Genomic DNA, 72,089 nt, shown 5'->3' on the forward strand with positions numbered 1-72,089 from the left:
CACTTCAGGTATCGTAATTCTCTCTCGAGCAACTACCCCAATTTACTAGACATATTCTCTCGAACTACGCTAGCTGACACTAGTTCACCGCTCACTAAGATCACACCAAGATTTCGTTATCTCTAATCCCACCTTTAAAACCTCCGTATTGATTTCTGAAATACGTTTGAAGTGATGTTGTTCAACAACTACCTAAATATGTACTATTTCTCAAGCAATGCACACTAAATAGGCAAAGTCAATCGATGGCCATTCAATCAACTGAAATAAGCATATAGTTAAACAAATAGAGAAATCCAAAGGCTAGATCATATTAAACATAATTAAAAGTCATCCTCCAAGAGGTTCTATTAAACCCTAGATGAGAAAGTTTAGCTACTCATAACCATACTAACAATCACGATAATAATTAAAAGCATTAAAATACAGATTAAGGAAAAATAGAAGAGAAAACTCTTGTGATTCGTTGCTTCCAAGTGTTCGGTGGCCTTTTGATTCTCCAATTATGTTCTTTTCTCTAAAAACTAAGTTTAGGAGGTATTTATAAGGTAGGGTTGAGGTGTACATATCCAAACATAATGAGGAAATAAAAGTGGCTCGGATAAGCATCGTCGGCGCGGGGCATTGTCAGAGGCACCAACATTACCCCCGCGAGGCACCAACATTACCATGCGAGGCGCCATCAGAGGCACCAATGACAATGCCTTGGACAAAGCCTTGCACTATCTAGGGTTGTGACTTTTCGTTGCCTTGCACGTCTTCTTTTATTGGTCCATTTTGTAGCTTCGAGGTACCATTTTGTGTAACTTTTCTCCAGTTCATATCCAAGCATTCCTACACGTAAAATAAACTCTATTAAGCTCAATTGTCGCATAAATTAGTATCCAAACAACAAGCAAGTAGGGTGAATAACGTCAAATATATGAAATTATAACACGACATCAGTGTACTTATTTGTAAATATTGAAGGACTTGTGGAATAATTATTATTCACACTAGCCACTAGGTGACTAGTATAAATAGGGGCATTTATTTGTAACTCACCAAGCAAAACAATCAAGTTCTCTATGATAAAAAAACGTCCTTTGGCAAATTTCTCTCGTCTTCCTTATCTAGCATTCCCTTAGCGATCTTGAGTATATTAGTTTAGGCTAACTTGACATAGCAAGATCGTGAGCAAGTTGTGCAAGAACGTGAGCAAATTGTCAAGTGTCGCACATGCGCTTAGTTTAAGTTTAAGGACGTGACACAAAGGTGCCAAATAAAATAAAATATTTTCGAAGTTTTATTATATAACCAAGGAGGTATTGGCCGAAGGTGCCCGATACCCGAAGTTAGACGTGCTGGTATAAGACTATGGCCATGCTATTGGTTTTGGTGATTAGATAGTCTCCCTTGGTTGGGATTAATGAAATGCTAGCATATGAATGTCGAACCACATGATAAGACTTAGTTGAACTGGCCGATATCGGACTCCATGTCGTGCACATGATGATTTAGTAATTATGTCGGTGATTAATTAATAGACTTCCCCCTAAAAGTATGGCTTGTTTAATGATCAAACTTTCAAATACTTTATAAAATAAAATTGTTATTGTTTTGAACTTTTGAATTTGCATATTGTCTCTCCATGTTTTCTTTATATGTCTTGTTCCATGCTCTATAAAGAAATTGCCAATTTATATGAGTACTTTTGTTTGGTTACTCGTTGTGCATCTACCCCTCTTATCTAGCTGATTATGGTGAGCCCGCTTTTGTTTCAGCGGGCATCTTGAGTCTAGTTTATTTATACGTTTAAGTAGTTTTTGTCATTGAAGCTCCGAGTATAAAGTGGGTTATGTAATTATGTATAGAATGTTGTCATTGTATTCATGAAATTATGTACTTTTTGAAAGATTTATTATCTTTTATGGTGAGCGTTGATAAATTTTGAATCCTTTTGAGATTTCTCTTACCATGGGGCATGCATGGTCCAAATCTAAGCTAGCGTTTGGACGTAGATTTAATTGAAACTTGAAAAAAGAGTTTTTGAAATTGTGTTGAAAAATAATTTTTGAAAGTTGAAGTTATGTTTGGACATGCATTTTATTTAAAGAAGTTGAAATTGGAAGAGAAATTTTCGCTTAAAAAACTGTCTTAAACTAATTTTTAAAAATTTAATTTTTTTTAATTTTTCCCCCCAAAATATGATCATATTTAATAAACAAATGAAGCAAACATTTATGGCAAGCGGGAGCTAAGAATAAAAGAAACATGAGTACACTTATCCCAAGTTTTAAGGCACCGGGCGCTATGTGGCGCTCCTCTACTTTTGGGCGTGGCAAATAGTATTTGCTCCAAGTTGAACTTCTCTGCCAAAGTAAAATATTAAATTTGATTATTTCACTGCTGACAAACAACAGTTAACTTGGTCCAGGCTGGACCTGCCCGTTTCACGTATGTTGGTGACACCCAGTATTTATAGATATTCCTTGTTTGGACATAGAAAATAAATTACTTTTGAAAAATATATTATCCTATAATTTGTCCAATCTCTGTTTTGCTGGAATAATTAGTTTTCATTTTTGCTTTGCCGTAATAATTACACTAGTTTTCAGTTTTCACGGATTGTTTTGGAAAAGAAAAACCTCAAGGGGGGAGAGTTGTCATCCTCTGCCCTCCCCTTTGACTTAATAATCCCAGGTTAAAAATAAGACGTAAGAGTATGTTAATTTTTGTTTGAAAACTTTAATTTTCTTATTAAATCATTGTTGCTAAAACAATTAATTATTGCCTGACAAGTTCGTCCAATTTGCAACCGAAGAAGAAGAAGGAGGTTCAATTTTTGAGATAGCTCATTGGGGTGGATCTAGATCTCAAGTGCTGAATTCAATTGGTGGGTGGGTGTTGTTTATTTAATTTTTGCTCGATTTCTTGGATTTGTGTTGTTAATCTCATGATGATGCTTGTAGTTTGACATTATTGAGGGACGGACGGACCCTGAAGAAAAGAAGTTAAATTAGAATTTTGGGTTTCAAGGATGGGGGTGATGTCAAGGAAAGTAGTGCCAGCATGTGGTAATCTCTGCTTCTTTTGCCCATCATTGCGCGCAAGGTCCAGACAGCCTGTTAAACGCTACAAGAAGCTCCTTGCTGAGATTTTCCCCAAATCACAGGTCCCTCCATTTTGTTGACTTATACCTATAGCCGTATCTCAATTTTTGGCTGTTACTTTATTTTCTTCTCTGCAGGATGCTGAGCCAAATGATAGAAAGATTGCCAAACTTTGCGAGTATGCTTCCAAAAACCCTTTCCGCATTCCTAAGGTAGTAATATAATATTAACCTATTTTTTGGAAAGCTTTTTTGGTGTCAGGAGTCTCCCTTAATAATTAATTTCTGATCAATGTGATTCAGATTACTGAATACCTGGAGCAAAGGTGTTACAAAGATTTGCGAAATGAGCACCTTGGCTCCGTAAAGGTTGTTACCGTCATCTACAGGAAGCTGCTATCTTCATGTAAGGAGCACATGTAAGTTTGATACTTATGTACCTATATGGAGAAATTTGGATCTTCTCTATCTTTATGCTCTAAAATCTCTGTGTAGAGGAGGATCATCACATGATTGCTTTATAAGTTGTTTTGGTAACAGTGAAGAAGCTAGATTTAACGTTCTCTATTGCAACTGAACTAGAAAGGCTCTTCATTTCTTATATGCATATCTGTTAAATTACTAGGTTGGTTTTTGCAACCCCATGGTGCAGTTCTATAAAGTTCCATTTATCCATGAAAGAAAAGGTACACAAGAATTTAGAACTTAAAGAACGGAAACCTCAGCAGTAAATTCCTCTCCCTTTGTAGAGGGGCTGAAGATAGACCTCAACTGGTTATCAAGAGTTATGTACCTGATGGAAATCCACATTAGATCTATTCCTGTTCTGATAAACTGTTCCTGTCTGTTACTTTTTTGAGAATATAAAAGAGTTCGGAGTTATAAAGCAACTTTTGGAGAAAGCAAACATAAGAGTTGTTCTAAGAAACTGTTATGGAAGTCATTTGGGAACGGTTGACCTTACGAAGTACCTATCCCCTCCCAGAATAAAAGATAAAGACCTAGTTTTAAATATTTCCTGAAACCTAATGAATGGAGAGGCGTGAGCAAGCTGGTCAGAACTCCAGTTCGGGATGCTGGAACTACTTTGAATTTGTCTTAGTTAGGTCACAACTAAAAAAAAAAATCTTATTAAAAGGGTTCAGATAGCCTATCCCTGTAATCAAAACATCTTCGTCGATTCATACCTTAACTTGTCAAAATAGAAAAACAATCTACCTCTGTTCTGCTTCATTTAAGATGTTATTTCCTTAATGAGATTGTTTTAATCTCACCCCACTTTTGGTTGGTGACTTATATTCTTGCTTCCTGTTGCCTATATTTGGTGTTGACGTTACTGATAGAGATCTAGTTATTCTTGAAACGAGGCAATGAATCATAATAAGGTGGCTAAGAAGGAAGCGAAGTTGGCAGTTACCGCGACTAAGACTGCCGCATTTGAATGCTTGTATGAAGAACTTGGAAGCAAAGGAGGAGATAAGAAATTGCACAGACTAGCCAAGGTGCGAGAAAAGAAGGCTCGTGACCTGGATCAAGTGAATTGCGTCAAGGACGAGGATGATAGAGTGTTGTTGGATGAGGCCCTTATTCGACGGAGATGACAGACTTACTTCCATAAACTCTTAAACGAAGAGGGGGGTAGGAACATTGTGCTGGGTGACTTAGAACACTCCGAGAGTCGTCGGGACTTTGGGTATTGCAGGCGTATAAGAGCTGAGGAGGTAGAGGGGGACTATGCATAAGATGAGCAGGGGAAGAGCGACCGGTCTAGACGAAATACCGGTTGAGTTCTGGAAGTGCGTGGGTAGGGCGGGCTTGGAGTGGCTCACTAGGTTATTTAATGTCATTTTTAGGACAAGGAGGATGCCCGAGGAATGGGGATGGAGTACAATGACCCTGCTGTATAAGAACAAGGGTGATATACAAAATTGCAACAACTATCGGGGTATCAAGCTACTGAGCCATACTATGAAAGTATGGGAGAGGGTGGTGGAGCTGAGGGTGAGGAGGATTGTGTCGATTTTAGAGAACCAATTCAGATTTATGCCGGGTCGTTCGACTACAAAAGCTATTCACCTTGTTAGGAGGTTGATGGAGCAGTATAGGGAGCGGAAGAAGGATTTACAGATGGTGTTTATCGACTTAGAGATGACTTATGATAAAGTGCCGAGGGAGGTGCTGTGGAGATGTTTGGAGGCTAGAGGAGTTCTTGTTGCTTTTATTAGGGCTATTAAGGACATGTACGATGGAGCAAAGACTCGGGTGAGGACAATTGGAGGGGATTCAGAACACTTCCAGTTGTGATGGGGTTGCACTAGGGGTCAACCCTCAGCTCATTTCTATTTGCCCTGGCGATCGACGCACTGACGTGACACATTCAAGGGGAGGTGCCATGGTGCATGTTATTTGCAGATGATATCGTATTGATTGACGAGATGCGTGGTGGTGTCAACGAGAGGTTAGATGTTTGGAGGCATACCCTGGAGTCTAAAGGTTTCAAGTTAAGCAGGACCAAAACAGAATACTTGGAGTGCAAGTTTAGTGGCGTGACTTAGGAAGTGGACGAAGATGTGAGGCTGGATTCACAAATCATCTTCAAGTATCTTGGTTCAGTTATACAAGGGAATGGGGAGATCGACGAGGATGTCACACACCGTATTGGGGTGGGATGGATGAAATAGAGGCTCGCTTCCGGTGTTCTGTGTGATAAGAATGTGCCACCAAAACTTAAAGGAAAGTTTTATAGAGCGGTGGTCAGACCGATTATGCTGTATGGAGCGGAGTGTTGGCCAGTCAAGAACTCCCATGTCCAGAAGATGAAGGTGGCTGAAATGAGGATGTTGAGATGGATGTGCTGGCATACCAGGTTAGATAGAATTAGAAATGAAGTTATCCGGGACAAGGTGGGCGTGGCTCCAGTGGAAGACAAGATGAGGGAGGCGAGAATTAGATGGTTCGGCCATGTGAAGAGGAGAGGTACAGATGCACCGGTGAGGAGGTGTGAGAGGCTGTCATTGGAGGGCCAACGGAGAGGTAGAGGTAGGCCGAACAAGTACTGAGGAGAGGTGATTAGGCGAGATATGGCGTCGCTCCAGCTTACTGAGGACATGATCATGGATAGGAAGGTGTGGAGGTTGAGTATAAAGGTCAAGTTAGGTAGCCGAGCATTGTCCGTGTTTGTAGCAGCAGCTCTAATACATCACTTAGTGTCTTTTGTGTATTTTCGTATCCATAGACTTCTGTTATTACTTGTTACTGCCTTGTTTTGATTTTCTGTTTGCATTTCTTAGTGTTAGTTCTGTTAGCATTTTCGCTTCGGTGTCAGATTTGGTTTGCTTGTTATTGCCCTTCCATTTATCTTTTCCTGAGCCGAGGGTCTACCGGAAACAACCTCTCTATCTTCTTAAAGGCAGGGTAAGGACTGCGCACACTCTATCCTCCCCAGACCCCACTTGTGGGACTACACTGGGTATGTTGTTGTTGTTGTTGTTGTTGAGGCAATGAACCATAATACTGAAATAACATTTGTTAGTCCCTGTAGATGCCACCTCAAATATGTCTGTACACAATTCAAGTCATAATAGTTAGCTATTTCGCGGAAATTTCTGACTTGGAAATGGACTATCTATGATGATCTAGTTGACTAAGTTAATTTTGGATGGAAATGTTCTTCCGATATAGCATCAGTATCTATGCATGTGATATACAGTTTTACTCTATTGCACTGATACAGTTAAAGCTTTGCATACAATTATTACTTCAGTTACTTTTACACTTTATGCAGTTCAAACATAATGTAATGGTTTAAATTTACAACTGCAGGCCACTATATGCTACTAGTCTATTGGGGATTATCCGCACTCTTTTTGAACAGACACAGCATGATGAGATGCAGATTTTAGGTTGCAACACTCTCGTCGACTTCATCAATTGCCAGGTTTGTGTGCCGAAGAAAAATAGATGTTAATATGTACTGATACCATCCTTATGAAAGAGTATTTTGAAGTACTTGTACTCGGCTCATGTATCTGAACCAATAACGTGAACTGGGTAGTCGTGGAATATAAATGCCACTGAGTAATTTGGTAATGCATCATTGTGTCTTTTACTGATCTATCATAAGTTTGAAGCCTCTAGCCGGGTACCAAGCACTGATGTCTGTTAGGATTTAGGATTATAGTGTTGCAAGTACATTATATTACCATGAGGAGGATGTAAATTTTGATGGATGAGAAGAGAAATATTAGTACACCTATCCAACAAGGGGCGCTTTTGGGTTTTTATTCTTGGTGGATTGGGTTTACCCCATGGAAGTGGTCTGAGCGAAGGACAATGGAGTGGTTTTGATAAATGGGTTTAGAAGAACCTGGAAAGTATTTTGGGTTGCTGTTAAAAAGTGGATTTAAGCTCTCTTCCTTTTCCATATTAAGCAGATGGATGGTACGTATATGTTCAACTTAGAAGGCCTTATACCTAAAATGTGTCAACTAGCTCGAGAAATTGGAGATGATGGCAGAGCCCTGCGCTTGCGGTCTGCAGGAATGCAAACTCTGGCTGTCTTGGTAAAAACACACAACTCTCTCTCTCTCTCTGCTATATTTTTATTTCATTATACTTGCACAAATCTCAAGTACCTGAACTTGGAACCACTTCAGGTGTTTTGGGGTGTTTTCTGATATTATGAATAACTAGGTCTTGGTGACATGGACATGATATTACCTTCTTTGAAGGATTTAGCTGCATTTGTTGTTTTACTAACATTGTGGCTCACATTAAGTGAAGCGGGCCCTTGTTGCTTTTTTGCGCTTCTCTCTCGGGCCCTTGTTGCTTTTTTGCGCTTCTCTCTCGGGCCCTTGTTGCTTTTTTGCGCTTCTCTCTCTCTCAAAAACATTGACTGGACATGTCTTGCACCAGTTAGAACTAGGAGGTGCTCATATATGGTGATAAAAGCTTGTTACGTATATCCTTGATTAACCTTTCCCGATAGCTGCTCTTATACTCGTGACAATTGCATGTGGCACTGTACCTTTTTTTTTGGTGTCAGGAATAATTTAACTCACTTCAAAGACTAATTTCTCGATGTTTGTGCCTGTCCAAACTCATTGACACGGAAATTATGACAGGGAGGCACCTTATTCAATTGATGGTAAATATCTACTTATATGTCATGTTTTGCCAGCTAATTCGACCAGTTTACACAGATACTTAGCTAGTAACTGTAAAAGTTTCAAGTGTATAAAACTGTCCCTTCAGGGACATCGGATAAAATTAGGAAGTTTCAAGTGTATTGTAATTGAGGAAAGGTGCCTATTTGATTCACTACTTCTAGTGCGGCTTCTGTAACTAGGATAGGAAGTTTTTTCATAACGTCTAAGCTCTAATTTCTCAAGTAGTAAGTTAGAGATTACTCCTTTCCGTTATTTTAAGAAATTCACTTAATGCTGTGCATCCAGAGATGATAAAAAGTTCTTGAAGAGAACAGGTAAAGGGAAGGTAATTCAATCTAGTATGGGGTTCACTATTTGTTTATAAGGTTAAAGTAGTAAACAACTTATATGCTATTAAGGTCATGAAGCTTAAGGACCACTTTGTCATAATAGCTACACATTCACATTTTCGTGTGCATCAATTTTATTGGAAGTGCATATATATTTTTGTTTCCTTTTATTTGTTTAATTTCTCTTTAGGCTACACTGTGGAGCCTATACTTTTCCTTTTTTCATCTTTCTCTTCCTGTGTTTCTTTTGTTTTCATCTTTTCTTTTTTCTTTTAGGTGTGGTTTATGGGGGAGCAGTCCCACATCTCCATGGACGTCGATCATGTAAGATTATTTCAATGTTACTCAGTTATTCAATTTTCGAATCATGAAATTCTCCAACTGCCAGTTTGTTTTTCTAATGTTGCCATGAAAATAATGCAGATTATCACTGCGACTTTGGAGAACTACATTACTTTCACAGTGAACCTAGAGAATGGCAGACAAGATGGTAAACAATCTCAACCTGAACAGTGGATTCAAGGAGTGTTGAACAGTGACGATCACAGCTCATCTTTCCCTGATATGAGCAAGAAGGTTTCCTCCTTGCCAAATATCATGAATGCAGATATAAAATTGACATCCTCAATGTAAGGTTATATACCTAAAAAAGCAAAATTATTTTCTCCGCCTGGTACCGTAATAGATTATGGTCTTACTTTATATTATTGTCTAACTCTAATCAGAGAAACAACCAAAAGCCCCTCTTATTGGGCCAGAATTTGCTTACGTAACATGGCCTTACTGACAAAAGAAGCGACTAGTGTACGGCGGGTTCTTGAACCTCTTTATCATTGTTTTGACACTGAAAACTATTGGGCTTCAGAGAAAGGACTCGCCTGCTCAGTGCTCATGGATTTGCAGTGCTTGTTAGAGGAATCAGGTGATTCATGGGCCCCTTGTTCTTTGTTTGTCTGTTGCTCGTTCAATTTTCCCTTACACAGATTTTGACCCCAGGTGAGAATTCCCATTTGTTGCTATCCATCTTGGTCAAGCACTTGGATCATAAGAACATTGTCAAGCAGCCTGACATACAGATTAGTATAGTTAATGTGGTCACACACTTGGCAGAAAATGCAAAAGAGCAAGCTTCCACAACAATAGTTGGTGTCATTAGTGACCTGATTAAGCATTTAATGAAGTGCATGCAGTATTCAGCTGAAGCATCTAGTTCGAAAGACAGATTAGATAATTCTAACTCCAATCTTCAGTCTGCCTTAGAGAGGTGTATATTACAGCTCTCAAATAAGGTTTGTCTTGGATAATTTGGTTTTCAATTGGCTGCAAGCATGTGCATTATATTCTGAACTTTTCTTTTGTTTGAGCAAATTGTCAATGAAGTAAATTGGCTTCATCTAAGTTTACTTGCAGTCCGCTATCCTTTATTCTGTTTCCATATGTTCTCTATGTTTTCTTGTTTGATGTCTTTGACGAAACAATTCACTTTGTAGTTTGAGAGTTGAAGTTTTGTTCTATAGCTTCCATGGCCAATAAAGATATGTATGGACCAGACTTCATCCAAAAAGAAAAAAGAAGGAATTGTATGGACCAGAAATGCATGCTTATTAGAGCTACGAGTTGAATAACCTTGATACCACGTACTAGACCCAAGGAGAGGGTTAGTTTTAATCACTGCAAGCGAATACAAGATAAACACTGTGTAGTCCTTTGTTTGGCCTACTTCTCTTTCACTCAATCACGAGAATAAGTTTTTCATAGAAATAGAAATCTTTTGATTTCCTAGAATTTATACCATTAAGTAATTCTAATGATCTACTTTGGACTAGGTTTCAAATTTCAGCAACTACTCTTCTAAAGGCATACTCACTAGACTATGTACTAGCTTCTGGCGCTATTCAAAGGCCAATGTTGATGCTTTCAGACAAAACTGTGTTGATAATAAGTTGGTCAATTTTTTTTTATAGTTTCTGGGGATAAGTTCTATCTCTGATTTTAATGTTTGTCTGCTCAATGTATTTCTATAGTTTTTCGCTATAAGCTGCTTGCTATCACCAAGTACAATTGATAGCAAGCATCAACATCCTACTTGCCTCTGGGAGAGTGCACGAACCAAGTGCCGTTATACGGTGAATGGTGTATTTTTATTATTACTTCTAACTTTAGATCTTCATTTGCTGATTTGCATGAGCATACTATGTGCAGTATGTTTTACGTGAAGGCAGTGTTTTTATAATGACATCTATGTCATTAACAGGTTGCTGATATGGGGCCTATACTTGATATGATGGGCATGGTGCTAGAGAACATTCCAGCGAGCATCGTGGCAGCTAGAACAATGATTGCCGTTGTGTATCGCACAGCACAAATTGTCTCTTGCATTCCTAATGTGTCATATTACAGGAAGGTAACTAGAATCTGTTGTAGAGCTCCTGATACATGGTTTTGTAACTTTTATGTATTGCAAATGGTCTAATATGCTTTCAATCGACCTCAGGCTTTTCCAGATGCCCTCTTTCACCACTTGCTCTTGGCGATGGCACACACTGACCATGAAACACGAGCTGGAGCACACCATATATTCTCCACTGTGCTTATGGCACCTGTCAGTCACTTGTTATCTCTACATAGTAGAAATTTTTCCCAGGGTATTCTAGTCCAATCACCAAGGAAGTTGGCTAAGGTGAGAACTAAGAGTTTCTCCATTCAAAATGGAAACACAGATGAAAATGGTTCCAGAGATGGAGAAGTGGGAGAAGAAAATGAAGATGTCAGTCGCCATTCACATCAATCTGCTGATTCTCGATCTCGAAGTCAATCCTGTAGCTTCAAGGATGCTCTCCCTGATAGGAAACCAGTATGGAAGCACTAATGTCTTCTTTTAATTGCAAGTAATGTCCATGACTTTGTTTTCTTTTTAAGCTGATTAAATGTCTAATTCTCTGAAATATTCCAGGATCTCACTTCACTTCGGTTGAGTAGTCACCAATTGAGTCTTCTGCTTTCATCTATCTGGGTTCAGGCAACACTGACTGATAATACACCTTCCAATTTTGATGCGATGGCCCATACATACAAAATTGTGTTACTTTTCAGTCGATCAAAGGTTCAAACCAATCTCTTTTGTCATATACGTTTTCGCAGTTACAGTTCTCAATATTCTAGTGACAAATCCTTGACCATAGAAATGTTTTCTTTTCTTTATTATTTCTGGCCTTCTCTTTAAAGCATCCCAAGTGTCTAACTCTATCCAGAGATGCATGGGGAAACGTCATGAATTTTGTCTCACTTGTAAGGTGCTGTTTGGACGTGTGAGTGTTGAAAAAAGTAGAAATAAATTTGTAAATGTTCTTTGGTTAGTGTGTTTTCTCGAAAAAGTTTCCTGGGTGAAAAAGTTCCTTGAGGAAATAGTTATAACCAAAAGGTTATTTCCATTCACACAACATTCAGAAAACTTCAAGAAACTACAATTATCCAAACAGGTTTTTCTTTTGCACAAACTATTTTCTCCAAAGAAATCTCTGACAAAGGCTATTTTGAAATCTAGACAAACTGTTATAAGTCTTATCTTGCTTGATCTCCATCTTTTATGTTGTTCTGCAACTGTTTTCATCAATCACATAATAGTTAGTTTTGCTAATTGCAGAATTCTAGTCACATGGCACTTGTTCGATCTTTTCAGTTAGCCTTCTCTCTGAGGAGTATTTCGATGGATAGAGAAGGTGAGTTGGGTTCACTATCAAGTTCCACCATTTTACATACTTGGGGAATAGAATTATTTAGTTTGGTTTCACAGAATAAATTGGCATCAGTACTACGACCTGATAAAAATTTCAATCACTTGAAGTTCCTGACTGGGTTGTCGACGATTACTTCTGTATCTTGCATTATGAAAATTTTAATTTTATCAGAATTAATGTCTTTTGGTGCAAATATTGACTATTATTTTACTCACTGTTTACTGAAGGAGGTTTACAACCATCTAGAAGAAGGTCTCTATTTACTTTGGCATCATATATGCTCATCTGTTCAGCAAGGGCGGGAAGTCTCCCTGAACTAATTCGTGTGGTTGAATCATCACTGACAGACGAAATGGTTGATCTCCCAAGCCTCTTTGAGTTTATGTTTAGTTTGCTGGATAATTAGTTGATTTCTTCCAATTTTGCTGTTAGGCCAAATTTCATCAGCTCTCCATGTTTTTTAATATCATTTGATTTGTATAAATGTAATAAATGTGATAAGTGTTTGGTTAATAGGTTGATCCTTATCTTAAGTTGGGTGAAGATGTCAGGCTGCAAGCTGCATCTGAAGCATCTGGTAGCGAAGCATATGGTTATGGGTCACCGGAAGATGAAATTGCAGCTTTGAAATCCTTGTCAGCAGTAGAATTAGATGATGAGAAATTTAAAGAAATCATTATGTTGCACTTCACAACTAAATGCCGAACATTGTCACAGGTATCGACTTTCTCAAAATTTGATGTACGATGCAAGTTCATAACCTCATAGGTGGTGAGGAACTTTGGTCTATTGGGAAGACAGACTAATACACATTAATGACATTTTTTTTTGGGTCGTTCATAGCTAGTTTAATTTGTTGGCTGAATGCAGTTATCTAGAGTAGAAAGAAGATTGTTTCAAAATAGCAAGAACGATGTAGAAAGCATAAAAGGTCTTTCTCCTTAAATTTCTATTTTTGGTGCAAAGAACCCACGTTGTATAGCTGGGTAATTTGATGGAAGATTGTGGTTGCCTCAGGTTCAGTCATAGACACTACTAGTACATTCTTTTGTGACACCGACTTGGTGTTATAACAATGAAGTTTATCGACTTATTTAGAAACTAACAGAGTAGAAATAAAAGTAGGTAGAATAAATAGCTTTTGTTTGGATAAAAATTGCAACTTAGCCTATCGATATGATAATGTTGCATCAATTTTAGATGATTCGAAATGTGACCTGAAATCTATGAAATTAATATCCACATACTAAGGCATGATTTGAATAACTATCTTAAACGATTCCATGAGTTTTCTGCTACTGAAGGATGAAAGTCTTTGACTGGAGCATAATCTGCTCTAGTTACAAACATGTTGTATCTTGTTTATGCAAACTCATCGGAAAATGGATCCGCTGTCAATATATTCTCTTGTTTTCCTCTTTCGTAAAACGTTTTTGGGGAATGGAGAAACTCCTGGTAAGGAGTGCTTCTCATTTAATAGGCCCTACGCTGTGTGTATCCAGATTAGTCGGGCTAGTGCATTCCAGATACTGGATGATTATACCCAGGAAAGGAAAAAATATCCCTCTTATGGTTTATAAACTAGTAAATAAATGAGCTTCTTAGTAAATACATGAGCTTCTTAGTACAGGATTTGTTCTCATTTTCTTCTGGAACAGGATGTTGAATTTTGGCTAATGTTTTCCAGGATGAGTTATCAAGCATAAGAAAACAACTCTTGGAAAGGTTTGAACCAGACGATGCATATCCACTTGGAATTCCTTTGTATATGGAAACACCTCACCCCTGCTCTCCACTTGCTCAGATTGAGTTTGAGACTTTTGATGAGGTTGAATAGGAATCATTTTCTGTATTTGACATATACATATATTTATGTCTAGTTGGTTACTTTTTCTTTTGTGATACAAAGAGAGGGCTCTTGAACTTTTTCTTCCACCCCAACCGCATGGCTTTCAAATATGCTCTTTAAGAGAGTTAATTATGTTTCTTTACTCTATCAGGTCATGGCACCTCCTTCCCTCATAGATGAAGAAGCAATTTCAGATGCTAATGGAAGCCAATCAGGTCGAAAGACCTCTCTTTCCATCAATTCCCTTGACATTCTAAGTGTGAACCAGCTTTTAGAATCGGTGAGTAACTGCTTAGAAACACATGTTTAGGGATATTTGTTTAGTTGTTAATCTTCTAGATTAGTCTTTGGAAAGTTTTGCTTACACATTTTTTTTTTAAACATTTAAAACTTTGAAAATCCACTTGGTTTTTGCGCCATTGCAAAGAGACTAAGAAGAGGGAACAAAGAATAGAGAAATATGTCTCGACACTTGTCTTTATGGGGCATCAGGGGTTCCGCCTATCTTTTGTCTTCCCATTAGTGAAGCATAGTAACAAAAAGGACGAAAATGAATGATCTCTCCCGCCCCTTTGTATCGGTGTCAATCAGGCACGATAGTGGTGGTGATCAGGATTCGGGTAGCATCTGCTCAGTTGCAGTGGAGGCGGATGCTTAGATTGATGGTGAAGATGGAGAAATAAAAAGATGGGAAAATTGAGAAGAATAAGATGACAATGAAGACAAAAGGAATGCAAAAAAGAAAAGAAATTTGGTAATGTCTAGGCAAACCTACTTTCTCCATTTTCTGTCTCTTATGCTTCAAGTCGAGTTGAAGCCCTAGTTTGTAGGGAAACCAAAGGCCAAGATTATGATGAAGAGAGTACTTTTTAGCAAAACCCTAAAAGTTCTTGAAAAGAACATGAAAGCCCTGATTAGAAAAGGAAAAGAATATGAAAACCAAAGGTTGAACACTTGCAAAGTTGTCGTCTACAAGCTAAAATCCCAAACAAACTAGGGTTGCCATTTTTTTCTTAATCAAGAGAGTCCTAAAACTACAAAACAAACACCTGAGCATTACACCTAATCAAATAACAGCATTAAGAATTTACAGTCTAATAACTCCTAAGCTACATTCCGGTAACTCCTAAGTTACCTTGGGACTAAAGAAAAGTAAACCAGATTGACTGTAGTATGAACAATACACTTGAACAATAACTTTGTTTGTCCCTCTGGCATCAGCTCTCCTTGGGTTGGAAAAAGATTTGTCCTCATTTTTGGCCTTCCTTGATCAGTAGGATGTCCAGGTGATCCTTTCTGTCCTTCCTTTCTTTTTCCTGCCAACTGGAGTTTCTGTAAGTGCTAACTCTCTTAATTTGCATCTCTTGCCCTCTGTACAGTAATCATTTGCTTATATAGCATATAATCTAAATTTACGGTATCACATCACGGTTACACAGTTGCATGCTTTACCTCCATAATCGTGTCATGTTCATGACAAGGGAACTTTTTGATTTTTCATGGATTTTCCCTAATGTGATTAGATTGAAGTTCGTGTCTCTTAGAGATTGTCTTTTTGACTCTCAAAGCTGTTGTACTTGAATTCATGGTTGTTGGGATGCACCAAAAAACTCTTGCTAGGCTATCTCCATCCTTGTGGATCTGCTAGTGAATAAATCTGAGTCTGATCAAATTCTTGTTGGCTAAATTCTTATGAATTCCTATTAAACAATCAGTGGTTGCTGTTCCTCATCGTCGTCTGGCAGAAACTTAGAAAGGTTGAAATCTGTGTTATCTGTCTCCACATCATAAAAAGGTGGAGATTCCCAGCTGAAATTATCATCTCCTGAATCATTGTTGATATCCTATAAGAGTAACTTTTTTAGGAAAACACAGGTATGCCACAAAAAATATGACAATTGCTTTCTTTATGACTTATGAGTTAATCTTTATTTTCCATCCATTGAAGCTTCACTATAATATCTTCCAACCCTGGCATGGTGACGACCAACAAACCAAAGCAAACACTAAAAGAGAAGGGAAACAAAGAATTAGGAGAAGACAGAAGAAGATAGATGATATTTAAGAGGTGTAAAGAACCTAAACTATGATAATGGACAACCAATTGAACAAAAGTCAATTAACCTTCCATCTTGAAGGACATAGAGGAGGTGGCTTGGCACTCTCTAAAGCCAAGAAAGCCTTTTATTTTTTATCTCAAATTTTTGGATTTTCTTACTTTTTCTTCAATTTTTGTGCTATACACCTCTTGAACAACCAAAAGACACCTCTTATATACACCTCTTGAACAACCAAAAGACACCTCTTATATACACCTCTTAATTTAGAAAATCAACCGTTTCTTAAACTGAATAACTAATGCATATTATGCCATTTTTAGACTACTTTCATATTTGTTGTATCCCCTCATTTTATCCATGCATTTGCTATTGTAATGCTTCAGACTCTTCCTACATCCTTGCTAACGAGACCTTTTCAACACCTATGCCTTTTCATCTTCTTTCATATTCTTTGTGCCCCATCATTTTATCCATGCATGTGTTATTACGATGCTACAGACACTTCCTAAATCCTCACTAATGAGACGGTTTCAACAATTTTGAAATTAATGGAGGGTAATTAAAGTTGCAACACATGATATATCCACACTCTTCCTCTTCTCAATCCATTACCTAGCATAGAAGAATTTACTTTAGCATGAAATCCATCGGATATGCGACAGTTCCAGCAAAAGCTTCAAGTGGGTCTTCTATTTTTTTTTTCTGAACTGCAAAGTGTATATGTTTCTTTTCTTCTTTTGTCTCTTTCACTTTGAGAATTGAAGATTTTATGTGATTTGGTTTAAAATTACAGTAAGTCGTGAATGAAGTCTTGTTCTTTCTAAATATTTTTGCATTGAATATTCGGGTTTTACATTCGTATGTAGAAACATCCTAAAGGTAAAAAAGAACCGTGCTTTTTATTTTGAAAAATAAGATTAAGAGAAAAAGAAATAAATACTCCAAAGGTGATGGCAAAACAAAGTTATCCTGTGAGCAGAAAGCTTATATCATACTATCAAATTTAAATGATTTAAACCTGCAAATCATATATACATTAAATGCTGCAATTGTCACTTTGATAAAAAACTAACTTTCGTGTAACAACGTTAGTAGGAAAAAAATCTAAAATTGAAAACTAATATCATGAACAAGTAGAAATTACAATTAAAATCTTCAGGTGAGCTTGATATTCGGATCGAGTGAAGCTTTTGAACATGGGGTTAAGATATCATTTGTTTCTTTTGTCTCTTCTCCCCCCTCTACATATGTGTGGTGGGTGCCTATGGTATCTATAAGATTAGGGATGGAAGTCTTAGAATGGTGTGAGGAGTTATTCAGAGAAATAAATTGATTTTCTTTTGGAATTTTTAAAAGACTTGAGATGAGAAAAAGAAATAATATGTTTGCTCATAAAAGGAAAAATTAACCTTTTCTGTAGTTCTTGCTAGAAAGAGAAGTTACAAATAAGGAAGAGACAAAGGAAATAAGAAAGGAAAAGGAAAGAGAAACAAAAGGAAAAAGAAAAAGGAAACGAAGGAAAAAAAATATGAAAAAGGAACAAATGAAAAGTGAAGGAAATTTAATTTGAAAATTATTAATTTGATGACAATATGGCCAAGATTGGTGGCTTTACATTTTTTTTGAATTCAACAAAGTAAAAGGAAGATTATTACTATATATATATATATATATATATATATATATATATATATATATATCTTGCGTTATATGTTTGTTTCTTTTTGTTGGTTTTTTCTATGTATTTGGAAGAAGTGGTTAACAAACTTTCATAATGTGAATGTATGAGCTAAATTTGTTTTATTTTTTAATATATATCGTTGTCTGAGACCGCACGAAGCACGAAAAAATTTAGTAGTTTATGCATAAAATTTATACCCAAATATAATAAAAAAGTTAAAGGATTACCCCCTAAGTGATACACACTTGTAAGCAACCTTTATGAAGTATTCAAGCAAACAAGAGGGAAACTTAGCCCTCTCAATATTAAATGTCACCCAAAATGTGTCCAAGACTCTTAACCTAAAGCTATTTATATTAGTACTAAGTATTGGGCCAAACCCGTTTGGTACAACCTAAAATATAACAAGGCTAAGTCCAAGTAACTAAAATAAGTCAAAGATGGAAAATGATAACCGCTACATGGTCATGGGCCGATAATTTCGAGATCCCGGTAACTTCCAACTTTAGTCCACCCGTCAATTGTCAATGGCCAAAGGTCAACCTTGGTCTTCCCGGTCTTCACTTGGACTACTTTAACTTTGGTCCTCCTCCTTGACCATCACTTTGAGCACATTATACTCTTTGGGGAGCCTCCCAAATGCCTCTTGAAGTCCCGCCACTCTCTTAAGGAATAAATGAATCTCTTGAATTTTATACAGATGAATTTTGGTGCTTCCTCCTCTTGAGTGGGAGCACTGCATGTCCAGTTTGTCCTTAAATGGGGTAGACCATCTTCAGTTCTAATACCGGTTTGATGAAGAGGAAGCACAGTACACAGGGGTTTATTCTGAATCATGTTATGACCCAAGTCTATTGGAGGTAAACCAAGAGAAAAGCCTTGGGAGGGGCTAATATTGGCAAACCCTAGAAGTTCTTGTGAAGCACATGAAAGCTAAAAGAATATCATTAACCATAAAGGTTGAATATTTGCAAAGTTGTCCCTAGTTCTGCTAATAAGAAAGGCTCTATGAGTTATAAACAAACTAGGATTCCCAAAAATTGCCTAAGGAGGGTTTTCTTTTTAGGGAAACCGTAGAAGTTCTTGTAAACAACATGAAATCTAAAAGGAAAAAATCATTAATCAGATGTCGAATACTTGCACGGCTATCCCTGGTTCTACTTACAAGAAGAAGGCTCTATGAGCTATAATCTCAGACAAACCTTAATTCCTACTTCTCGATCAAGAATATTAATTTTAAAAAAGTTGAGGATTATTTCACTATGTCTCGTCGCATAATTAATAAGAAACTGCACTCTGATAAGACTTCTATACCTACCTCGTAAAAACAAGTGCAGTCCGGTGCACTAAGCTCCCGCCCGCTATGCGCAGGGTTCGAGGAAGGGCCAGACCACAATGGTCTATTGTACACAACCTTACCCTGCATTACTGCAAGAGGCTGTTTCCACGGCTTGAACCCGTGACCTCCTGGTCACATGGCAGCAATCTTTTTATGCATGAGATTCACTGTAGCATGAACACTAACTGGTTGCCCTCTGTTCCTGGATCGCTCAGAAAGATGATGGTCCGCTGCATTAGCTGTTTTTTTTTCTTCATTTTTCCTGGCAATTAAGGTCATATTGATGAAATAAGTTTTTTTCCTATTGGCTGAATTATAAATGAGCTGCAAATCCATCAATTACAATATGCGATTCTCTGCTTGTCTTTTCTTTGACACTTAAATCACTAAACTGATAGAAAAGGAGTCACTAAGATTTTGCTTCTTCTGGAGAAGAAATTAACCACCTGATATTTTTAACAAAGAGCAGTATGTATATTGTCACAGCTGTTCCTTGTCCTTTAAGGATTCTTAAATTCACTACATCTAGCATCACCACATGAAAGAGAAAAGGTAAGAATACCTTTTGTGGTAGTATACATCATTTTGTTGATCGCTCATGTTACCAAGGTCAAGTAACAAAAGAATATTTTAAAGTAGGCAGCTTGTGTCATAGACACATGGGGGACATGCTTAAAGCTGTGTATGCCTTTACAAGAGCATTACATAAGAAAAAGAGGAATTTTAGTTATTGGGAAGGGATAGAATTCTAAAACCTGATTGAACTGCGTCACAACAAAGCACGCCACATGATTGCCATGATATCTCGAGGGGAGGGGGAAGGGAGAGGGGGGGGGGATAATGGAGTTTTTTTTGAAGTCATATTATGAGAAGCTTTTGATCAAGTTGGAGATTGTCTTTCCATATATCTTTGTTTGGATTCCTAAGGCACTGAGAAAGGTGTGTTCTTTCACTTGGCTAGCAGCAAGAGGGGTGATCTTGATGCAGAGAGTTTGAGCAAGAGGAAGATTACCTACCTCACGTGGATCATCTCCTTTTACATTGTTGGGTAGCTTCTAGGTTAGGTGTAAATTCTTGAGATGGTTTGGAATACATTTGGTGATGCCATGCACTATGAAATATGTGTTATTTTGCTGGAACTCTGAAGATGGAGGAGAAGACGAATGGCCTTGAAGGTTGCTCCACTTGCGCTTATGTGGGTCGTTTAGAGAGAGAAATAAGAGAGCTTTTGAAGGGTAGAAAATAATTTTTGCACTGCTAAGGAATAGCCTCTTATTCATTATTTCTATTTGGTGCACCCATGAGGTATACAAAATTGGGTCATTCATAAAAAATCCAATCTCTTTTGTAGTTTTTTTACTTTTTGATATACCTCCTAGATATGGGCCCAAATATTCAATAAAACTTTATTCCTTTATAAAAAAATTAAAAAATAGAAGAAAAGAAAAGGAGGAATTGAGAATAATGCAGTTGAAATTATGACTTTAGGCGCATTTCAATTTGTAGGATCTCTTAATGAAATTGATTATCTCATGTGACATGTCATTCTATATGCACTATTTTTCGAGTACGTAGTCCATATCAACAACAACAATAACAAATCTAGTATAGTCCTACAGATGAGGTCTGGGGAGGGTAGATAGTACGCAGACTTTACCCCTACAGTGAATGTAGAAAGGCTGTTTTCAGTAGACCCTTGGCACGAGAAAAAATGAAAAAAGAACAGTAGCAACAAGCAATACCGATACCAAGATAAAATAAAACAAAGCGAAAGGAACAACTTGAAGATAGAAATCCGTATAATTAGAATACAAAACTGCCACTAATAACACTGGAAATGTCCGGAAACTCGCACAACTACCTATTAGTCTACAACCTTAATTCTCGATTTCTACACCTTCCTATTAAGAGTTATGTCCTCGGTCAGCTGAAGCAAAGCCATATCTTGCCTAATCACCTCTCCCCAATACTTTTTTGGCCTACCTCTACCTCTCCTAAGACCTTCTAAGGACAACCTCTCACACCTCCTTATTAGTGTTGTTAAAGGCCATCTTAAAGTGCGCTAAGCCCTGAAGCGAGACTCAAAACAGTTGAGCGCTTCGCCTCGCCTCTAAGCCATACTTTCCCTTGCCAATGAGTGTAATTCTGAAAAGGCGACACTAAATAATTGATATTTCACTTTGTAATTTTTTTTCAATTTCTTTGTCCATATATTTGTTATTCATGCTTATAATTATTGGTCTTAGACTACATATACATATTTTTACTCTTTCTCTAGTTGCGCCTTTTTTCTTTAAAGCCCACACTTTATTTGCGCTTTGCGCTTAAAGCCCCAACGGACCTTGGAGTTTTTTTGCGCTTTTCGCCTTTGATAACACTGCTCCTTATCGGGCCTTTATGCTTCCCCTCTTCACATGCCGAAACCATCTAAGTCTCGCTTCCTGTATTTTGTCCTCCATGGGGGGCCACTCCTACCTTTGCCCGAATATCCTCATTCTTAATCTTATCAATCCTGGTATGCCCGCACATCTATCTCAACATCCTCATTTCTGCTACTTTCATTTTCTGGACATGAGAATTCTTGACTGGCCAACACTCTGCCCCATACATTATAGTCGGTCTAACTACTACTCTGTAGAACTTACCTTTAAGTTTAGGAGGCACATTCTTATCGCATAAGACACCGGATGCGAGCCTTCATTTCACCCACCCAGCACCAATACGATGTGTAACATCCTCGTCAATCTCTCTATGAGCTTGGATTATAGACCCTAGGTACTTGAAACTATCTTTCTTGTGGATGAGTTGTGTATCAAGTCTCACGTCCACGTCCGCTTCACTAGTCCCGTCACTGAACTTACACTCCAAGTATTCTGTCTTGGTCCTACTTAACTTGAAACCTTTAGACTCTAGGGTCTGTCTCCAAACTTTCAGTCTCGCGTTAACACCACTTCGCGTCTCGTCAATCAGTACAAGATATGTATTGATAGCAAAGTAAGGGAGTACTGATGGCAAGTAATAACAGTACAAGATATGTGGTAATAGCAAACTAAGGATAAAAGGGATACCATACAAACACTAATACTATTGAACTAAGGAAGACAAAGGGAAATGCTCGACTACCTATACTAACCTTCTACCCTAATTCTCAACCTCCACACCCTGCTATCAAGGGTCATGTCCTCGGTTAGCTCAAGCTGCGCCATGTCCCGCTTGATCACCTATCCCCAAGACTTCTTTGGCCTACATCTACCCTTCTTCTTACCCCCCAAGGCCAACCTCTCACACCTCCTGACTGGGGCATCTGTACTTCTCCTTTCGTACTGGTCTGCTCATATAGGTGATAGTAACTATACTTTGTGTATTATTATTTATGTTATTTTAATTTATACAATTATTAGTTCCATTACAAGTGTTTTTATGATTTAATTATATATTACCTATTCTTTTTATTTCAATTTATGTGAAACTATTTAACTAGGCATGTAGTTTAATAAAGAAAAAAGATTGGCAACTTGTTATCTTAAATACAGTATACCATAACATCTGTATGGTTATAAGATATTTGGAGCTTGTTGTCTTAAATATGCTATAAGTGGCTATAAAAGCTTTCATTAATGGTAAAAATGTTGAGCCGAGGGTCTTTCGGAAATAGCCTCTCTACCACTCCGGGGTAGGGGCAAGGTCTGCATACACTCTACCCTCCCCGGACCCCACTTATGGGATTTTACTGGGTTGTTGTTGTTAATGATAAAAAGGAAGTATAAGTTAATTTGTTCTATATTTAATTTAGAAATGAGAAATTCGTTTTTTATCAAACCAAAGAGGAAATAAGGTCATATAAAATGCAAAGGGGAGAGTAGTTTGATTTAAAATTTTCGTTGCACCAATTCATCTAAAAGAAATTATTTATCTATTCAAAGTTTGAACACCCTTACTAAATTTTCTGGCTTCACCACTGTGCATAACACTAGCTGTTGCACATGTAGGTTCTGGAAAGTGCCCGACAAGTTGCAAACTTCCCTCTTTCCTCTACACCGATACCCTATGATCAAGTAAAGAATCAGTGTGAGGCCCTTGTGACTGGTAAACAACACAAGATGTCAGCCCTCCAGAGTTTCAAGATGCAACAGGAAACCAAGGCATTACTATCCTATAATGCAATGGACAGGAAGAGCCCTTCTTTACCAAAGATGGTGAGAATCATTCTGTCCCTTTATCATTTAGTCTATCCTAGCTTCTTTACATGAATAACAATAGCTGTTGTGTTTGAATGAAATATTTACTTATCATAATATAATTTTTGGTGGACTGAAGAGCTACAGAGCTGTTAGAAGAGCTTTAAGTTGTTGTGATATCCTGTTACAAAACATTGTTTAGCATATTAGTGTTTCCAAGAAACAGTTAAAGTACAAAAAATCAAATGGTTTATAGCATTTCATTTAACTTACATGCCAGCATATCATTTTAATCACACCAAACTGAAGTGGAAGAGCTTCTTTCTCAAATGATATTGAAGCAAAGAAGCAGAACACTCCATACGGGGGAAATGAGCAGAGTTCATTCAGATCCTCCCACATGTTCAATCTTTGTTTAGTGGTTTCCCAAACCTTAAGAATGCAAGATTTATATCTTAATATGTGAAACTTATCAATGTTGTTTGACTCCAACTTCATAGGATTCATTCCATGAACATCATAATTGAGAATTTAAGGTTTCCGATTTCCTAGATAATACTGCCTCCGTCCCATAATATGTGACACTTCTTCATTTTAGTTTGTCCCCAAAATTGAGACCTTTCTCTTCCTGGAAACTAGTTAATCTTACATCCCCATTTTACCCTTTGTGACATGACTTGTTGGGACTTAGAGGGTATTCAAATTGGCTTAAAAGCTAGTCAAACCAACTTAAAAGCATTTTTCTCTTGCTTGAGTGTTGGCAAACTTAAAATAACTTTTAAGCCAAGTGCTTTTAAGATGAAAGAACTCAAAACAAGGCAAAAGCTATAAGTTAGCCACCCTAACTTGTTGCTTTTTGGCTTAAAAAACACTTGGGGTTTGACCAAATAAAGTACAATTCTATCCCGTCTTTCTTCCTCTCAGCCTATCTCTTGTCATTGCCATTGCTTTCAGGTCTAATACCATTTCGTGAAGTTTCTCTCCATCTTCTTGTGAATTCCATTTCAGCGAATTAGTGAAATTTGCAAAGATAGGAAGAAAACAAATGTTATCGACGGTTGCAAAAGAAAATGGCAACAATATTTACTGCCTGGCTCGTTGTCACATATGTTGAAGAAAGGTTTGGAATCCTGTAGAGAATGAAGACTGGCCAAGGATCTTCCTCTCAACAGTGCTTTTCGAGGCTCCCCCTAAATTAGTAAGGACCCGTTAGCCTGGGCGAAGATGGGGATAAAGAGTAAGGATTGAGAGAATAGCCGGAATAGATTGAATCGTTAGAGCCGACGCCTCCTTTTCTGCCTTTCTATCTATACTTCCCATCTCAACTCCCCCCTAATTGAACTCAAGCTTCTTTTTATGCTATTTGGAGCGAAATTCACTAGAACTAGAAGGGGTGAATAGCTACAATTGCTCTCGATTTGGCGAAGTGTTCTATAGCGGAGTCGCCACCACACCTGCCGGGGCGGGTAAGCTATGACTGTTCATCATAGGCAACTATGTGAAGCAGAGGCTGTGGTAAAAAGATACGTTCATTTACTCCATCTACACACTTTAGAGTAGGATTTATCTTATAAGCAATTTTTAAGCTTGACGAGTTATATATGCTCTTTCTTCGACAAAAATTCAAAGAACGATACTTTTAATAGTTTCATACACGGGTGTTCTAATTCTGTTAAAAGTGAAAAAAACCTCTCTAAATTAAAATAATTTTGTCTAATAAATTTAGATTTTTTACTAAATTGCGACATAAATTAATTTGTACTAGAATAAATTTAGAATTAAAATCCTACAATAATAAAATCATTTTTAGTGCTAATAGCTTTAAGGGAATTTTAGTCGTTTTAATAGAAAATAGTGCTTATTAGCTTTTCTGCTAAACATATCAACTGCTTATTTTCAGCTCCAGCATTTCTAGCCAAACACGTAACTGCTTCTTTTTAAATTAAGCTCCCGCACTTCAAAAGTGCTTTTAAGCCCAAGTGCTTAAAAGCTACTTTCATTAAGCTAATCTAAACGGGCTATTACTTTATATAAAAGTTCATTGTTTGTAAGGAAAGAGAAACGAAAGACATGTGAAACTCTCACCAGTAAAGAATTATTTTAGGACTATGAAGATGCTCGAAGACTGGAGGTGAAGTACGATGATTCTATTTTACAAGAAGAAGTGTGATATCCAAAATTGCAATAACTATAGGAGTATCAGGCTGCTAAGCCACACCATGAAAGTTTGGGAGAGAGTGGTGGAAGTGAAGGTGAGGAAGAGTGTCTATTTCTGAGAACCAGTTCAGATTCATGCTGGGGCGATCGACTACTGAAGCTATTCACCTTGTGAGGAGATTGGTGGAGCGGTATTGATAGAATAAGAGGAATTTGCATATGGTGTTCATTGACCTAGAAAAAGCATAAGACAAAGTCCTAAGGGAGGTGCTATGGAGATGTTTGGAGGCTAGAGGTGTACCTGTAGCTTACACTAGGGTGATTAAGGACATGTATAAATTATGATGGAGCTAAGGCTCGGGTAATGACATGGGATGAGACTCGGAACACATCCCAGTTGTGATGTGGTTGCACCAGGGATCAACTCTTAGCCCGTTTTTATTTGCCTTGGCGATGGACGTACTGACACGTCATATTTAAGAGGAGGTGCCATGGTACATGCTATTTGCAGATGACATAGTACTGATTGACGAGATGCGGGGCGAAGTTAACGCGAGGCTGGAGGTTTGGTGACAGACTCTTGAGTCAAAAGGTTTCAAGTTGAGCAGGACCAGAAACAAAGTACTTGGAGTGCAAGTTCAGTGACAGGACCCATGAAACGGACATGTATGGAAGGCTTGATACACAAGTCATCCCTAAGAGAGGAAGTTTCAAGTACTTGGGTTTAGTTATCTAAGGTAATAGAGAAATTGATGAGGATGTTGCTCATTGTATTGGTGCGGCGTGGATGAAATAGAGGCTTGCATCCGGTGTTTTGTGTGATAAGAATGTGCCATCGAGATTTAAAATAAGTTCTACCAGAGTGTTGGCCAGTCAAGAACTCCCATGTCCAGAAGTTGCACGTATGGAAATGAGGATGTTGAGATGGGTGTGTGAGCATACTAGAAAGAAAGATTAAGAATGAAATTATTCGGGACAAGGTGGGCGTGGCTTCCATGGCGGACAAGATGCGGGAAGCGAGACTGTGATAGTACGGGCATGTGAAGAAGAGGTTCATTGATACCCCAGTTATGAGGTGTGAGAGGTTGGCCATGGTGGGCCTGAGGAGAGGTAGAGGTATGCCAAAGAAATATTGGGAAGAAGTGATTAGGCAGGACATGGCGCAACTTCAGCTGACCGAGGACATGACCCTTGATTAGGAGGGTGTGGAGGCCGAGAATTAGGGTAGTTAGTTAGTAGGTAGTCGAGCGCATCTCTTTCTCCTACCAGTAGTATTAATATTATTTTCATAGTTTCTTATTCGTAGATTTCTATTACTACCTGTTATTTCTTTCGCTTCAATTTTCTTATCATTTTATCTTGTTGTTGGTGCTGCTTGTTACTGCTTCTTTTTCTTCCCTCCTTGAGTCGTCGAGGGTCTGTCGGAAATTGCCTCTCAACCCTCACAAGGTAGGGTAAGGTCTACATACTCATTACCCTCCCCTGACCCCAATTGTGGGATTACACTGGGTTTGTTGTTCTTGATATAATTTTGATGGCTTATCTGTGAAAAGTCTTCTTTAAATTCTTAACTACATGTCCATTCAAACACCTTCACATAAAATGGGACGGAGGGAGTACTATCTTGCGAATGTGTTTTAAATTTTTTTTATCAAGGAGTCAGTTTTTATCCCATGAACTCTTATTTTCCTTTTAATTTGTTAATTTGACTTCTAATGTGCAAGGTGTCTAGTAATAGAGTGGCTCTAATTTAAGGCTATGGTTAAATCTTTAATCATGTTTGAAATCGATTAGTTTAACTTTTTTAAAGAAATAATAAACAACAAGAGATGTTTACTAATGTTTAATGTTGATTTAAATCATTTTTCCTAAAGAAAACAAATATTTTGTATATTCACAACATTTCACATGTGGGACATTATGGAAAGTAGTGAAAATACACTTCTTTAATGTAAACAAGGAATCTGTTCATGGAAATTAGGAGGCTTAGAACCAGTGGCTTTGAATTCTTATTCATCTTGTGCTTCATGTTTGCATTGTGAAAAGGTCATCTGGTTAAAGGATCTTTGCTATCTTGCATGGTAGACCTATTCCGGGCCTTCTCTTCTACTCTATCTGCTTATTGGATTGGTAGGTACACTCTTTTTTCTAGGCTTCTGATTGAACTTTAAGGTAATGGAAGAGAAGGCAATCGATAGATAACTGGTAAGTAAAGCTATGGACTGGGTTCTCACTCTAAGACAGTACTAGCAGTTTGAAAAAACGATAGACATCTAGCGCATTCACTCGGGGTTCAGTTGGTCATTGTCGCAGCTTTCCAAAAACTCACTAAGTCTTTTAAGACTGAAGAACTGGAAAGAATTCAGAATGAGAAGCTTGATTGTTCCCTCAAGCTTGGTCGGGAATTTATAGTAATTACAAGTGAATAATTGGGTTAGTGTATAATTACAAATCAAATCCTAATAAAATCAACCCCACTTAATGGTGCATCTTGTGCTATCTTTAGTACTCCCCTGAAGCTGGAGCATACATATCATAAGCTCTAAGTTTGTTACAAATTTAGTCTATCCGTGCTCCGCTGAGGAACTTGGTAAGAAAATCTGCTAGCTTGTCATTCGAGCTAACAAAGCCGTTGGCTATGCATTTGTAATCAATCTTTTGTCTAATGAAATGACAATCCACTCCTATATGTTATTTCATCTCACGGCAAACAGATTTTGAAGCAATGTGAAGGTAGTTTGATAACATATTAACTTTATTTTGACTTCCATGCACCTTAACTTCTGGAGAAGTTGTTTCAATCGGATTATCTCACATGTTGAAAGAGTCATAGTTCGATATTCTGTATTGGCACCAAATTTTGCGAAAACATCTTGCTTTTTACATTTTTAAGAGATTAGATTCCAATCATGTCACAATATCCAAAAGTGGGGAACGTCTATTTGAGGGAGAACCTATCCAACCTGTAATCCCTAGGTGACCCTTGTCTTCAGATAACAATCCTTGTTCTGGAGCTCATTTGATGTGTATCTGAGGATATTGATTACTATATCCCAATGCACTTACAAAAGCTCAGTTTGCCAACCAGTTTCGGTATCTGCCAGGGTCTTCCAAGCTCTCCCTGTCAGGAACAAGTTGGACATTTGAATCCAAATGAGTATTAACAGGTTTGCGATTTGTCATGCCTATCTCCTCTAGTATATATAAAGTGTACTTTCTTATAAGATCATGATATCGCTCGTGATAGCAGAAGCAAAGATTTAAGGAATACTCCCTCCGTTCCAGTTTATGTGAACCTATTTCCTATTTGGTTCATGTAAAAAAGAATGACCCTTTCTAATTTTGGAAATAATTTAACTTAAACTTCAAGTTCTACCCTCAATTAGAAGCTTTTACCACAAATATTTTGTCATGTTGTACACCACAAGGTTCAAAATAATTGTAGCCATGCAAATGTTATGACTTGTTTAATACCATAAGGTTTAAAAGTTTTCATTTCTTTCTTAAATTCCGTGCCCAGTCAAATAGATTTACATAAATTGAAACGGAAGAGTACGTTCTAGAGTTTGTATAATATTTAAAGTTATTTGTATAAGAATGATAAGACTAAACAAGAAGTGCGTTGAATGAAACTAACACAATAATCAGTATATTAAGCCACTGATTCCACCTTTTTTCTTCTGAGTTACGCGTGTTTAGCCGCTCCTTTGGTCCAAATTGGTTCCATAACCTCTTCCAATGTTGTAACATGCATATTGACACATCCATGAGATATTTCTAAGGCCTTTAGCAGGTTTTCTAGAAGAAACATTTCTTGATATTCATTAACAGCCCAACTAGCTTCCCTTGGAGTTCTTTGGCATGTAGTCTCGTACTCTCATTATGACATTGAGGTGACTCCAAAGTAGCTTTCCCCCTTGTCTGTGGGCTCTTTGGGATGCTATCAGATCGCAATACCCCCTTAGATTGTGCTACCTCAATCCCCAAAACGTATTTCAATTTTCTTAAGTTTTTGGTTTGGAAAATGTTGGATAGATGTCGCGTCAATTGAAAAACTTCATCTTGATCATTACCTTTTTTGACAATATCATTATCATAAACTACTAGGTTAATACATTTTTTCGTAGCATCACTTTGATAGAAAACAAAATGATCTGCGACATCATTAACTTTTTTGACAATATCATTATCATAAACTACTAGGTTAATACATTTTCTCGTAGCATCACTTTGATAGAAAACAAAATGATCTGCGACATCCCATACTGTTGAACCATAGAACTAAATCTTCTAAATGTTCTTGGAGATTGTTTTAGACCATACAGTAATTGCTTTAGACGACATACCAAACCTTAAGCAACAAACCCTGGTGGTTCCCAATTACCTTATCGAATAAGTTTCCATGCAAAAACCGTTCTTAATAACCAGCTGATGAAGTGCCCAACGGTGCATTGCCACCAGGAGATAGGTAGTCGGACAGATGCAACTTTGGAAAGCGAAAAGAATGTGTTACTGTAATCAAGACTATAAATCTAAGTATATTCATTGGTACAAGCCTTTAGCTGATCAATCTTGCCATCCCGACCCACTTTCTCTCTATAGACCCAACGACACCTAGCAATAGATATGTCCTCTGATAACTAAATCAATTCCCAAGGGCCATAAAGCTAAGTGTACCCTTTGGCAACAAAGCGCCACCTTTAACTGATCAATTTTGCCATCCAAATTCATTTTCACTATATAGACCCAACAACACCCAAAAGTAGATTTGTTCTCCGGTAACTGAAATACTGAACCAATTCCATCATGACATAGTATAAAGGGGATAAATGATGATAACTCAAGCAATTATATGTAGGATGCTGGTTTCGAGTAGTACAAATACCTTATGAATGACTATGGGTGGGAGTTGTGTCTGATGAAGGCACGACTAGAGAAAGTAACGGATGAATACGAGACGAGTCATTGGAGCTACCAATGTGCTACCATACATATTCATGAGAAGAGCTATTTGTGGTGTCACCAGGAGGATGAGTACATTTGGAGTAGACCTAGAGAGTGGATAATCGGCTTAAGAGTTGGTCCGAAAGCTGACTTGTGGTATGGGGAGCATAGGGACGGGTAAAACTTGAGGAATTAGATATCTATTTGCTGTATTTGGTGAAAAATAGGCAAAAAAAGGTTACATCATCTACTAAGATAAAATATTTACTTGTTATTGGATCATAGAATTTGTAACCTTTTTGGAGGCGAAAGTACACTAGGAAGACACATTTCACCTATTTGGCCTGAAGTTCATCTTCCCTAAAATTGTGATCATGAAGGTAGGGGTAAGGTTGTGTACTCTGTATCCTCCCTAGACCCCACTTGTGGGATTACACTGGGTATGTTATTGTCGTTATTGTGATCATGAACAAAGCAGGCAATATCAAACACTCGCAATGGAAGGTGGTGAGGACTATATTTGGAGATGGAATTGAAAGAAGACCTTGATGTTACAGTAAAGTAGATGGTATACAGTTAATTAGATGACAAGATGTGAGAATTCCATCCCTCCAAAAGCTAAAAGGAACATGATGGTGTGTAAGTAGGGTATACCATCTTCCATAAGATGCCTTTTTACATTTGAGAATCCATTTTGTTGAGGAGTATGTGCACAAGATATGTGGTGAGTGATTCCATGAGAAGACGTGAAACTAACAAAGGGAGATGATAAGCATCCATTGGCATTATCACTGCGCAATACCTTTATTGAAACACCGAATTGATTGCGAACCTTAGCACAAAACTTGTGAAAGATAAAACAATTCAGAATGGTTCTTTTTTGAACAACACCTATGGGCAAACAAGAATGGTCATCTATGAAGGTAACAAACTAATGTGACCCTAATTTTGAGACGACACCACTTGGACCTCTTATGTCTAAGTACACAATGTCAAACATAGATGAAACCCTATTATTAATCTTTTGGGAAATGAAATGCGGGTGTGTTTCCTAATTTGACATGATTCACATTCAAAATGAGAAGACAATTTAGAGAGACTAGGAACTAATTTATTATTTTCCAAGACTCAAATGACCCAGACAACTAAGATCAATGGAGGCAAAGGAAGTGAGGTCGGTCTCTATTTGTCCGGAGTAACTTTTCATAACTTTCCTAATTTGACATGATTCACATTCAAAATGAGAAGACAATTTAGAGAGACTAGGAACTAATTTATTATTTTCCAAGACTCAAATGACCCAGACAACTAAGATCAATGGAGGCAAAGGAAGTGAGGTCGGTCTCTATTTGTCCGGAGTAACTTTTCATATCTTGATTACTTGTAGTTACAATGTTTGAGACGACTTTGTCTATGCTTTGTACATTATTCGTCTACAAAGCCTCCTATTTAGTTTAAACCTTATAACACACACATCAATCCGGTGCATTAAGGTCTCGCTATGCGCGGGGTCTAAGGAAAGGCCGGACGATAATGGTCTATTGTATGCAGCCTTAACCTGCATTTTTGCCTGAGACTGTTTCCACGGCTCCCGTGACTTCCTGGTCATATGGCAACAACTTTACCTGTTACGCCAAGGCTCCCCTTCAACAATGAGCCCTATTAATAACTACACACAATACATACTTTACTCCTTAAAACAGTTTTTACAAAATTGAAATATTAAGTAATTTATGAACCAGAGAATTCCTCAAAAAACTAAATGTGTCAATTTTGGTCCACTTGATCCTTTCAGTGGTGTTAATTAGTTATCTAAATAAGTGTAGTTCTACATGGAATAGTAGGGTATGTATTGTGTAACTATTAATAGGGCTCATTGTATTATAGTTAACACATCAATCAATATTTTCTTATTATTTCTCACACGGTATCAGAGCGTGAATGAGACACATCCGGGAAAATCAGACAGTCGTCGTTCATCAATTTCCGACGACTTTCTATGGCTAATTCACGTCAAATCAATTTCTGTTGGTGTTGTGCGAAAACCAACACCACCACAAGGTCCCCCAACCCCCGGCGACCAAACCACAAGAAAAATCTCCTGCAGCAGAGGCCTCACGCGCTCTTATGCGCCAATTGGAGAAGTCTTTTCCCGGCGACATCTGTTCCACACGCTGGCACGTTGGACCTCTTTCGACCATTTTTGACCGGCCTTCTTTAGGACAGATTGTTCGCAAGGAAATTCCGACTCTACCCATCCGGGTTATACCTAATTCCGAAGACCTTTTTATTTTTCGGCGAGTTATTTGCAGTTTCTGGCGGCTGTTGCGACGACTGTTTTCTTTTTCTAGCAAGCCACAATTTTTGTGAGTTACAGTGGTACTAGACCTCTCTTTAATCCAACATGTCTCTAGGGTTTGATGTTTTTGGTTCTAAAAACACGGGTTCTGGAAATTCAAGCTTCATGATTACTTCAGAGCCCTTAATGTGAAGTTCAAACCATTTAGCGTGGGCTTCCTCTGTTGAGTTGTGTGCAAGAGTCAAGGTGTTTAAGATCACTTAACCAATAAGTCTAGTGAAGGAGATGAAAAAGCCAAAGCACTTTGGGAGAAGATGCTCTATTATGTAGTGTCATGTGTCAATCTATTGATACAAGTTGATGTCTTTGTTTCGTCCCTTCCTGACATGTTATTTAGTTTGGAAAAAAGCTTGCATTTTATACACTAATGGCATATCTCGTTTTTTTGATGTGATATCACAGACGACAAATTTAAAGAAACAAAAATTAGATATGTCTACTTACTTCGGACAATTACATGCAGTCATGGAAGAATTTGAGAAGTTGATGCCTGTTTCTGCTAGTGTCGAAAAGCAATAACGACAGAAGATGTTCCTAGTTCTTTTACTCGCTAGACTTCTTAATGACCTTAATTTAGTACGCGATCAAGTTTTGGCTAGTCCGACTATCCCTACAGTTGATGAATTATTCTCTCGATCACTTCACCTTGCTGCATCACCCAATCACCCAGTGATCTCATCACAGACAGTTGACTCCTCTATTCTTGCATCCCAAACAGTGAAAAATCGAGCATCACTGACTATGGAGAACATACAAGGAATGCTCAAGTTTTGGAAGATCTCGACCCAAAGTGTTCTTATTGTAATAACCTTGGACACACTCGTTAGGTGTGTTACCCTTTGTACTGTCGACCATCTAGAAATGCTCATGCTACTCAAACCGAGATTGCAGGACTGCAGTAAGGGACATACAATTGGCACAGGGCGTGAATCACAAGGCCTTTACTAATTGGACTCACTCAATCCCTCCACAACATGTCCAGTTACAGATCCTCTAGACCTAATTCACAGACGTTTAGGATTGTGAGTCGTGTCAGCTTGGAAAACATACCCGAGCTACCTTTCCGCGTAGTGCTGAGAGTCGTGTAGAGATCGTTCTGAGTTGTTTTTTATATTCCAGAGTTTTTGTGCTGAAATAAAAAATTAGTTTGGCATTTCTATTCGCATCTTTCGCAGTAATAATGCCTTAGAATATTTATCCTCTCAGTTTCAGCAGTTTATGACTTTTTAGGGAATTATTTATCAAACGTCTTGCTCGTATACCCCTCAGCAGAATGGGGTAGTAGAGAGAATAGACACCTCATTAAGACTGCTCGCACACTTCTCATTGAGTCCCATGTTCCGCTGCGTTTTTTTGGGCGATTCAGTTCTCACAGTTTGTTATTTGATTAAGCAGATGCCTTCATCTTTCAATTCACCCTTATACTCTCTTCCCCTTTGTGTTTTTGGGAGCACATGTTTTGTTTATAACTTAGCTTCTTGGAAAGATAAGTTAGCTCCTCGTGCTCTGAACTATTTCTTCCTTGGTTATTCCCGAGTTCAAAAGGGATATCGTTGCTACTCACCTGATCTTTGTAGGTACCTTATGTTAGTTGATGTCATATTTTTTGAGTCTCGACCTTACTTTACCTATTTTAACCACTTTGATATATTTGAGGTCTTGCCTATATCAACATTTGAGGAGTTTACTATAGCTCGCCCTACATTTTCAGTCACAAAAGTTTTACCCATACCGACCATTGAGAAATCTAGTGTCACTCCTCCTAGATCCCCGGCCACTGGAAACCACTCTTGACTTATCATCGTCGTCCGCAACATCAGATCCAGCTGATTCACGTCCTGCACCTGACCTTGCTCCTACTGCGAACTTGTCTCCTCCTAGTCCACCAATTGCACTTCAGAAAGGTATACGGTCCACTTAATCCTAATCCACATTATGTGGGTGAGATTTTATCCTTTTTTAAACTGAAACTCAGTTGCTAAAGCTAGCTCCCCTTCATCGTCCTTTTTTATTTGTTTAAGTTATCATCGTCTGTCATCACCCTATTATGCTTTTGTATTTTCTTTGTCCTCTGTTTCAATCCCTAAGTCTACAGGTGAAGCACTGTTTCATCCACGTTGGCGATAAGCTATGAATGACGAGATGTCTCCTTTACATGCGAGTGGTACTTGGGAACTTGTTCCTCTTTCTTCAGGTAAAGCTGTTGTTGGTTGTCGTTATTGGGATGGCCAGATTGATCGGTTTAAGGCCCCCGTCTTGTTGCCTAAAGGTATACTCAGATATTTGAGCTTGATTACAGTGATACTTTCTCTTTCGTGTCTAAAATAACATCAGTCCGTCATCCATGGCTGCTGTTCTCTATTGACCTCTTTATCCGTTGGGCATTAAGAATACTTTTCTTTACGGTGATCTTAAGGATGAAGTTTATATTAAAGCAACCACTTGGTTTTGTTGCTCAAGGTTGCGCCGGTCACTCTATGGTCTAGAACAGTTTCCTCGAGCCTAGTTTGGTAAGTTCAGCTCGGCTATTCCTGAGTTTGGCATGAATCACAGTGAAGCTGATCACTCTGTGTTCTATCGACGTTCTACATCAAATCTTTGTATGTATTTGGAAGTTTTGTTGACGATATTGTTATTACCGGCATTGATCATGATGGAATTACTAAGTTGAAACAACATCTCTTACAGCACTTTCAGACTAAGAATCTGGGTAGATTAAAGTATTTTCTAGGTATTGAGGCCGCTCAGTCTAGGTCAGGTATTGTGATCTCATAACAGAAGTATGCCTTAGACATTCTTGAGAAGACAAGAATGACAGGTTACCCATTGACACTCCTATGGATCTGAAGTTTAAACTTTTGCCAGGATAGAGGGAGCCGCTTAGCGATCTTGCAAGATATAGACAGCTGGTTGGCAAGTTAAATTACCTCATAGTGACTAGACCTGACATTTCCTTTCCTGTGAGTGTTGTGAGTCAGTTATGGATTCTCCTTGTGATAGTCATTGGGACGTAATTGTCCGCATTCATCGATATATAAAATTAGCCCCAGGCAAATGATTATTTTTTGAAGATCGAGGTCATGAGCAGATTGTTGGATACTCAGATGTTGATTGGGTAGGATCACTTTCTAATAGACGTTCTACATCTGGATAGTGTGTTTTAGTAGGAGGAAACTTGGTGTCTTGGAAGAGGAAGAAACAAAATGTGGTTGCTAGGTCTAGTGCAGAAGCAGAATATCGAGCAATGGCTATGGCAACATGTGAGCTAGTCTGGATCAAACAACTGTTGCTCAATGAGTTGAAATTTGGTGAAATCGGCCAGATAAAACTTGTGTATGATAATCAATCTGCCTTTCATATTGCATCAAATCCGGTGTTTCATGAGAGAACTAAATGTCACGCCCCAACCTCGGGGAGCGCGACCGGCGCTCAACCGAGTGAACCCGGTCGAGCAAGCCTACTAAACCTTTCCTACCCGACTCATTCATAATCCAAAAAGGGATCGCATCACCATTTGTAAAACGGGGGGGGAGGGATCAGTTATATAAATATAGAAACGTTGCTAGTTCATTTTTCCTTATATACATTATGCCATAGTTGAGTTCCCAAAATACAACTCGATCTAACAAACCACCCCAACATACATACATGACCCACATAAACGTCTACGGAGCCTCTAAGAGTACAAAAGAGCAACATGACAATGCCGGCAACAAGGCCCCGGCTATACCTCAAAATATGAAAACTTATACAAAAGGACTACATGATCCCCGGGAGAAATAGGGCTCACCAAGACAGCTGTGAGGAGAGAGAGAGAGCACCACCTATCTGCGATCGGCACTATCTGCGATGGCACCACCTACATCCATTCAAAGATGTAGCGCCCCCGGCCAAAGGGACGTTAGTACTGTCGAATAGTACTAGTATGTAAGGCAAACACCAATCTTAGTAGAATGAACAGTGAAACAAAGAGAAGGCAGTCATAATAATCAATAAGAGTTTCATAGAAATACAAAGAAAACACCAAGTAAGGGTCACATAGTTTCCAATTCAATCTTTCCATCTTTTTAGATTAATAATCGTTAGTGCCAAAGCCACAACTCACAACGACACAGGTCTGCGGTCGCATATGCGACCGCATAATGGTTATGCGGTCCGCAAAGTGACCGCAGAAATGGCCCTCAGGGGCCTAAACTTTCGGCTCAGGTATGCGACCAGTATGCGGTCCGCATACTTGTTCTGCGGTCGCATAATGCACCGCAGAACTCCCTCCGTAGAATCCCAAGAGGAATTATGTGACCGATATGCGGTCCGCATATCGATTATGCGGTCGCATAATCGACCGCAAAACTGACCTCAAATTGGCCAAACTTACTGCTTCACTCTGCGGCCATTATGCGGTCCGCAGAAACGCTTTCTTCTGCGAAACATTTTCCTCTAAGTCCGTAGGGTACTGTTCAGTCCAAAAAGTCTGAATCATAGTAACACAGGAATCTATCTTGGCACCACGAAACCCCGAGTTTTTGGTTTAAATTTTTACGGGTCCTTACACTAAAAACATTGAGATTGACTGTCACTTCGTCAGAGAAAAGATACTCTCAGGAGATATTGCTACAAAGTTTGTGAAGTCGAATGATCAGCTTGCAAATATTTTCACCAAGTTCCTCACTGGTCCTCATATTAGTTACATATATAATAAGCTCGATACATATGATTTGTATGCACCAGCTTAGGGGGAGTGTTAAATAGTTATGTAAATAAGTAGAGTCCCACATGGAATAAGAGTAGAGTATGTATTGTGTGTAGACAGACATAAATAAGGCTTATTATATTATAGTTAACACAACAACAACAAAATAGTATAATCCCACTAATAGAGTCTGGGGAGGGTAGTGTGTATGCAGACCTTACCCCTACCCTGGGGTAGAGAGGCTGTTTCCGATAGACTCTCGGCTCCCTCCCTCCAAGAATTCCCTACCTTGCTCTTGGGGTGACTCGAACTCACAACCTCTTGGTTGGAAGTGGAGGGTGCTCATCACTAGAGCAACCCACTCTTGTCTAATTATAGTTAACACATCAATCAATAATATAATTTTCCTATTATTTCTCACAAGTGGTAGCAATCTCACTAGCATTCTTAACTAAGTGATCAATCATATGTATGATCCATAAAGCATAATTCAATTGAAGCAAACCATGGCATGTAATTACTACTACCATCCAAGTTCACTTGTGATAATAGGGGGAGAACTTGAAAGGGAGGAAAAGAGGCTTAGTTTCACCTGTATCTGAGAGTCACCTTTTTTGGGTCATATTGAGGTTTCCAAGGAGTTCTGTTGTTGAGAATTAAAGAGTGGAGTCCTAAAAGCTAGAACAAGTAATTGATACTGCCGGAATACATCTGGAAGTGCCGGAAAAATGAATCTCAGAGATGATATATAACTGGAGAGTGCCCGAACACTGCTGAAGGAGCCGAAAAAGTAATGTCAAATCTGTTTTACCACTATAGATGCCGGAATACCACTTTGAAGCCTCTGAGTTGATGATCTGAAGCAGCACTAGTGAGAAATAGAAGTTGGACCACTTGGGATGAGCCCATGATGGTGATTCGTCTGATGCCGGAGCTAGTGAGAAAACATCGGAATTTGTCTCACGCGCCTGCGCAAGTACGAAGTTCTAGCGAGACTGATCTGACATGGCTGCCGACAATGAGATTTCTAGTGATGGGCTTCTCAGTTTGAGGCCGTCGGAGCCTTGCGATTCTTTTGGGGTGAGAAGTGATGCTTAGAACTAACTCCACACCTCCTAATTGGAATTTCCAATCGGGAGGACTGTGCCTTCTCTGAACAGAGGCTTTTGTCCTTTTTGTGAGGAAAAAAAAGAAAGAAAAAGGATATGAGAATTCTTCTTTGGCTGATGGCTCTGGTTCCATGAAGAAGTAGAGTAATTCAGAATGGAAAGATTAATTATTCCCTCAAGTTTGGTTGGGAATTTATAATAATTGCAAGTTCATACAATTTGGTAAAGTGTATAACTACAAAAAGAAATCAACTAATTAATAGTAAATCATGTACTATCTCAACAGTGACAGTGTTTTGAGTTTTTTTTTTTTTTGAAGAGTGAAGGGTAATTGTTTTGCAATAATTTGGAAAATCACAATGGTTTTTGCGGTGTTGTAAAAACATCGCTTCATCGCTTTAAACGTGAAGCCGCGAGGCGATGGGTAGATAGCTTTTTCATTGTGAGACGAGGCAAGCTGAAGGAAAAGCTCGCTTCTTGGGCAGAAGCGAGAAGCGTGTGCAGCGTATTTGTATTTTAAAAAGTGGATTTAAGAAGAAAAAGAGATTCAGATTTGTATGGAAGTATTTCTCCCCGCTTGGCGCGACTTTCTTCTTCTTTAGCAGCAGCATTTGTGACCTTTTTGTCTTTGGAGGTAAAAAGCATTGAGCGATTTCGAGTAGAATATTGCTACCAATTCAAGTATTTGGGAACTTCAAAAACAAGAAAACTGATACTGGTCTAACCTTAAAAAAAGTTGATTTGGTCTAATTTTCCTTTTCTGGCTATGAAGAATGTGGATTTACTTCTATCTAGTTTTTGATGAATTCTTCTTTTGATAAAGCTGTGAGTTAATCTTTCAATATATCATCATGTTAGGACTTTGTAGAGCTTATATGTATCTTATGGGACGTTATATGCTATATTTAGCTGAAGTAGGAGTACAAAAATTGGAATAGCCTTGATGTCGCTGAATCCAGGTTAGCCAATTTGCGTAAAACTATCTAAACATCTTGGGAGACGAGGTATATTTTCTGGCACCATCTCTATGAAGTACAGAGATTTGCTTCCCTATGCTGAAGGAGGTAGATGTGGATTGTTTCCGTCACACATCAGTGCCCAAGTAAATGTACAGATTAGCTGTACGGAAGATGAAGATCAATGCCCCATTAATGGTTTCTAGTACATCCTTTAACTTTGATAAGTAAGTTGTACAGGTCATAATGTGGAAAAATAGAAGGATCTTCACTGATGCTTTAAGTTTTCCACTTTTTAGCAAGCTGAGTAACGGCAGGGATATTGCTTTATTTATTTCTGTTGTGTTATATGAGGAAGTTTCCATCCTGGTCCTGAAATATTTTAAACTGTTCCTTTTGCTTGTGTTGACAGGATACGGAGCTTCACCAAACTCATTCACAAAACTCTCTCTCATGTTCACGGGAGTATGGACAACAGTCTTTTAGGTTGCCGCCTTCAAGCCCCTATGACAAGTTCTTGAAAGCAGCAGGATGCTGACTGACTTGATGCTTTTACTTACACCTACCTTCTAATACACCTGTAAGTATCATGTTGAACCCAAATCAGTGTCAATTTCTTTTTTCGAGAAACTACTTCACTCTTTACCACTTTCAAAAATAAGTAATTCAATGTGTATAACGTCAAAGTGTGCAAGCTGGAAAACATAATATTACCTTTTTATTAGCAGAAAAGGAAAAGAGAAAAAGAAATGATTGTCTCTAGTCTTTATAGCTTTCTATATCTTTGCTGAACTGGTATGTCTATAAGCGACTAATGGAGACTTTTGCTACATGTTTCATGACGCACTTCCTTTTTTAGTTTGTATAAAAAAAAATTATGGGTGTTTTTTCTTTAGCTTATTCCTTTTAAATAAACTAGTTTTTTCGCACGTTATGTCGAGTTATGTACATGTGATTTTGTAACATAACATTAATATTATTAAATAAATTTTACTTAAAATTTATACATGAGAGAATAAAGTATATGTTCCTATGAATGATTAATGTGGATATTTGCATGATGACTTTTGTCGAGATCATGATTGGGTATTGTTTAAAACCTACAATGAGTAATCAAAGTTTATATATATATATATATATATAATACTTTTAGTTACTTTATTTTATGAGGTACAAACATGTAATGAGATGTATTTTCACCTAATATTCTATTATAGACGATAGCGTCTATGTTCCTTTCATTTGTTTAGGTTATTCTAGCGTGATCAAAACTTTTGGTATTGACATTGATAACCCTTTTGAAAGTAAAATGTCAATTTGGCCGTGTGAGAAACAATTTCATTTGATAAAAATAATAACAAATTTATCTTTAATCAGCCTATATTATTCCCAATCATCACATACATGCAAACAAAATATATGCTTTGCGATCACAGCTTAAAATTTTCTACCATGTCATTCATAGAGACATGACAATAACAAAATCACAGAGGAAAGGCAATTGTTAAATAAATCATAAATTGAGTGAGAACGTGAAGCCTGTTTTATCGTCTCAAAGCTATGCAAGTCTCTTCGAGAAATGACGCAACAAAGCAATTTTCTTACTTAAGTTGGGACACTTTTGATAATAGCAACCTTTCTGTGATGTTGCTTTATAGAAGACCATCTTTGATCTCACAATAATAAGCTTCCCAAATGTGACCATCCCAAGTAGACGGGTCTGGCTTTGAGTCCCAAAGTGATCTATACAATAGGAAAAAAAGGAGTTTTTGAAGTTGAAGGTGAATGTAAAATTGGTTGAATATATTTTTTATTGGAGGAGTATGGCAAAATAAGAAGAATAAAAGATTTAATTAAGGAGAATGACAGCAAGATATAATCAAGGTTGCTGTAGTATTTAAACATGATTTAAAGATAAGGCTTTGTTTTCAATCTTAAAGCCAGCCAATGGTTAACTAATTAGTTACCAAATATAATTAATACACCTTTTAAAACAGTACACAACCCTTCAAAATATTTTCTGTTTTTCTAAATATTTTATATTGTTATTAAATTACTAATACACACAAAAAAATTTGATCCTTTTAAGTCTCTGTCCTTCATTTTTCTCGAAACTAAGACTATAATATAAGAATGAATATCTAACACACCACTGTCCACTTGTATCCGTAGAAAGTAATAGGAATGCAGGAGTACATCCAACGATTAGTGGCGTTGGTCAAAAAGCCATTGCACTTTCTATACTCACAGTCTCATACTCGCATGGAGCATGCATCCACTGTTCACTTAGCATTTGACTTATACCTATGCAATGCAAACTCTTCGGAATGACTTTTACACTTAATACCAGTAACAAATCATCGTGCGTACAAGGACAAAGTAAAAGATTATATTTACGTTTAGTCATCTTGATAGATCGTTCAGATTGTGAATGTCTTGAAACCTCGAAAAATTAAAATTCAGAGTCAATGACCAATCAAATATTATCTAGGCCCCTACACGGGCTCATATATCATAAACTCATCAAAATGAAAACAAAGAGATATGATATAAACACGTATTAGTAATAAATTTAAAAATTTACTGCTAGTATAATAATTTTAGTATTAATGTGAATAACTTAATTAAGTACTCCAACATAGAGGAGTTAGACTATGAGAAAATTGATGCGTAAATGCTAGTGCGTTAGTAAATTAAGAACCTGGAAAGCAAAATTTGAAACTATTGGTGGTCATAGTTTACCTTGAATCTAATAGACTGACTTGTGCATGTTCTAGATTTTAGGTGCTAGGTTTGTCAACTGTCAAGAGTGATCGGTGGCAAGTGGCAACTCTAGATGTGGAAAGACGTGACGTCAACCAATACGATCAATTAGCATCTTTTTAATAGGGTAATATTATCTTTTAATTTTTTGATTGAGAATTTCATACTTTTAATATAATATAGATAGAAGGGTAATATGGTCTTTTTAACTTTTTGATTGAGAGTTTCATGCTTTTAATATATAATATAGATATAAAAAATTAATCATTTTCATTCTTTTTATTGATGGACTTGTTGTCAACTATTGGAAAATTAATTGATATTGAAGGACAAATTTAAATTGTTATTAGGTACAATGTTCGTTATATTAAGTCAACAAAACCAAGTTTAATAAAAATATACACATAAATTTATGTAAATATTAAAACTATAATAATAATAATAAAAAAAATAACGTTTACAATATTACTTGAAGTTGCTAACTTATGAAACCATCAAATTAGGTTTTCAACATTTTTAGTCGAAAAGACATCCTTCCAAATCACTGAAACGTAAAAGAAAACAACTATTGTTTCATTCTATACTTCTAAATTTTGTGTTGCCTTTCAAACAAATGTTAAAAAAAAAAAAAAAGGAAGTCCTTTTCTTTTTCTAGATTACTGAAGTTTTCTATAAAATACGTTATCGAATTATTTCTTGAAACCCAAATGTAGTTCTAGTTTTTAGTAATTAATTTCACTATATTTTTTAACAAGACTTTTGGAACAGTAAATCTAGTTTGCTATTGTGTGACACTATTTAACTCATTTTAACTTATTAAAATACCATCCAAAGAATAGAAATATAACAAAATTTCAAGAGAAAACTATCCTCTATAGCCCCTCAAAATTTTAATAGCCCATATTTTTCTCCCATGGACACGAAATGGCCCTCCGGCCCAAACATATTACATATGATAGTCCGAAATGTCTATTTTGTATATTATTTTGTATAGTGACAGTCTATTTTGTATATTTTTTGTATAGTGACAGTCTATTTTGTATATTTTTTGTATAGTGACAGTGTATTTAGTATATTTTCTTGTATAGTGATAATCTATTTTGTATAGTGACAAACTATTGTATATAAATTGTATAGTGACAACCTATTTTGTATATATTTTGTATAGTGACAGTCTATTGTATATAAATTGTATAGTGACAGTTTATTTAGTATATTTTTTGTATAGTGACAGTCTATTTTGTCTATTTTTTGTATATAAATTAGTATAATTGAAGGCTAAATATACTCAATCAAATACCACAAAGAATAAATTAGAATTTATCAATAATTAAGGGATTAATAGTGCAAATTTCCCAAATATTTTATTAGTTAACTGAATAATTTTGATTTTTTAACCAAATAATAAATATTAATTTCGAATAGTATATATTCCCTCTATTTGGAGCATTCTTGAAGAAGAATTTTTTTTATGGGAACGCCCACTGTTTATGTAAGCAAAGAGAGAACAGTGGGCAGAGATTCAATTATACAAGAACAAAAAAGTGATATGACAATGGTCGTTAGGTGAAGGAGGTCCCCTAGGGAGTGGATCACGATGAATGGCGTTGATTGGTGGTTCAATACGGAGGCGGCGCTTGCGACAACGGCGTTTGGCAACGGCTTCTTCGGCTTAGGAAAATGCGTATGATCGCTGAGGGAGAAGGAAGTTAGGGTTTTGAGGAGGTGGTGGTTGTGGTGTTGGGTGAGGATGAACGGATGGTGTGATTTGAATTCTGACAGCGGCGGAGGAACGACGGAGAGAGCGGAGGAGGATGGCATATAGAGGGGGAAGAGTGGCAGTGGTCTTGGGCTAACCCTTTAATTAGTTTTGGGCTGTTAATTGTATGGTTTATTTTGTGGCTACCTATGGTTATTAGTTTTTTCCGGATGGCTACAAATGAAGTTTGCTCAAATTCCAATATAAAATACCATAAAATCACCATTCAATCATGTTATCCTTTTTCAGATTTCTTTTTTTAATAGCTCAAACAGGCTAAGAATAGTTTTAAAAAATACATTAAGATCAGTTTTCGGTTGTAAAAATGACACCAGGTAGCCACTCTAAAGAACTGCTATTTAGAATTTAGCCAGTGCATCCTGAATTTTAGTTTTTCAGTTCAATTTTTCTGGAGAAAAAATTTCTGAGTTGTCCTGAAGTCAAGATTTTTAGTTTAGCATTTCAGGACAAAATAAGTACTGACTAATTACTGAATAACATCCGTGAGAATGACTATCTGTGGGCTTGCTCCCTTATATGTTCATCTTTACTACCGCTTGTGTATTTTGTCTTCTTCTGATATCTTAAATTAATTTTATGGAGCAACAATTTTAATGTGGAAACTTAGAAATACGAACTTGTGTTCTACTCAAAATATTAAATTCATCTTGTAGGATACTAATAATATTCTATTTTAAGCACCATCATATATTTCTTTCAATTGAATTCTTATAAGCAGATACAAATTTACAGAAGGCAAAGTAGAAACAAATGTTATTTTGTTAATAGTAAAGGATGCAGTTGAATTTATTCAGCTACTATGGTTAATTAGATAAATTGAGAACCTAAAGGAAAATACTTATCGATATTTTATTGGAGGAACAAAACACATTTCTATTCCATGACATTTTTGTTTACTTACCGGCCAATTCTGATTCTTCAGTCTTGATTACACTAACCATCTATCATTCTTAATAAGCACTTAAGAATAGATCAGACAGTTCAGACCCACTATACATGTCATTGCACATTTCTTGGCACCATATACAGTTTAAAACTAATGAAGAGTAGACTATTTTGAAGAGAAAAATGAATGACTATTTTATACATATCTGCAAAGAGCAGAATCTATTTAAAGAGAACATAGCAAAAGAAGACCGGGTGATAATGTAGCTGGTCTAAACTTGGAATTCATGTTGTATTTCCAAGTCCTTGCACAGGTGTTTGGTTTTCATATTAGTACTAACGTCCCTTTTTTCGGGTGCGCTGCATCTTTAATGGATGCAGGTGGTTCCACAGCGCAAGGCATTGACCAGTGATAATGGTACACTCTCTTCACTGTTGACTTGGTGAGCCCCACTTCATTTCGGGGTCGTGCATTTTTTGTTTTGTGTGTATTATATTTTGAGGTATAGTCGGAGCCTTGTTGCCGGCACTATCTGTAACACCCCGGAAAATTTCAAAGTACTTAAGTGTAAGGCCTGGTAAAATTTGCAAAAAAAATAATATTTCATGGTGCTGGACTATGCTTACGTGTTTGAGGATCGGCTCGGACCTTTTGGGTTGAACAATGCACAGGAAAGTAAAGGAATTTTTTTGCCGGAAAAGTGTGTTTATGCGGTCCATTATGCGACCGCATAATCACTCCCGGGCCGCATAATGGCCGCAGAAGTGAGCAGGAGAGGGCTATTCTAGAAGCAGCTATGCGGTCGACTATGCAACCGCATAACTGTTATGCGGTGCATTATGCGACCGCATAATGGTTATGCGGACCGCATAGTGACCGCATACACATGTAGTTCTTTTGGCTATTTTGTAACCAATTATGCGACCGATATGCGGTTCGCATAACCATTATGCGATCGCATATGCGACCGCAGAACCTGTTCCGGAGCTTCATTTTTGGGTTTTTAAAACCCGACCCTATTTCGTTAAATACACTCTTTGGGTCATTTTTGAGCTATAATCTGACATTTTAGAGTGAGATAGGGTGCCCTAGAGTGAGAAGGTGTTCTCCAATAATTGTTCTTCAATTCTTGCCCAAGTTTTGAAAGATTGAGAAGGGAAAACTCACTAGGTCTTCATCCTAGAGGTAAGACACCCTAACCCTCAATTTCGAATTTTGTGTAGAAATGGATAATAAGCAAGATAATTTCTGGGCAAGAGGGTTGGTTATTTTACATGCATGTATTATCAAGGGGTGTAGAAAGATTGTTGAGCTAAAAAATAGTAAAGGTTGGGTTGGGGGATGATGGAATCCTCCATAAAAAGATCTTGAAACCTTAATGCACATATAGTGTTTGATAAAATACACAAATGAGCTAGAACCATGATCATCTTCCTAATTTTGGTTTAATTTGTTATATTTCTAAAATAGATTGAAGTTGCTAAGAATTTCGGAACATTTAGAGTGTAAGGAAGCTCAAGTGAGGTATGTTGGCTAAACTCTTCTTTAAGAGTTAAAATTCTCATTATCCTTGTGAGTTCCGAGATGTTGATTATAAATCGAGTATTTCGATAAGTTTTGTGATGAAGATATATGTTCAATTCGTATTTCAAATGCTCTTATCATATTGCATTATAAATTGAGGATGTGTCCCAAACTATAGATTATGTATCCACATGTTATAATTTCTAGTCGTAATTTATGTGAAAGTTATTATGCCAAGTTGTGTTGAGATTGTGATTGTGATACACCTCCACCCGCATACATTGGGGTGAGGCGGCATGACCGTTTTGTATGGGGATTATGGTATAGAGAGTGTGATTGTAAAACACCTCCACCCGCATATAAATTGGGGTGAGGCGGCATAGCCGCTATGTGTAGGAATTATGGTATTGTGGGACTGCACCTCCACCCGCTTACATTGGGGTGAGGCGGTACGACCGCTTTGTGTATAGTTTTGGTATTGTTGTGGCACCACCACCCGCATACATTGAGGTGAGGCGGCATAGCCGCTTTGTGTAGGTTCTTGGTACTGTGGTTATATATCCACCCGCATACATTGAGGTGAGGCGGCAGGGCCGCTTGATTTGCGTTGTGGTATTGAACACTGTCTTGATCCTAAATTGAGGTTTGATGTCGATTAAGGCTTTCATTGATATTATGATATTCTTGTTTGTATTATTTGTTCTATTGAGAGGGTGTTTAGTTATACATACTAGTGCTATTCGACGGTACTAACGTCCCTTTTGCCGGGGGCGCTGCATCTTTAAATGGATGCAGGTGGTTGCACAATAGGAGACATTGATCAGTGATAGCAGTACACCTTCTTCCCAGCTGACTTGGTGAGCCCCACTTCATTCCGGGGTCATGTATCTTTTGTACTTTGTGTATTCGGTTTGAGGTATAGCCGGGGCCTTGTTGCCGGTATTATCATTGTACTAATATATAGAGGCTCCGTAGACATAGTGTGGGTTGTGTATTGGTGCTGGGAAAGACAAACTATGTTATGTTGTGGTTGTATTACTTGTCCATTTGAGAGTTTAAAAATGATAAAACTATTGAAAATGAATTGGTATTGTAGACATGAATACATTTTCGTTTAATTAATGATAACATGTATTATCTTTATTCGTGGATGAGTTTGGGTAGAATGAAATCTAACAGGCTTGCTCAGTCGGGTTCATTCGGTTGAGCGCCGGTCGTGCTCCTCTATTTTGGGGCATGACAAACTTGGTATTAGAGCCTAAGGTTTTAAAGTGTCATAGGATGTCTCGGAGCCGTGTCTAATAGAGTCCTTATTATCGGTGTGTTGTCGACCACATCTATAATTAGGATGCTATATAGGCATTTAGGAATAATACCCTTCTTTCATGTTCTTGATCCTACGATAAAGCTTGTTGTAAGATTGTTCCTCTTTTAACTCCTGAGTTGCTCTAATATTCAGTACATGGCGCCTAAAAAGAAGGCAAGAACTGGCCAAAGAGCCAATGTCACCCCAGGAGTGACAGTTGATCGTATAATTGATGATGCGGGTAAGCACCTGAGGAGTGAGAATATTTCTCCAGTTACTACACTGCCTGACTCTACTACAACTGATCAGATCGCACCTGTCCCTATACCTACTGAAGGTGCAACAGTTCCTCCAACTGATATACCAGTTCCACCTCCAGTTCCAGCTTCCGATTCTGGTGTGTCTGATATTGATATTAGGGGAGCCATACAAATATTGACACAGTTAGTGGCTTCTCAGGCCCAGAGATCGAGTTCCAGGGTGAACAAGTTTCTTCAGTTAGATCCTCCAGTGTAAACGGGTGCTGATCCCGAGGAGGACCCCCAGGACTTCATTGATGAGATGCACAAAACTCTCTGGGTTATGCATGCTATAGAGACGGAGGGAGTAGAATTGGCCTCCTACTGCCTGAAAGGGGTGGCCTACTCTTGGTTTGAGTTGTGGGAGGAATCTCGTGAGGAGGGAAGCCCTCCAGCAAGGTGGGGTGAGTTCACATATGCCTTTATGGATCATTTCTTGCCTGCCGAAACTAAGGCATCTCGTGCTGCTTAGTTTGAAAGCCTGAAGCAGGGTAGTATGAATGTGTGGGAGTACCATATGGAGTTTGCACGCCTGTCCAAGTATGCTATTCATATGTTGCCTACTATGGAGGCTAGAGTGCGCCGGTTTGTACAGGACCTTAGCCCCTTCGTTATCAATGAGGCCTCTACAGCTGCCTTGAATTCCGATATGAACTATGGTAAGATGGTGGCATTTTCTCAAGCCACAGAGACCCGCAAATTGAAGAATAGAATGGAGCGTCAGAGTAGCAGCAAGGCCCGGTCCGCGGGCAACTTTGGTGGTTCTTCCGGTGGTGGTAGTGGTAGGTCGGCATTCAGGGGAGCGTCATCAGGACCATACCAATCATTTGCCCAGTCTTCGATGGGTGCACAGTCATCTGGACCCAGTCAGGGCAACATGGGACTCCACCAACAAGGTCGGCCCGACAGAAGGTTTCAGCAGCGGAGGCTTCCATGCCCTAAGTGTAGAAGGATGCACTTTGGGTCCTGCTTTATGGACCTACCAGTATGCTATGGGTGTGGTTTGCGGGGTCACATTCAGAGAGATTGCCGCTCGTCCCGCCGAAATATGGCAGAGGTATGACACAACTAGCCAGTTCTGCAGCTACTACATCCGCAGCACCTCCTCCAGCTCGAGGCACTCCAACACCCATAGGGCGTGGTGTAGCTAGGGGTGGTGCACAAAATTTGGGAGGACCCAACAAATTTTATGCTATGCGGAGACGTTGGGAATCAAAGGCTTCTCCAGATGTTGTCACAAGTATATTGACTGTCCAATATCATGATGTATATGCTCTTATTGATTCCGGTTTCACTTTATCATATGTCACACCTTATGTTGCTAAGGAATTTGGGATAGAACCAGAACAACTTCATGAGCCGTTCTCTATATCTACTCCGATTGGTGAGTCTATTTTGGCCACGCAGGTTTATAGGGATTGGGTTGTCACATTGCGTGGTCGAGACACCGTGGCCGATCTTATTGAATTGAGAATGGTCGATTTTGATGTGATAATGGGGATGGATTGGCTTTACTCTTGTTTTTCCAAGCTTGATTGCCGAACCAGAACTGTTAGGTTCGAATTTCCAAATGAGCCAGTTATTGAGTAGAAGGGTGATGATGTAGTGCCGAGGGGTAGGTTTATTTCTTATCTTAAGGCCACAAAAATAATCATCAAGGGATATAATTACCATTTGGTCCGGGTTACGGACACCGATGCCGAGGCACCTACACTTGAGTCCGTGCCTGTTGTGAATGAATTTCTGGGAGTATTTCCGGATGAACTCCCTGGGATCCCACCAGACATGGAGATTGATTTTGGGATTGATGTGATGCCAGACACACATCCTATATCTATTCCACCCTACAGAATGGCACCTGCAGAATTGAAGGAGCTAAAGGAACAATTGAAAGATTTGTTAGAAAAGGGTTTCATCCGACCTAGTATGTCGCCTTGGGGCGCACCTGTTCTCTTTGTAAGAAAGAAAGATGGGTCACTACGTATGTGTATTGACTATCGGCAGCTTAATAAGGTAACAATCAAAAATAAGTAACCACTGCCAAAGATAGATGACTTGTTTGATCAATTGCAAGGTCCCGGGTACTTCTCTAAAATTGATTTAAGATCCGGGTATAACCAATTGAAGATCAGGGAGCGGGATATTCCGAAAATAACTTTTAGGACCCGGTATGGGCATTTTGAATTTCTGGTGATGTCTTTTGGGCTAACAAATGCCCCAACAGCCTTCATGAATCTTATGAATCGAGTTTTAAGCCATTCCTCGACTCTTTTGTGATAGTGTTTATTGACGATATACTTGTATACTCACAAAGTCGAGAGGACCATGCCAATCATCTCAGGGTAGTTCTGCAAACCCTGCATCAGCACCAGTTATATGCAAAGTTTTCAAAGTGTGAATTTTGGCTTGAATCAGTCATATTCTTGGGTCCTGTAGTTTCTAGTGAGGGAATTAAGGTTGATCCTCAGAAAATTTCAGCTGTGAAGAATTGGCTGAGGCCTACAACTCCAACAGAGATTCGTAGTTTCTTAGGCTTAGCTGGGTATTACAGAAAGTTTATGGAGGGGTTTTCTACTCTTGCCTCTCCATTGACTAAATTGACGCAGAAGGCAATTAAGTTCCAATGGTCAGATGCTTGTGAAAGGAGTTTCCAGGAATTGAAAGCAAGATTGACTACGACGCCGGTGTTGACTCTACCAGAAGTTATAGAGGGATTTGTGGTATATTGTGATGCTTCAAGAATCGGGCTTGGGTGTGTATTAATGCAACATGTGAAGGTGATAGCTTATGCTTCTAGGCAACTAAAGAATCATGAAAAGAACTATCCAACACATGATTTAGAACTCGCGGCGGTGGTATTTGCATTGAAAATTTGGCGTCATTATTTATATGGGGTCCATGTGGATATATTCACGGACCATAAGAGCATTCAATATATTTTCAAATAGGAGGAATTGAATCTGAGGCAGAGAAGATGGCTTGAATTACTCAAGGATTATGACATTGATATTTTATACCATCCAGGGAAGGCTAATGTTGTGGCGGATGCTCTCAGCCGAAAATCTATGAATAGCTTAGCACACTTGGAGGGATATCACAAGCCATTGGCCAAAGAAGTTCACTGATTGGCTAGTTTGGGAGTTCGTCTTGCGGACTCTAGTGAAGGAGGGGTAATTGTGCAAAATAGGGCTGAATCATCACTGGTTGTGGAAGTCAAAGAGAAGCAATACAATGATCCATTGTTGGTGCAATTAAAAGAGGGGATTCATAAACATAAGACCATGGCCTTTTCTCTTGGCATGGATGATGGTACACTAAGGTACCAAGGCCGACTATGTGTTCCAAATGTGGATGGTCTCCGTGAAAGAATTTTGACTGAAGCTCACACTTCTAGGTATTCTGTGCACCCAGGTTCTACGAAAATGTATCATGATCTTAAGGAAGTCTATTGGTGGAATGATATGAAGAGGAATGTGGCGGACTTTGTGGCAAGATGTCCGAATTGTCAGCAAGTGAAGGCCGAACACCAAAGGCCCGGTGGGTTGGCACAAAATATAGAAATTCCAATGTGAAAATGGGAAATGATTAATATGGACTTTGTGGTAGGATTACCGCGCACTCCGCGCAAGTTTGACTCAATCTGGGTGATTGTGGATCGACTCACAAAGTTAGCACACTTTTTGCCAGTTAAGTCTACCAATACAGCGGAGCAGTATGCTCAGTTGTATATCAAAGAAATAGTCAGGTTGCATGGCACCCCAGTTTCCATCATTTCTGATTGGGGAGCACATTTCACTGCTAATTTTTGAAAGAAATTTCAGCAAGGTTTGGGTACTCAGGTGAATCTCAATACAGCATTTCACCCGCCAACTGACGGGCAGGGAGAGCGGACTATTCAAACGCTTGAGGATATGTTGCGTGCTTGTGTGCTAGACTTCAAAGGTAGTTGGGATGATTATTTACCACTTATAGAATTTGCGTACAACAATAGCTATCATGCTAGCATTCAAATGGCACCGTTCGAGGCTTTATATGGTAGGAGATGTAGATCTCCCATTGGGTGGTTCAAAATTAGGGAAGCAGATTTGATAGGGCCAGACCTTGTGCATCAGGCTATGGAAAAAGTTAAAATCATTAAGGAGCGGTTGAAGACTGCTCAGAGTCGTCAGAAATCCTATTCGGATGTTCGTCATAGGGATTTGGAGTTCAAAGAAGATGATTGGATATTCTTGAAAGTTTCCCCCGTGAAGGGTGTAATGCAATTTGGTAAGAAAGGGAAATTGGGTCCGAGGTATGTCGGATCGTACAAAATCATTCAGAGGATCGGTGAGGCGGTGTACAAGCTTGAGCTACCACCTGAGATGTCATTAGTACACCCAATATTTTCTGTGTCTATGTTAAAGAAAGTAGTTGGAGACCCGACAGTCATTGTTCCGATTGAGACTATAGAGGTTAATGAAGAATTGACTTATGAAGAGATTCCGGTATCTATTATTGATCGGCAAGTCCGAAAATTGAGAAATAAAGAAATTACATCCGTAAAAGTGCTATGGCAAAACCAACAGGTTGAAGAGGCTACTTGGGAGGCTGAGGAAGAAATGAAGAAAAAGTATCCTTATTTGTTTGAATGACCATGTATTTATAAAGTTGTGATCTAGGAAAATTATAAGACTTACTTTTTATGAATTTTGTATCGTTTGAACAATTGGCATTAAGGGTGTTCCTTTTTGAAAATATATTGCTTATGTGGCCACCGTTGTTGTTGTTTTGTATTATGTTACGTATTTGTAATATGTATATGTTGTTCAGATGTGTTTCTGGGGCTCTCTGATAGGTGGATAGGCCTAATTACAAAGGAAACTCTGGCGAAATATTTGAAAATTTAGGGAGTTAGTCAAATTTGGGGTTGCTGGTGCGTGGTATGAAAGACTGAGTTGCATAAGATGTTAATAACCGAATTTGACCCTCATTCGATGAAGAATGATCCTAAGCGGGGGAGAATGTAACAACCCCGAAAAATTTCAAAGTACTTAAGTGTAAGGCCTGGTAAAATTTGCAAAGAAAATAATGTTTCATGGTGCCGGACTATGCTTACGTGTTTGGGTTGAAAATGCACAGGAAAGTAAAGGAAAATTTTTGCCGAAAAAGTGCGTTTATGCGGTCCATTATGCGACCGCATAATCACTCCGCGGGCCGCATAATGGCCGCAGAAGTGAGCAGGAGAGGGCTACTCTAGAAGCAGCTATGTGATCGACTATGCGACCACATAATGGTTATGCGGACCACATAGTGACCGCATACACATGCAGTTCTTTTGGATATTTTGTAACCGATTATACGACCGATATGCAGTCCGCATAACCATTATGCGGTCGCATATGCGACCGCAGAACCTGATCCGGAGCTTCATTTTTGGGTTTTTAAAATCCGACCCTATTTCGTTAAATACACTCTTTGGGTCATTTTTGAGCTAGTATCTGACATTTTAGAGTGAGAGAGGGTGCCCTAGAGTGAGAAGGTGTTCTCCAATAATTGTTCTTCAATTCTTGCCCATGTTTTGGAAGATTGAGAAGGGAAAACTCACTAGGTCTTCATCCTAGAGGTAAGACACCCTAACCCTCAATTTCGAATTTTGTGTAGAAATGGATAATAAGCAAGATAATTTCTAGGCAAGAGGGTTGGTTATTTTACATGCATGTTTTATCAAGGGGTGTAGAAAGATTGTTGAGCTAAAAAATGGTAAAGGTTGGGTTGTGGGATGATGGAATCCTCCATAAAAAGATCTTGAAACCTTAATGCACATCTAGTGTTTGATAAAATGCTCAAATGAGCTAGAACCATGATCATCTTTCTAATTTTGATTTAATTTGTTATATTTCTAAAATAGATTGAAGTTGCTAAGAATTTCGGAACATTTAGAGTGTAAGGAAGCTCAACTGAGGTATGTTGGCTAAACCTTTCTTTAAGAGTTGGAATTCTCATTATCCTTGTAAGTTCCGAGATGTTGATTATAAATCGAGTATTCCGATAAGTTTTGTGATGAAGATATATGTTCAATTCGTATTTCAAATGCTCTTATCATATTGCATTATAAATTGAGGATGTGTCCCAAACTATAGATTATGTATCCACATGTTATAATTTCTAGTCGTGATTTATGTGAAAGTTATTATGCCAAGTTGTGTAGAGATTGTGATTGTGATACACCTCCACCCGTATACATTGGGGTGAGGCGGCATGACCGCTTTGTGTAGGGATTATGTTATAGAGAGTGTGATTGTGATACACCTCCACCCGCATATAAATTGGGGTGAGGCGGTATAACCGATTTTTGTAGGAATTATGGTATTGTGGGACTTCACCTCCACCCGCTTACATTGGGGTGAGGCGGTACGACCGCTTTGTGTATAGTTTTGGTATTGTTGTGGCACCACCACCCGCATACATTGGGGTGAGACGGCATAGCCGCTTTGTGTAGGTTCTTGGTACAGTGGTTATACATCCATCCGCATACATTGAGGTGAGGCGGCAGTGCCGCTTGATTTGCGTTGTGGTATTGTACGTACACCTCCACCTGCATACATTGAGGTCAGGCCGCTTTGTGTGAAGATGGTTCTGGAGGATCTTATCTTAAATCCTATAAATGTTGTTGATAGCTTTTAATAAGATTGCTATGGTTGAGACGGTTATCTATATTATACTATTGCTGCACTGGTATTTATGAATACTTAAATTGGTGTTTAGTTTTCATACTAGTACTATTCGACGGTACTAACATCCTTTTTGCCGGGGGCGCTGCATCTTTAAATGGATGCAGGTGGTTCCACAGCAGGAGACATTGATCAGTGATAGCAGTACACCTTCTTCTCAGCTAACTTGGTGAGCCCTACTTCATTCCGGGGTCATGTATCTATTGTACTTTATGTATTCGGTTTGAGGTATAGCCGGGGCCTTGTTGCCGGTATTATCATTGTACTCTTCTTTATATATAGATGCTCCGTAGACATAGTGTGGGTTGTGTATTGGTGCTGGGGAAAGACAAACTATGTTATGTTGTGGTTGTATTAATTGTCCATTTGAGAGTTTAAAAATGATAAAACTATTGGAAATGAATTGGTATTGTAGACATGAACACAATTTCGTTTAATTAATAATAACATGTATTATCTCTATTCGTGGATGAGTTTGGGTAGAATGAAATCTAACAGGCTTGCTCAGTCGGGTTCACTTGGTTGAGCGCCGATTGCGCTCCTCGGTTTTGGGGCGTGACACTATTATTGTACTATTTTGTATTTATTAGAGGCTCCATAGACATGGTGTGGGTTGTGTAATGGTATTGGAAAATTCAAGATAGTAATGTCGTATGTGTATTACATGTTCCACTACAAACTATGAAAGTGTATGTATTTTGCGACTTTATAAATGAAGTAACTAATGGTGATGGAATTAGTGTTGTTCATTAACCCTCTTGGTGTTAATTAATGATGTTTATCTTCTCTTTATTTATGGGTGAGTTGGGTAGAAGACAATCTAGTAGGCTTGCTCGACCGGGTTATCTCAGTTAAGCGGCGACCGCGCTCCCCAGGTTGGGGCGTGACATCAACATAGTCTCAAACTCTAGTACAACTATTAAGAAAATAGAACAGTACTGAATAATATGAAAGGAAGGAGAGTCAAGGTCTGCGGGCATCATAACAGCTACCTCAAAGTCTCCGAGAAGGTACTAGCACCAAATCTAGCAATCACCGCGTCCATATGTACCTGTATCTGCACACGAAGGCATAGTTTAGTATGAGTACAACTGACCTAATATACTCAAGAAGTAGCAGGACTAACCTTGGGCTGAAAGCAGTGACAAGCTTAAAAGGATACAATCAGAATCAATATACTTCTACTACAAATATTAGTAATGAAAATGACAGTAATAACTTAAAGAAACATCTATATTCTCGTTCACAGTACAGAAATTTAGGCTTACTTTCAAGTTCAACAATTTAAGCCTAACACTGATCAAAATATGTTAGGTACAACTACCAAGAGGAATGTTACATCTCTATGCCTACATGTCAAATATGCATGTCAAGTGTAATGTATCATAGTGATTATCCCAGGTACTCACACTCTTAGAGTACTCAATCGGTCTATCCCAATTTCCTACTCATCACACACAATCACTTAGCACTGTACGGGTACTTGGCATCAACGCCCCTTACCAAAGCACGTGTATATAAATCACTGTGCTTGCGACTGCTGGCACGTCAGACTCTAGAGGGGCGGATCCAGCCCAAGCGCTAATATAAAGTCTATAAGGCCCGCTGCGGCGTGCAGCTCGATCCACAATAAGGAATAAGCCATTTTGGCATGCTGCGGCGTGCAACCTAATCCATAATAATAATAATAATAATAGTAATAAAACCAATATGACCTACTGCGTCGTGTAACCCGATCCACAATAACATACACAACACGGCTTTCAATCCCACCCCAGTAACCAATCTCTCAAGTCTTAAGGCTCACAACCTCGTACTACTCAGCCAAACAGTAATAATATGTGATGAATTGTGAATGATAACAGAGACTGAGATATGATATGAAAATAAATAAACATGACCGAGTGCATAATTACAGTTTAAGCAAATGATTCAACAATAGAAATAACCTCAGCGGGTCCCAACAGAATAAGCATTTAGCTTAAACATGATTTCTAATTTGAACCACAACTCAATTCCTCTAACACGTAGAAATTACACGGTTAAAACAAGACTTGATATCAACACAATATAAAAATCCACTCGAATTATGATTACCACGGTGCACGCCCACGCGCCCATCACCTAGCATGTGCTTCACCTCAAAACCACCCACATAACACATTTTTCAGGGATTTATACCCTCAGTTCAAAGTTTACAAGTGTTACTTACCTCAAAGTGCACAACTCAATGCTCCAAATAACCCTTTCCATGCAACAGGCCTCCGAACGACGCAAATATAGTCACAAATAACTTAATATAATCAATACAAGTGATAGGAATCAATCCCATACGATAAAGCTAAGTTCTTTAACCCAATTCAAAAAGTCAACCCCGGGCCCACACCTCGGAACCCAACAAAATTTACAAAATCCGAACATCCATTCAATAACGAGTCCAACCACACCAAAATCACTCAATTCTGACCAAAAATCAACCCTCAAATCCCCAAATATTACTCTCCAATACCTAGTCCAAAATCCCCCAAATTTCACCTAAAAACACATAATCTACTTGGGAAAATCAACGGGCATTCAATATTAATGGACAAAAGTGATCAAAAGTTGCTTACCTCTGGAATTAGAGTGAAATGCCTCTCAAAAATCGCCCCTAGCCGAGTTCCACAAGTCTAAGAGTGAGGAAAAAACTCAAAGCCTCGATTATATCATTCTGTCTAGGAATCTCGCACCTGCGAACACATAACCCGTGGTTCCACTTCTGCGCAAAATCCACCGCTTCTGCGAATATCACTTAAACTCCAGCTTGCCGCTTCTGCGGTTCTTCTTGCGCTACTGTGCAAGCCCAAGCTTCTCCGTATCTGCGACCTAAAATCCGCATCTGTGGTCCGGTAGATGTGGTCCTTCTCCGCACATGCGAACCACATCTGCATCTTGGAAAAGGTCAAGTTGATACAGGATTGGCTTCGTGCGGCACAGTTTGGGAAGAAGAGATACGCAAATTGGAAGGTTTGCGATTTTTCATATATGGTGGGAGAGAAGGTATTGCTCATAGTATCACCCAGGAAGGGTGTGATGGGTTTGAGAAGAAGGGCAAGTTGAGCCCTCGGTATATCAGCCCTTTTTGAAGTGCTTGAGAAGATTGGGGAGGTAGCATACAAGCTTGCATTTCCACCTAGTCTATCGGGTGTTGATGGTAGGCTATAATTGCATGTATTAAATGCTTATCGCTCTATAATTTACTGCACTTTAATTGAGTTGAGCTTTCAATCGCTAGTGTTTTGCACTAATTGTGTATTTTATACCTTGTAGGAGTGATTCCGAGTTATATAGATATTGTGAAACTAATTCGAGTTATTTGGAGCTTTGAAGTCTGAGTAAAAGCCCAAAGGAATAAGCCAGGATCGTGTTCTGGGGTCAAGGATCATTGCTGGACGTCAAAATTCAAGGAAGAATCAACTGCGGAAAAAATACACTAGTGCAACACATCGTGCGACGAACTGTACGACGTAGCAGTGTAAATTTATGTCAGAAATTGGCAAAGTTTAGAGGCCACACAGGTGTGCGAGCGCACACTGGGCGCACAAGTTAGGCAGAATAATGTCCAAAGTGTGCGGCCATATGCGCGAGCACACTCCCAGGTGCACAGCCGTGCATGGCCGCGCACGCCCAACGCTGGAAATATCCTATTTAGCATAGAAAAAGGTGTTTTCGCTTGGGCCCGACCCTACTTGGTATAAATACATGTAAAAATGTTATTTTTGGGACTTTTGACACATCTAATACCTAAGGAGGTTAAGTAGAAGTGGGAGAAGCAAGAGCACAAGGATTTCATCATTCAAGCCTCACTCAAGATAAGAGTTTGGATCGTTTATGCTTTCCTTTAACTTAAACTTATTTGTGATGAATTACTCCATATCTATGGAGTAGTTCTCTTTAGGGATTGATGGATTTGGTGTATTGATATTTGTTTATGGATATTAACTCTAGTTTTTATGCATTGAATCGTTTTGGGTGGTTTAATTGTTGCATCTATATTCACATGTTCATGTAATCGACAGAGGCATACTTGTGATATCTTTGCATTATCTTATTGGTTGAATTCATTAATTCTTCTTAGTAATCGAAAGAGACTAGTTGAATTATTGTTTAGAACTAGTTAGGAGGATAATCGAGAGAGGTTCTCCTAAAGACCAATCCACTACGAACTCTTGTATATCTTCACCGAGCTTAAATTGGTTCACATTGTGAGGTTGAGACTTAATCGAGAGAGGAGTTTCTACTAAACATTTGAACTAATAATTGAGTGAATTCAAGAGACTCACATGAACATTAGAAGTGAATTAACTAGAGTTAAATCCCATACAATTATCTTGCACCTATCAAATCAACCCCTATTTTCTCCCATTGATATCTTCCTTGCTTACTTTTGTTGCGATTGTCATAGTCAATTAGTTCTAGATTCTTAGTTAATTTTAGTTTCTAATCACATAATTCTCAACTGTTGATCATCTTGGATAGCAACTAAGCTATAAACTACGAAAATATTATTTAACTCCAATCCAAGTGGATACGATATTATATTATATTATGTTCGACTAGCGAGCATATTTAAGTGTGTCTTTTGCGCTCGTCAAATTTTGGCATCGTTTCCGGGAATTGGCAATCAATAGTGTTTGAAATAGTTTGTAGTGCTAATTAAGGAATTATGTTTTAGTTTTTTTTCCTTTTTTTTCTTTATTTTATTTTATTTTCTTTATTAGTTAACTTCTTTTCAAGATTTGTTTTGTAGTTCCTAACAAGTTGGAGAAGATACTGTAGATATTGAACTCTTAATGTTGTGAATATGGAGTACAACCAGCCTAAGAAAATGGTTGAAGAGTTAGCAGCTGAATATTATCAGCGGTCTGCTATGTGTTATAAATGTGGTGTAAATCATCTATGGGTTGACTGTCAAGCAGGTATGTATTCTTCCTATGATTCGTATTTTGAACAGTCTCACTTTGTTTCTAGTCCGTACAGGTATGAGGATTTAGATGGGCACAATCTTGACTCTAGTTGCGATGAATACCCTTATTATAACTGGAATGGAAGCGAAGTGAGACAACCACCTCAAGGGGAGAATGGTAGTTTAGAAGAGCTTGTGTATAAGTTCATAAATAAAGTGGAATAGAGATTTACACTAGATGATGAAGCCATTAACAACCTAACAATGCAAGTAAGTCAAATATTACACTTTCAGAAAGCTCTTTGCGTTGTGATGGTGAATATATGGAGGAGATACCCTGCGAGAATGAGCCTACTCAAGAGGATGAACGTCTACATAGGGAGATTTCCATGGTATAAGAAGACTCTGATTCAACTGAGATGATCGAGAATAAGGTTGTGGTGGAGTGTGAAGCAAAGGAAGTAGAGTTCAAACTCTCATCCGCCTTTCCACATCTGCATCATGTAGTAGAAGAGAATTAGAAACAAATGGTCTTGGACATACCAGAGGAATATTCACTTGACCTTTCTTCTTTGTTTTCTTATTCTAACCTTGATCATGTGGATTTTATTTTTGGGGATTTACAGGAATATGTATGGATTGATCCTGTGAAAGAATGCAGGAACAAGTTGAGGGTGATCATGAACGAGTAATTCACCGCTCAAGATGAGGAAAAGAAAGAAAGAAAAGAGCGGGTCTTGCAGGTATTCTCAAAAGACTTGAGTTTAATGAGCTCCATAAAGAATCCCAAAGAGCGAAAATGAGGAATGAATTCAGAATTAGGGGTGGAGTTCATAAGTTTTCGGAAAAGAAAAAAATCCAGGGAAGTTTCCTCTACCTTATGCCTTTTAATGATCATGGGGACATGCCATAACTTAAAGTGTGGGGTGTTGATATTTGTATGTATGTATATTAGTCTTAGTTTTTGTTTGTTAGTTTTAGTAGTTTGATAGAAGAAAAAAAATTGAAAACCATAATTTTAAATTTTAAATTTTAAATTTTTTGATTTTCCCTGACGATGGATATCATTCGACAGAGGGAGTTAAAGTTGAAAGAAAAACACAAATTGTTTTTCTCTTGTTAGGTAATGTATTAATTTCTCCTTGGTTTTTCTTTGTGCCGCGGTTCTTTTTCAAGGATTTTGATGAACCGGGTGTAGTTATTTTTTTATTTTTTTTTAAGAATAGGAAGCCTTGTGTTGAGATCTGAATTGAAGGAGATATATTTTAACTTTATTATACCTTGAGAATAGTGAGTGCTTTAGTTGTGACACTTAGGCTAAGTTTTTGACTCTTGTAGAAGTACCTTAAAGTGTATGATCTTAACTTTGCTTAACTGCTTTGACTAGAATGTCTTGATAGTCTAATCCGGAGTGAGTTATGTGCCATATTTGTGTGAGGTTTTGTATTATTCATTGCATTGCATTTGATGTCTACAACTTGCCCCGTGTGTTTGCAAAGCAAAATAGTAGTTTTATTCAGTCTTGAAAGTGATATAGGCATTTCTTTGTTGAGCCAGTTATATGGTTCTACGTGCCTAATTGATATATCTTAGTTAACCCCTTTGAGCCTATAATCTTGTTTCTTTGGCAACCACATTACAAGCCTTACCCATTTGTTTGAATTGATGATTTATTTAAACCTTGTACCTTTCATGAGCACTTGAAATTATTATGAACTGTGTAAAAGTTGAAGTGTGGGGTGATTGGTTTGGCTTTTGAGTGGAACTATTGAAATAAGGAGAAAGGTGCATTGTTTTTTTAAAAAACAAAGAGCCACTTGAAAGAGAAAAGAAAAAAAAATATAGTTGTATTGTTGTGCAAAGTATTCTTTGATAGTGGCAACTCTTGATGTAATTGTGCTTAAAGAATTTTGGTATTAATGTATATTGATGTGAAGGTGGAGTTATGGTTTGACATAAGTGTGGGGTTTTGAATGGTTAATTGTATGTATTAAAGTACTTAAGGAGGTGTAGTAACTCTTATATCCAAATGTATCCTACCCATCTTGCAGCCTACATTACAACCAATTAAAGTCCTACTTGATCCTTGACTGAATGAGCTCGAATTAGTAGAGTAGTACACTACAGGCAAGCCTATAGTTCATCTTTTGTGGCATATGAATATTGTTTCTGAGAGTGAGCGAATTCTTTCTATCTTGAGTTCCTAATTATTCTTAATTTCTATGGTGTGTGGAACTACTCTCTATTGTTGCGTGAGGGCACTGGATTCATGAAGGAAAGATAATGTCGTTGACCTATAGGTTAGAGTAAGTGAGTGAGTTGTAAATAATGCGTGGTATTTGCGAGTCAAATGTTGAGGCTAAGACGTTACACTATTGTGCTTAATCAATTTTAAATATTCTTGGTATGATGAGTTATGAGAGTTGTGTAATGAGGTCGTGTCTATATAAAGTGTAGTTTGATTTCTCGAGGACGAGCAATGGTATAATTTACTGTACTTTAATTGAGTTGAGCTTTCAATCGCTAGTGTTTTGCACTAATTGTGTGTTTTATGCCTTGTAGGAGTGATTCCGAGTTATGTAGATATTATGGAACTAATTCGAATTATTTGAAGCTTTGAAGTTTGAGTAAAAGCCAAAGGAATAATCCGAGATCATGTTCGGGGGTCGAGGATCATTGCTGGATGTCAAAATTCAAGGAAGAATCAACTGCTGAAAAAATACACTAGTGTGACACACTGTGCGACGTAGCAGTGTAAATTTATGTCAGAAATTGGCAAAGTTCAGAGGCCACCCAGGTGCACGAGCGCGCACTGGGCACACACTGGGCGCGCAAGTTAGGCAGAATATTGTCCAAAATGCGCGACCATATGTGCGAACACACTCCCAGGTGCACGGCTGCGCACGTCCAACGCCAGAAAGTGTCCTATTTCGCGTAGGAAAAGGTGTTTTCGCTTGGGCTCGATCCTACTTGGTATAAATACATGTAAAAATGTTATTTTTGGAACTTTTGACACATCTAAGACCTAAGGAGGCTAAGGAGATTGGGAGGAGCAAGAGCACAAGGATTTCATCATTCAATCCTCACTCAAGACAAGAGTTTGAATCGTTTATGTTTTCCTTTAACTTAAACTTATTTGTCAATTACTCCATATCTATGGAGTAGTTCTCTTTAAGGATTGATGGATTTGGTGCATTGATATTTGTTTATGGATATTAACTCTAATTTTTATGCATTGAATCATTTTAGGTGTTTTAATTATTGCATCTATATTCACATGTTCATGTAATCGAGAGAGGCATACTTGTGATATCTTTGCATTATCTTGTTGGTTGAATTCAATAATTCTTCTTAGTAATCGAAAGAGGCTAGCTGAATTATTGTTTAGACCTAGTTAGGAGGATAATCGAGAGAGGTTCTCCTAACGACCAATCCACTACGAACTCTTGCATATCTTCACCGAGCTTAAATTGGTTCACATTGTGAGATTGAGACTTAATCGAGAGAGGAGTTTCTACTAAACGTTTGAACTAATAATTGAGTGAATTCGAGAGACTCACTTAAACATTATAAGTGAATTAACTAGAGTTAAATCCCAGACAATTATCTTACACCTATCCAATCAACCCCTATTTTCTCCCATTGATATCTTCCTTGCTTACTTTTGTTGCGATTGTCATAGTCAATTAGCTCTAGATTCTTAATTAATTTTAGTTTTTAATCACATAGTTCTAAAATGTTGATTATCTTGGATAGCAATCAAGCTATAAAATACAAAAATAATGTTTATCTCCGATCCTTGTGGATACGATATTATATTATACTATATTCGACTAGCGAGTATATTTAAGTGTGTGTTTTGCGCTCGTCAGGTGTTCACCCAGTGTTTCATGTTTCCATGATTTAAAAATATTACGGTGATCCGAATCATGTTTTGGATTTCAACACCGTTCATTTAGATGGAGATTTGACTTATGATATGGAGTCAGTGGCCACTTTTGATCGGCAGGTTCGAAAGTTGAGATCAAAGAATATAGTTTCAGTAGGCCAGCCAGTTGAGGAGGCTACATAGGAGACGGAGCGGGAGATGCGGAGTAGATATCCACACCTATTTGAGACTCCAGGTATGACTCTAGACCCGTCGTTTTGAGTATTGTAGCTCTATTCCCCTATTTATTGCTTATTTTATGTTCATTTGTTGTTAGGTGACTTTCTAGGGTGGTTGGTTTGGTTCCGGGGATGTTTTGAATTAAATTGGGACACTTAGTCCCAAGATTGGAAGTTTAAGTTAAAAGAGTTAACCAGGTATTGACTTATGTGTAAACGACTCTGGAATAGAGTTTTGATGGTTCTGATAGCTTATTGTGCTGATTTTAGACTTAGGAGTATGTCTGGATATTGATTTGGAGGTCCGTAGGTCAATTTAGCTTGAATTGGCGAAAGTTGGAAAGTTGAAGGTTGGTTGAGAAGTTTGACCGAGAGTTGACTTTGTTAATACCGTGCTTGGATTTTAGTTCCGGGAGTTGAAGTAGGTCTGTTCTTTCATTTATGACTTGTGTGCAAAATTTGAGGTCAATCGGAGTTGGTTTGATAGATTTCGGCACCGATTTTAGAAGTTGGACATCCATTAGTTTCAATAGGCTTGAATTGGGGTGTGATTCGTATTTTTGATGTTGTTTGACGTGATTTGAGGCTTCAACTAAGTTAGTAATATGATTTAGGACTTGTTGGTATAATTGGTTGAGGTTCTGGGGGGCCTCAGGCGAGTTTCGGATAGTTAACAGATAGATATTGGACTTAGGAGAATTGGTGATGATATTGTGGTTGTTGGTGTAATTGCACCTGCGGAGGGCTTGGCTGTAGGTGCGACGCCGCAGGTGTAGCTGAAGGAGCATAGAAGCGGAATTTGGTCTGTATCTTTTGTACTTTGTGTATTCGGTTTTATAAATGAAGTAACTAATGGTGAAACTAATGGATTTCCAACTTCTAAAATCGGTGTCGAAACCTATCAAACCAACTCCGATTGACCTCAAATTTTGCACACAAGTCATAAATGAAACAACAGACCTACTTCAACTCACGGAACTAAAATCCAAGCATGGTATTAACAAAGTCAACTCTCGGTCAAACTTCTCAACCTACCAAATCTTCAATTTTCCAACTTTCGCCAATTCAAGCCAAATTGACCTACGGACCTCCAAATCAATATCCAGATATACTCCTAAGTCTAAAATCAGCACAATAAGCTATCAGAACCATCAAAACACCATTCCGGAGTCGTTTACATATAAGTCAATACCTGGTTAACTATTTAACATAAGCTTCCAGTCTTGGGACTAAGTGTCCCAATTCATTTCGAAACATCCCCGGAACCAAACCAACCACCCTAGAAAGTCACCTAACCACAAATGAACATAGAATAAGCAATAAATGGGGGAATAGAGCTACAATACTCAAAATGACGGGTCTAGAGTCATACATGGAGTCTCAAATAGGTGTGGATATCTACTCCGCATCTCCCGCTCCGTCTCCCATGTAGCCTCCTCAACTGGCTGGCCTACTGAAACTATATTCTTTGATCTCAACTTTCAAACCTGCCGATCAAAAATGGCCACCGGCTCCATATCATAAGTCAAATCTCCATCTAAATGAACGGTGTTGAAATCCAAAACATGATTCGGATCACCGTAATATTTTCGAAGCATGGAAATATGAAACACTGGGTGAACACCTGCCGAGCGCAAAACACACACTTAAATATACTCGCTAGTCGAATATAGTATAATATAATATCGTATCCACAAGGATCGGAGATAAACATTATTTTTGTATTTTATAGCTTGATTGCTATCCAAGATGATCAACATTTTAGAACTATGTGATTAAAAACTAAAATTAATTAAGAATCTAGAGCTAATTGACTATGACAATCGCAACAAAAGTAAGTAAGGAAGATATCAATGGGAGAAAATAGGGGTTGATTGGATAGGTGTAAGATAATTGTCTGGGATTTAACTCTAGTTAATTCACTTATAATGTTTAAGTGAGTCTCTCGAATTCACTCAATTATTAGTTCAAACGTTTAGTAGAAACTCCTCTCTCGATTAAGTCTCAATCTCACAATGTGAACCAATTTAAGCTCGGTGAAGATATGCAAGAGTTCGTAGTGGATTGGTATTTAGGAGAACCTCTCTCGATTATCCTCCTAACTAGGTCTAAACAATAATTCAGCTAGCCTCTTTCGATTACTAAGAAGAATTATTGAATTCAACCAACAAGATAATGCAAAGATATCACAAGTATGCCTCTCTCGATTACATGAACATGTGAATATAGATGCAACAATTAAAACACCTAAAACGATTCAATGCATAAAAATTAGAGTTAATATCCATAAACAAATATCAATGCACCAAATCCATCAATCCCTAAAGAGAACTACTCCATAGATATGGAGTAATTGACAAATAAGTTTAAGTTAAAGGAAAACATAAACGATTCAAACTCTTGTCTTGAGTGAGGATTGAATGATGAAATCCTTGTGCTCTTGCTCCTCCCACATCTCCTTAGCCTCCTTAGGTCTTATATGTGTCAAAAGTCCCAAAATAACGTTTTTACATGTATTTATACCAAGTAGGGTCGAGCCCAAGCAAAAACACCTTTTCCTACGCGAAATAGGACACTTTCCGGCGTTGGACGTGCGCAGCCGTGCACCTGGGAGTGTGCTCGCGCATATGGCCGCGCATTTTGGACAATATTCTGCCTAACTTGCGTGCCCAGTGTGTGCCCAGTGCGCGCTCGTGCACCTGGGTGGCCTCTGAACTTTTCCAATTTCTGACATAAATTTACACTGTTGTGTCGCACAGTGTGTCACACTAGTGTATTTTTTCAGCAGTTGATTCTTCCTTGAATTTTGATGTCCAGCAGTGATCCTCGACCCCCGAACACGATCCCGGCTTATTCCTTTGGCTTTTATTCAGACTTCAAAGCTTCAAATAACTCGAATTAGTTCCACAATATCTACATAACTCGGAATCACTCCTACAAGGCATAAAATACACAATTAGTACAAAACACTAGCGATTGAAAGCTCAACTCAATTAAAGTACAGTAAATTAGACTATTGCTCGTCCTCGAGAAATTAAACTACACTTTATATAGACACGACCTCATTACACAACTCTCATAACTCATCATACCAAGAATATTTAAAATTGATTAAGCACAATAGTGTAACATCTTAGCCTCAACATTTGACTCGCAAATTCCACGCATTATTTACAACTCACTCACTTACTCTAACCTATAGGTCAACGACATTATCTTTCCTTCATGAATCCAGTGCCCTCATGCAACAATAGAGAGTAGTTCCACACACCATAGAAATTAAGAACAATTAGGAACTCAAGATAGAAAGAATTCGCTCACTCTCAGAAATAATATTCATATGCCACAAAAGATGAACCATAGGCTTGCCCGTAGTGTACTACTCTACTAATTCTAGCTCATTCAGTCAAGGATCAAGTAGGACTTTAATTGGTTGTAATGTAGGCTGCAAGATGGGTATGATACATTTGGATATAAGAGTTACTACACCTCCCTAAGCAATTTAATACATACAATTAACCATTCAAAACCCCACACTTATGTCAAACCATAAATCCACCTTCACATCAATATACATTAACACCCAACTTCTTTAAGCACAATTACATCAAGAGTTGCCACTATCAAAGAATATTTTGCACAACAATACAACTATATATTTTTTTCTTTTCTCTTTCAAGTGGCTCTTTGTTTTTTAAAAAAACAGTGCACCTTTCTCCTTATTTTAATAGTTCCACTCAAAAGCCAAACCAATCACCCCACACTTCAACTTTTACACAGTTCATAATAATTTCAAGTGCTCATGAAAGGTACAAGGTTTAAATAGACCGTCAATTCAAACAAATGGGTAAGGCTTGTAATGTGGTTGCCAAAGAAACAAGATTATAGGCTCAAAGGGGTTAACTAAGATATATCAATTAGGCACGTAGAACCATATAACTGGCTCAACAAAGAAACGCCTATATCACTTTCAAGACTGAATAAAACTACTATTTTGCTTTGCAAACACACGGGGCAAGTTGTAGACATCAAATGCAATGCAATGAATAATACAAAACCTCACACAAATATGGCACATAACTCACTCCGGATTAGACTATCAAGACATTCTAGTCAAAGCAGTTAAGCAAAGTTAAGATCATACACTTTAAGGTACTTCTACAAGAGTCAAAAACTTAGCCTAAGTGTCACAACTAAAGCACTCACTATTCTCAAGGTATAATAAAGTTAAAAGATATCTCCTTCAATTCAGATCTCAACACAAGGCTTCCTATTCTTATAAAAAATAACTACACCCGGTTCATCAAAATCCTTGAAAAAGAACCGCGGCACAAAGAAAAACCAAGGAGAAATTAATACATTACCTAACAAGAGAAAAACAATTTGTGTTTTTCTTTCAACTTTAACTCCCTCTGTCGAATGATATCCATCGTCAGAGAAAATAAAAAAATTTAAAATTTAAAATTATTTATGGTTTTCAATTTTTTTTCTTCTATCAAACTACTAAAACTAACAAACAAAAACTAAGACTAATATACATACATACAAATATCAACACCCCACACTTTAAGTTGTGGCATGTCCCCATGATCATTAAAAGGCATAAGGTAGAGGAAACTTCCCTGGATTTTTTTCTTTTCCGAAAACTTATGAACTCCACCCCTAATTCTGAATTCATTCCTCATTTTCGCTCTTTGGGATTCTTTATGGAGCTCATTAAACTCAAGTCTTTTGAGAATACCTGCAAGACCCGCTCTTTTCTTTCTTTCTTTTCCTCATCTTGAGCGGTGAATTACTCGTTCATGATCACCCTCAACTTGTTCCTGCATTCTTTCACAGGATCAATCCATACATATTCCTGTAAATCCCCAAAAATAAAATCCACATGATCAAGGTTAGAATAAGAAAACAAAGAAGAAAGGTCAAGTGAATATTCCTTTGGTATGTCCAAGACCATTTGTTTCTAATTCTCTTCTACTACATGATGCAGATGTGGAAAGGCGGATGAAAGTTTGAACTCTACTTCCTTTGCTTCACACTCCACCACAACCTTATTCTCGATCATCTCAGTTGAATCAGAGTCTTCTTGTACCATGGAAATCTCCCTATGTAGACGTTCATCCTCTTGAGTAGGCTCATTCTCGCAGGGTATCTCCTCCATATATTCACCATCACAACGCAAAGAGCTTTCTGAAAGTGTAATATTTGACTTACTTGCATTGTTAGGTTGTTAATGGCTTCATCATCTTGTGTAAATCTCTATTCCACCTTATTTATGAACTTATACACAAGCTCTTCTAAACTACCATTCTCCCCTTGAGGTGGTTGTCTCACTTCGCTTCCATTCCATTTATAATAAGGGTATTCATCGCAACCAGAGTCAAGATTGTGCCCATCTGAATCCTCATACCTGTACGGACTAGAAACAAAGTGAGACTGTTCAAAATACGAATCATAGGAAGAATACATACCTGCTTGACAGTCAACCCATAGATGATTTACACCACATTTAAAACACATAGCAGACCGCTGATAATATTCAGCTGCTAACTCTTCAACCATTTTCTTAGGCTGGTTGTACTCCATATTCACAACATTAAGAGTTCAATATCTACAGTATCTTCTCCAACTTGTTAGGAACTACAAAACAAATCTTGAAAAGAAGTTAACTAATAAAGAAAATAAAATAAAATAAAGAAAAAAAAGGAAAAAAACTAAAACATAATTCCTTAATTAGCACTACAAACTATTTCAAACACTATTGATTGCCAATTCCCGGAAACGATGCCAAAATTTGACGAGCGCAAAAGACACACTTAAATATGCTCGCTAGTCGAACATAGTATTATATAATATCGTATCCACTTGGATTGGAGTTAAACAATATTTTCGTAGTTTATAGCTTGGTTGCTATCCAAGATGATCAACAGTTGAGAATTATGTGATTAGAAACTAAAATTAACTAAGAATCTAGAGCTAATTGACTATGACAATCTGGGATTTAACTCTAATTAATTCACTTCTAATGTTCAAGTGAGTCTCTCTTTACTCAATTATTAGTTCAAATGTTTAGTAGAAACTCCTCTCTCGATTAAGTCTCAACCTCACAATGTGAACCAATTTAAGCTCGGTGAAGATATGCAAAAGTTCGTAGTGGATTGGTCTTTAGGAGAACCTCTCTCGATTATCCTCCTAACTAGTTCTAAACAATAATTCAACTAGCCTCTTTCGATTACTAAGAAGAATTAATGAATTCAACCAATAAGATAATGCAAATATATCACAAGTATGTCTCTCTCGATTACATGAACATGTGAATATAGATGCAACAATTAAAACACCCAAAACGATTCAATGCATAAAAACTAGAGTTAGTATCCATAAACAAATATCAATACACCAAATCCATCAATCCCTAAAGAGAACTACTCCATAGATATGGAGTAATTCATCACAAATAAGTTTAAGTTAAAGGAAAGCATAAACGATCCAAAGTCTTGTCTTGAGTGAGGCTTGAATGATGAAATCCTTGTGCTCTTGCTTCTCCCACTTCTACTTAGCCTCCATAGGTATTAGATGTGTCAAAAGTCCCAAAAATAACGTTTTTACATGTATTTATACCAAGTAGGGTCGGGCCCAAGCGAAAACACCTTTTCCTACGCGAAATAGGATATTTCCGGCATTGGGCGTGCGCAGCCGTGCACCTGGGAGTGTGCTCGCGCATATGGCCGCACACTTTGAATATTATTCTACCTAACTTGTGCGCCCAGTGTGCGCTCGCGCACCTGGGTGGCCTCTAAACTTTGCCAATTTCTGACATAAATTTACATTGCTGCGTCGCACAGTGCGTTGCACTAGTGTATTTTTTCAGCAGTTGATTCTTCCTTGAATTTTGACGTCCAACAATGATCCTCGACCCCTGAACACGATCCCGGCTTATTCCTTTGGGCTTTTACTCAGACTTCAAAGCTCCAAATAACTCGAATTAGTTCCACAATATCTACATAACTCGGAATCACTCCTACAAGGCATAAAACACATAATTAGTGCAAAACACTAGCGATTGAAAGATCAACTCAATTAAAGTGCAGTAAATTAGAGAGCGATAAGCATTTAATACACGCAATTATAGCCTACCATCAACACCCGATAGACTAGGTGGAAATGCAAGCTTGTATGCCACCTCCCCAATCTTCTCAAGCACCTCAAAAGGGACGGTATACCGAGGGCTCAACTTGCCCTTCTTCTCGAACCTCATCACACCCTTCCTGGGTGATACTATGAGCAATACCTTCTCTCCTACCATATATGAAAAATCGCGAACCTTCCAATTCGCGTATCTTTTCTTCCAAGACTGTGCCGCACGAAGCCAATCCTGAATCAACTTGACCTTTTCTAAGGAATCCTGTACCAGATCGGTACCCATCAACCTAGACTCACCCGACTCAAACCAACCAACTGGAGACCGACACTACCTCCCATACAAGGTCTCATAAGAAACCATCTAAATACTCGAATGGTAGCTATTGTTGTAGGCAAATTCATCATGTAGTAGAAAAACCCCCGAAATCCATAACACAAGCGCGTAGTATATCCTCCAATATCTGAATGGTGCACTCGGACTGTTCTCCGTCTGAGGGTGGAATGCCGTACTCAACTCAACCCGTGTGCCCAACTCTTGCTGCACTACTCTCCAAACCTGCAATTTGAACTACATGCCTCGCTCAGAAATAATGGATACTGTCACACCTTGAAGGTGAATAATGTCGCAGATATAGATCTCAACCAACCGCTCCGAAGAATCGGTAGTCACGACCGGAATAAAATGTGCGGACTTAGTCAACAGGTCCACAATTACCCAAATATCATCAAATTTCTTCAACATCCGTGGGAGCCCAACAATGAAGTCCATGGTAACACACTCCCATTTCCACTCAGGAATCTCAAGTCTCTAAAGAAAACCATCCGGCCTCTGATGCTCGTACTTCACCTGCTGACAGTTCAAGCACCGAGCCACATACTCCACTATATCTTTCTTCATTCTACTCCGCCAATAGTTTTGCCTCATGTCCTGATACATGTTCGCGGCACCCAGATGAATGGAATACCGTGAACTGTGGGC

General features: G+C 38.2%; 1 protein-coding gene and 1 long non-coding RNA gene across 9 annotated transcripts; both read left to right on the top strand.

Annotated features, from left to right (window-relative positions):
- Positions 1-2,524: 2,524 nt before the first annotated feature.
- Positions 2,525-40,542, top strand: LOC104116668 (protein SEMI-ROLLED LEAF 2). 8 transcript variants are annotated; one of them, XM_018777821.3, is made up of 21 exons: positions 2,529-2,696; positions 2,782-2,879; positions 2,952-3,154; positions 3,230-3,304; positions 3,395-3,510; positions 6,914-7,028; positions 7,525-7,653; positions 8,865-8,912; positions 9,012-9,217; positions 9,314-9,510; positions 9,585-9,877; positions 10,843-10,992; positions 11,083-11,442; positions 11,542-11,691; positions 12,232-12,307; positions 12,553-12,680; positions 12,842-13,042; positions 14,013-14,153; positions 14,326-14,454; positions 23,244-23,450; positions 40,060-40,542. In XM_018777821.3, exons 3-21 carry the CDS (start codon positions 3,020-3,022, stop codon positions 40,183-40,185), a joined length of 2,982 nt encoding a protein of 993 aa, XP_018633337.1. In that variant the 5' UTR covers positions 2,529-2,696; positions 2,782-2,879; positions 2,952-3,019; the 3' UTR covers positions 40,186-40,542. The 8 variants fall into 8 exon arrangements, with proteins under 8 accessions (XP_070040626.1, XP_033517313.1, XP_018633337.1 ...); XM_009627569.4 differs by having other exon boundaries at positions 2,782-2,875; XM_070184524.1 differs by having other exon boundaries at positions 2,804-2,879.
- A 1,732-nt stretch (positions 40,543-42,274) lies between these two features.
- LOC138899509 (uncharacterized) lies at positions 42,275-45,707 on the top strand. The gene is made up of 2 exons (XR_011411205.1): positions 42,275-42,537; positions 45,457-45,707. It is a non-coding gene; the product is annotated as an uncharacterized lncRNA (long non-coding RNA).
- Positions 45,708-72,089: the final 26,382 nt, after the last annotated feature.

Source organism: Nicotiana tomentosiformis, chromosome 9 (assembly GCF_000390325.3).
Source record: "Nicotiana tomentosiformis chromosome 9, ASM39032v3, whole genome shotgun sequence".
NCBI classification, from domain to species: Eukaryota; Viridiplantae; Streptophyta; class Magnoliopsida; order Solanales; family Solanaceae; genus Nicotiana; species Nicotiana tomentosiformis.

Coding starts and splice junctions, on each gene's coding strand:
- LOC104116668 (XM_033661418.2), top strand. CDS start 3,020: ATGGGGGTGATGTCAAGGAAAGTAGTGCCAGCATGTGGTAATCTCTGC. Junction 3,511..6,913: donor TCTTCATGTAAGGAGCACAT/GTAAGTTTGATA, acceptor TTACAACTGCAG/GCCACTATATGCTACTAGTC. Junction 7,654..8,864: donor TGCAAACTCTGGCTGTCTTG/GTAAAAACACAC, acceptor TTTTTCTTTTAG/GTGTGGTTTATGGGGGAGCA.